This window comes from Dipodomys merriami, unplaced genomic scaffold (genome assembly GCF_024711535.1).
Source record: "Dipodomys merriami isolate MVZ:Mamm:240054 unplaced genomic scaffold, mDipMer1.0.p SCAF_51, whole genome shotgun sequence".
In the NCBI taxonomy this organism is placed as follows: domain Eukaryota; kingdom Metazoa; phylum Chordata; class Mammalia; order Rodentia; family Heteromyidae; genus Dipodomys; species Dipodomys merriami.
In genome coordinates, this window is record NW_027206080.1 from 7,192,314 (window position 1) to 7,264,402 (window position 72,089).

Here is a 72,089-nt window from a genome sequence, read left to right on the forward strand (position 1 = left end):
AAGTATCTCCTATGGGCAGAGAACTTCATCATTCCATGGTGGATGTCAGAAGAGCAAGAGACAAAGGAGGTCAGATTCACTCCACACCGCATCTTCTCTGTATGATAAGGAGCCTAGTCTCCTGACCACTGAGAAGGAGCAAACGCTCAAGACCTTATCTCCAATTTATCAACACTGTTTCACTGGGGATCAAACTTCCATACATAGACTTTGGGGGACACATTAGAGCCATAGTAAGGGGGAAGACTTAGGAGGTAAGGTGATCAGCTTGCAGGTCTTGCCCTAACTGAAACACTCTTTTTTTTCTTTTTCTTTGTGCCAGTCTTGAGGCTTGAACTCTAACCCTGGGTGCTGTTCCTGAGCTTTTTGTGCTCAAGGCTAGTGTTCTATCACTTGATCCACTGTTCTTCTTCTGGCTTTCTTGGTGGTTAATTGTAGATAATAATCTCAGGGTATTTCCTGTCTGGGCTGGCTTTGAACAAGCCTCGATTTCTGCTTCCTGAGTAACTAGGATTACAAACGTGAGCACCTGGCACCCAGCAGCGGTGCTCTTGATATAGGAACATCTTTCAGGTGCCAGACTTATGTGAGATCCTCTCAGGATGTCAAGATGCTAACCATGATTATGGTTAGCCAGAGTTTTAGATGATTTCTCTTTCTTTCTCTCTCCAGATTATCCTCATTTTCTTTTTTTTTGGTCAGTCGTGGGGCTTGAACTCTGGGCCTGAGCACTGTCCCCCAGCTTTTCAGCTCAAGGCGCGAACTCTACCACTTGAGCTACAGTGCCACTTCTGTTTTCTGGTGGTTTATTGGAGATGAGTTTCACGGACTTTTCTGTGGCTTTGAACCTTGATCCTCAGATCTCAGCCTCCTGAGTAGCTAGGATTACAGGCGGGAGCCACCGGCGCCCGGCTTATCCTCATTTTCTATAATGACTATAAATGATTTTGTTACTGTAAGTTATTTAAATGACTATTTTTTCTATTGCCTAGTAAGTACAAGGTCCGGAGAGCTGAATCCTCAGACTTGAAAATTAATACATTTTTAATTAACTGAATGAATTCCAGAGAGCTGTGAAGCAGCCCTCATGTATGTTTATCTTTTACAAACCCCATCTCCCACCTTATGTCAGAGCCTGGCTTGCTCCCACTATTCTTTCAGTATTACGTTCCAGAATATTGGTTCCTGTGTGTGAAGTGGGTTCAGTGAGTGGCTCACACCACTCTGGTTATTATCATATAGTTTACGTGGTCAGGAATTCAGCTGGGCCTTGCTGCATTGTCCTCTACTTCATGGTCTTTCATGAGTCTAATGTTGGGCTGTGTCTCATTGGAAGCTTGGTAGGAGATAGGTCTAATTCTAAGCTCATGTATTTGTGGGGGGCAGGGGAGAGATTCCATTCCTTGTAGGGTACTAGGCTGAGGGTCAAACTGACCTGCTAATGGTACCTGCAGGCTGCACTAAGTCCTTGTCCATTGGCCTTCAGCACCTAGTAGCTTACTCCATCAAAGCCGGCGGAGAGAGGCAAAGCAGTCTGCTAGAGGTACAGAAGTTACAATCTTGTGTGACACCACTACAAAGATGACCTACCTGTGCCATCTCCTACTAACTAGAAGCGGGGCACAGGTTCCACCCACAGTTAGAGGATGGTCTACACAAGTCCGTGGACATCAGGAGATGGGGATCGCTGGGGAGCCATGTGAGAGTTTGTCTACACAGAAAGGGGTCACTGGCATCAGCATTACAAGCTTTGATAGGAGCACCAGATTACCATGGCCATCTCATTACAGATGTACTCCTGGCAGAATTGTTACTTTTTATACTTAATAAATACAATAACAAAAGTGCTTTCCACTTTTATCAAAATGTGGACTAGAATGAAAAATGTTAACTAAAACCAGAAGAAATAACTTAAAATTGTTTTCATGTCTGCATACATTTCCATGGCCAAGAAGTAAGAAGGGCCAGCAAAATTTTAAATGATAAAAATATACCTTCTCTGAATATAATTTAATGAATGTAAATAAAATACAAAGATATTAAATTCCCAGCAGCTAAAGGGAATATTTATTTATATGGATAATACATAGCATCAGATCACTTACATATTTATGTTTATATATGTTTGTGTATAGATTAGAAGACAGTTGCTTTACAGAATTCAGTTAATCAAATCCAGATTTGTGTTACCAAAGGATAAAACCCATCAGTGCCATGATAACGTTGTTAAGAAACATTCCTAGGATTTTATACCAAATAAATTATTCTGTATGCTTCTCTTCCAAATCGCATGCACTATTCTAGAGAAGACTAATTGCTTGTGGGTTTTGTTTTGTTTGTTTTCGGTATAGGACATGGAGCCCAGGGCCTAGGATATGTCAGGCAAATGCTTTCCCACTAAACCACACCCCCAACCTCTCCAACTTCTCAGTCATCTTACACTGTTCAGGATTCAGTCAGCCTGGGGTGGGGTTCTGCTTCATACAGTTACATGGAATATCACTGGCTATGTACAACCAAACCCAGGTTGAAAGAGCAAAGGGAGAACTGTTTGGGAGGAAAGAGGAAGAAAAGTGGTGCACCTAACACGTGATGGACAAAATGTGGCCATCATGGCATTGTTTTTGTTCCCATAGTGCTTGGGCCCCTGCTGACATGCTTGCTTTTGCTCAAATACCCTGCCTTGGGTGCCTGCTCTGCCAATAAAAACAGTGAGGTGGTGTGCAGGATCAGCACAAAGCCCATGCGGGGAGATACGGGAGGACTCTCAAACTAGCAAAGCTGCTCTCTGAGAGGACCCCACTGGACTCCTCTTTAGGCCTCTCTCCAGATGGAAGTTTCTCTACTTTCCCTCATGTTTTTCCTTTTACTTTCAAGTAAACTTACTCTGTTTACCTCAAACACTTTCCTGTCTTAAAAGACAGGAATTAAGATTCTTTAAAGAGAAGAGGAAATGAACCAGCCCCTAGATGGTATCAATATCACCGACTATAATATTCCTATTTGCTGGTTTGTGGATATGTATGATGAGGGTTTAGCCATTTATTCTAGAATTCTTTATTATGATCTTGATTAACCTGAATGGAACTATTGTGATAAATTTTCTATTGTCATCTGGTTTTTTATTGGATATTGGTCAGCCAGAGCCCCATATTGTTTGAAGTACAGGTGTCCCTGTCCAACTGACTTGGGTTTTAAATAAGATGGATAATAGCAAATAAAGAAATCTGGAAGCCGGGTGTGGGTAGCTCACCCATGTAATCCCATCTACAGAGGGGGCTGAGATCTGAGGATCGCAGTTTGGAGCCCACTCGGGCAGTCTGTGAGACTATTTCCAATTAACCACTAGAAAACTGGAACATTCTCTGATCTGCCCTGAGACATTTACATGGCAGGCATGAGAGGCAGATCTTGGTATCTTCTGTTAGCCCTGGAGGCTTCAAGGACTAGAAAACCCCCTCACACTTTGAATTCTCCTCCTCGATTTTACCTCTTGAATTTTTACTCTTCATTCAATCTTAGTTTGGGGGCAGCTTTAGTTTCTCAGAACAATAACTATACCAGCTGGATGGCAGCCAAGTTCCACAGGCCCCATCATCGCGTAATCTTTCCATCTGCTGGCAGGGCTTGGTGAGGAGTGGCTCACCAGAGAAAGAAAGGGAAGTGAAGCTGTGTGTCAAGGAGAGTTTGCACTGGGTAAAAGCTGAATGGGTGGCATCCCTGCTCTGGAAAATAAACCCCACAGAGCCTGGTTGTCCTCCAATAGAATTCACGATCCTCCATGGCCACAGGGATGCAATCATTACCAATGAATCATTGTCTAGTGAAGAGTTAGAAAGAACTCTAGGAAGGGCTGAGATTGTAGGTCTGCTCTTAAGCATTTGCCATTTATACCCAGCTTACGTAAGTTTTTAAAAAGCATCTGCTATTGTTTCTGAGCCTCACAGGTGGAAAGGGCTCCTCTTAAATTCAGCAATTATTCTTCCATTTCACCCTCCTTGTTATCACTCCATATCTGCAAGATTAATCCCAGGCACTTTTCCATAGAAAATAAGTTTTATATTCCCCTTCCTCTCCACCCAGCCTCCCAAGAAAGTGCAAATGTGTGTATATTTGCATTACCACCTCCTATTCCAATAAATCTACGCATTTGTTCTTTCTAGGAGGTTCTTGATCTCTATGAAGCCTTAGGATGGAACAGATCATTCCTGGCTACCACCCCCTCTTTATTGAAAATGGACATTATAAGAACTCTTTCCAGGCCTTTCCTCAAGACGTAGCAGTGTCTTCTCAGTCACTATTCTGACTTCCTCTCCACAGACTTCCATGGACCACATTGGAAAAGGATTCAGTCTATGTAGTTTTATTTATTTACTTATTTTATTTATGTGGTACAGAGACTTTGAACCCAGGTCATCATGCATGCTAGGCAAGCACTCCACCACTAAGCCACATTCCCAGTCCCAGTCTGTACAGTTTTGACTATAATCAGTGTGTGTGTGTGTGTGTGTGTGTGTGTGTGTGTGTGTGTGTGTGTGTGTGTGTGTGTGTGTGTGTGTGTGCATGTACTGGGGCTTCACACCCTCATTTACATTCAAAGCTGGTGCTCTACCATTTGAGCCACTTTTCCAGTATTTTTTTTTACTGTTTAAATAGAGATGAGAGTCTCACCAACTTTTCTGCCCAGGTTGGCAGAACTCAGAACTCAGCCTCCTAAATAGCTAGGATTATAGACACGAGCCCAGCACCCAGTGGGTAGTCATTTTTATCCAGGAGGGCATTGGTGTGGCTTATAGGGCTTTACCTATCACATTATACAGAAGACCCAAACCAACATCCATTTCCAAGAAGAGATTTCAATTTGGCTCAGATGCTCAGTACAAGGGTTTGGGTGAGGTGTCAAAGCATCGTGTTGTCATGAGGATTCTCCATGAAAAGACAAACCAGAGTCCTGTGAAAGGCCTGGCAATGCAGCGCAGCCTCAGTGAGGCCCTGGGTTCCATCCCAGCGCTCCCCAAACACAAAATAAAAGCATGATGAATGTATCGTATCTGGCATATTTATCCTAAAACTTGGCATGAAACTGCTGCCTTGGCCACGTACTTTTTTTCTTCTTCAAAAAATACAGCTGGGTATCAGTGGCTCACATCTGTAATCCTAGCTACTCAGGAGGCTGAGCTCTGAGAATTGTGGTGCAAAGCCAGCCTGGGCAGGAAAGCCTATGAGACTCTTATCTTCAATTAACTACCCAAACTCAGAAATGATGTTGTGGCTCATAGTAGAGTGCTAGCCTTAAACACAAAAGTTCAGGGACAGTGCCCAGGGACTGAGTTCAAGTCTTGGGACTGGCACAAAAAATAAAAGCAAAAAACTAGAGTGTCTATCTATCTATCTATCTATCTATCTATCTATCTATCTATCTATCTAGTCTATCCATCTATTTCTATATATACATGGAGAGAGAGAGAGAGTGTGCATGTGTGTGTGTGTGTGTGTGTGTGTGTGTGTGTTTGTATGTGTACTCTTAAGAGGTGCAAAGGCTAAATACTATAGTTTGTAAGGAAGGTCAATGCTGGGAATAGACTTTGGTGAAAGTATTTCAGATTTTTTTTTTTCCTCTGCTTAAACTAAGATTGGGATGAGATTTTAGATTTCAAAATGAATCCTTTCCCCAGCAACAAGGTTTATTATGTATCACTTAGAAAGACCACGGCTTGAAAACATTAAAAAAACCCACAGGGAACATTTACCCAATGAATCACACTCTGCCTGGATAATAAGAGAAATCAATCAAGTAAGCATTGGTTTTTCCCTTAACCATTTGGACAATTCAGATAACAGCACATTGTGGCCACAGTCTAGTTTTTCTTTCCTATTTTTTTTCTTCAGAATTTATTTGAATTTGTTCTGAGGCAGGAAATGAATGTCTGCAAAGATAAATGAAAAGAGAATGATTTTAGCAAACAGACTAGGAATCCATTTTCTAAGTGATCCACCTCCCCCACCAAGATTCACTGGTCCAAAGATTTAATCCCTCCCTAACTGAGAACCTTCCAGATTCCTTTGCTCAATTGTGGATAGTGCCTGGATTTTCTCTTTGAATGCCAAAGGAAGAAGTTAATTAGCCTTGAAGTACCTCTCAGCCTGCAAAACAGCCAAGGACAAAGAATTTGTAAACAGATTCTATGAATTTCAGGCTTGCTCTAAGCCACACTGTGGGCTGTGGAATTCACGTTCCTCACACCTTATCTGAGCCAGTCTGATGGTAGCTGCCATTCCCACTTGCCATTCCAGAGCTGGCCTGGGACTAGTTTTCTTTGGCCCAGCCTGAGCCCCCTACACAGCTAGTTCCATGCTTTGAATTCCCTACACTTTCAAAGCTCTTAACTTTCTTCCTTCTTTCCTTCCCTTCCTTCCTTCCTTCCTTTCTTCCCTCCCTCCCTCCCTCCCCTCCCTCCCTCCCTCCCTTCCTTCCTTCCTTCCTTCCTTCCTTCCTTCCTTCCTTCCTCCCACTCTCTCTCTCTCTCTCTCTCTCTCTCTCTCTCTCTCTCTCTCTCTCTCTCTTCTTCCTCTTGTTTTCCCTTTATTTGTGATCATATTGGGTGCAAACTCAATACCTGGGCACTGTCTGTTAGCTTTTTCACTGAAGGCTGGTACTCTACCAGTTGAGCCACAGCTCTACTTTTAATTGGAGGTAAAAGTGGCACAAACTTTCCTGACAGGGCTGGCTTCAAACTGTGATCCTCAGACCTCAGCCTCCTAAGTAGCTAAGGCTATAGACATGAACCCTAGGTGCCCAGCTACTGTTAACTTACAACTGGAGAGACACTAGTGTACAGAAATCCCAACAGTGGTAACAACTAAACTGGTCGGTGTTCACCTTTGCCCTCTGGCAGCCCAAATTGTCAAGTTAATTGTTAAAGTTGAGCATCCTTTAAGCACAGACATGCTACTTCAAGCATTTGTGAAAATATCTTGGTGTCTGACAGCCCATGCTTAGGATGATTGATTCATCTCCATGTGCAAAATTGGGGGTCTTTTGTTACAGCAGCACATCCTGGGTCAAAGAGGAATGTGGAACAGCTCAGAAAAACTTCCTGCAAGAGGTTTCAGAGGGGCCTGATAATTGGAAGTCATTCCAGAAGACTTTTAAATGGTTCTCATGATGTATACGTAGAACAAAAGTGGGTACATTTATACGGTAAGTATTTGATACGTTTTCTCTACCCATTCAATAATTAAAAGGCAACAAGTTTAGTTGAAGTGAAAGGAAAGCCATGAAAGAAAGTATGGAGGCTCAAAGAGGAGTCCAATGTGGTCCTCTCTGAGGGCACTGGTTGCTTGATGGATTGGTTTACCCCACTCTGGAGCTGTTCATGAGTGGAGTGGGCACCCAGAACGTTATGGGAAGATGAAGTTTTTGAGCAGGAGCCCATGTCAGGATGAGAACAAAACGATGGAACACATGTAATTGACCATATACTATGTCCACCACTTTTTATCTCTATCCCTCTCCCTCCCCCCCCAACCCCAACGACACATATATGAATAACTAAGGACTGAAGAGTTGGCCAAGAGAAAGATGACTGTACTATCTAGGCTTCCAGGAACCAACGTAAATTGGTAATGCTCTCTTGGTCCACATTGTGTCATCCTCTTAGAAGGACAATTATTCAGACAGGTAGAAAGGAAGAGAAGGAGAAGCCCCTGTTTCCAGGGTTAGTGAGCAGGTCACTAATTGTCCCTCCCCCCCAACCTCCTCAGGATTGAAGCAGTCCTGGATGTGACTCCCTCCGTGTTAACCCAAGAATGTCCTGGTGTTGGCCATCCCACCTGAGAATGAGCCGGTCCATCAGGCTCTCCTGGCATGAAGCCTTCTATCTGCCCGGCAGGCGGACCACAGTTGGAGTCATACATTTATTCTGAGCCCCATCATTACAAGGTGCCATGGTGCTGGCTGACCTTAGGGTTCTGGAAAACTGTTGCCTCAGCATTTCAAAATCACCTCAAAGCTACAGGGCATGGGAGATGGAACACCAAAAAGGGAGGCGAAACTTTCCCAGGGAGAGCCCATCCAATGCTGTGGCTTCAATTTTTCTCAGGCTGCAGATGAAGAAGAAAACATGAGGGAAAGCGTTTGGACAGCCCTGGGAAACAGAGGCTCAAGCTGTATTTCCCCTGCAGGGCTGGTTTCTAGGCACGTAATGGGCATGCCAGGTGGCGTCCCATCCCCCCACGAGGGAAGTCTGCATCACCAATGGGCTTTGCCTCTGTACCTGGCTAGCTGCCTTGGCCTCCATCTACCTTGAACCTTTCCAATTAGTTTTTAAGAAAAGTCCTTAAGCCAGGTGCTGGTGGCTCACGCCTTAATCCTACCTACTCAGGAGGCTGAGATCTGAGGATCACAGTTCAAAGCCAGCCATGGCAGGAAAGTCTGTGAGATTCCAATTAACCACCAGAAAACTGAAAATGGAGCTGTGGCTCAAGTGGTAGGGGGCTAGCCTTGAGCTGAAGAGCTGAGGGACAGCGCCCAGGCCCAGAGTTCAAGCCCACAACCGACAAAAAGAAAGAAAGAAAGAAAGAAAGAAAGAAAGAAAGAAAGAAAGAAAGAAAGAAAGAAAGAAAGAAAGAAAGAAAGAAAGAAAGAAAGAAAGGAAGGAAGAAAGGAAGGAAGAAAGGAAGAAAGGGAGGGAGGGAGGGAGGGAGGGAAGAAAGGAAGGAAGGAAGGAAGGAAGGAAGGAAGGAAGGAAGGAAAGCCCTTGGACTGATCCTTGGCAAAAGACATACAACGTTAAACTAAATGAGACTATATTCATGGTGGCCTTTATCTAGTATTGTAGTTAAGAAACAAGCTCTCTCCCCACCCTCTCAAGACACTCCCTTCCTTTTATAACCAGTGCTCTAACACAGATATCCTGTGCTGGAACAGAATGTTCCATGCCAACAGAGCCCTTCGTCTTAGCAGAGTACATAAACAGAATGACATTTGCTGCTCTACCACAGAATTCCTCCATCCAACTCCTCCAGTCATTCCCCTTGGAAACCTGATAGGCAAGGCTACTCAGGCCAGAGAATGCTGACCCCTGGTGGCCATTCTCCCTGCCCCCCCCCCCCACCTTAGAGACCGGACAGGGGAGGGGGGGCGGAGGAAGAGGGTTCACACTCCTGCCATATTAATCATATTAATTATGAGGCACAAGGTTCATTCTTCACCTTGTATTGCACAGATTTCTTACAAAATTCCAACTAAGAGAATTTTCTAGATTTCTTTTAGAGAAAGTAATAGAACTTACAGCACGGAGTGCTTCAGCAGAAAAGTGTCTTGAGATTGTGAGTGGGCTATGAGGGCGACAAGAAACACTTTAACATCTTGCTTCTTACATATTTTTCTTCTTAAAACATTTTGTGAATCGGGAGATGCAGTGTAAGTGTGTCAAGTAGTAGAGAGCTTGCCTAGCAAGCTTGAGAATCCCCAGCAACCAGAATCCTCAGTACCACCAAAAAGAAACAAACCAATAAATGTGGGAGATATATATATATTAAATATGTATATGTATGCAAGCTTTAAGAAGAAACAAAAATTTCTTTGCATGAAAGGGAGGATCTGGAAATCATCATGTTAAGTAAAATAAGCCGGATTGAGAAAAACAAATAGCACATGTTTTCCCTCTCATATGTGAAACCTAGACCTGAAAAATGAAGAATAACTTGAGTGGTGGGATGATATTAAAGGAGAACTAGTGGGAAGAAGAAAGGTGAAGGAGATGAAGAAGGGTGGACAGGACCACAGTACTACTCACATATGTGTGGTAACAGAACAATGAAACCTGTTAAGATTGTTTATAAGGAGGGGTGCAGGAAAGATGAGAAAGAATGAAGGTAAGAGGAAGTGGATTTCATCAAACTACATTAGATGCACCTTTTAGAAAGATCACAATGAAACTCCTTTGTATAATTAACACATATACTGATAAAAAGAGGGAATAAAAACAATATTTCAATTCCTACCTTTCTTGAAAGGAACTTGCCAAATTATAAAAGAGGGGTGCTGGGTGCCAGCACTCATTCCTATACTCCTAGTTACTCAGCAGGCTAAGATCTGAGGATGGTGGCTCAGAGCCACCCTTTGTAGGAAAGTCTGTAAGACCCTTATCTCCAATTAACAAAAAAAGCTGAAAGTGAAGTAGTGGCTCAAGTGGTAGAGCACTAGCCTTGAGCACGAAAATTCAAGGATAGTGCCCAGGACTTGAGTTCATGCCCCAGACCTGGCATGAAAGAAAGAATGAAAGAGAGAGAGAAAGGAGGGGGGAAGGAGGCAGGAGGGAAGGAAGGAAGGAAGGAAGGAAGGAAGGAAGGAAGGAAGGAAGGAAGGAAGGAAGGAAGGAAGGAAGGAAGGAAGAAAGAAAGGAAAGAAGGAAGGAAGGAAAAGAAGAAGAATAGCTTCTAAGGAGGCTGAGAATCCCAATTCACAGGCAGCTAGGATTTGTCAGGCAGACAAATATGAGAAATTCTTACCTTTAATTAACTGGCAAAAAAGGGCCATAAATGGAGGTGTAGTTCAAGTGGTAGAGCACCAGCCTTGAGCAGAGAAAGCTAACCAAGAATGAGCTGCCCTAAGGCCAAGCCTTAGTACCATCACAAAAAAGAGGGAGAAGTTGTTCTCATATGGGTAAGTGAGTCCCAATCAACATGTCCTTGGATCCAGGCAAAAGCTATCACCTGCATGTTTCCCATAGGGTGTCTGTGTACAGAAGATAGAGGTGCAGTTCCTGACATTGAGAAACCACATCTGGTAAAAGATAAGCGAACGGTATGATAAAATCTGTATGTTAGAATTATGAAGACCCAGACAGAGCAGGGCACCTGCCTGGGCAGAGGTGGAGGTATGGTGAAAGAAGTCTTCTCAGAAGGATTGAGCAGAATCTCAAAGGACAAGTGACCTTAGCTATTTAGAAAAGAGAGAAAGACATTCCAGACAGGCTTCCTGGCCTTCAAAAGGCAGGACATTCCATCAAAAGGCAAAAGCCAAGCCAAGCCCCACAGGCCTGGGGTGCCAGCTGAAGAAATTTAGATTTTAGTCTGTGAACACTGGGAGTTTATTTTCAAGGATTTGGGGGAGTTATATGATCAGACTGAATTTTTTTCCCTGTCCTGAAGCTTGAACTCTGGACTTGGTCCCTGTCCCTGAGTTTTTGTGCTCAAGGCTAACACTATACCACTTGAGCCACTGTGTTAGCCAGTGTTAGCCTTTCTGTGAGTCACTGGAGATAAGAGTCTCATGGACTTTCCTGCCCAGGCTGGCTTTGACCTGTGATCCTCAGATCTCAGCTTCCTGAGTAGCTCAAATTACAGGCATGAGCCACTGGCTCCCAGGTGGATTAAAATACACACACACACACACACACACAGAGCTAATTGGGGACAAGAGTCTTGGAGAAAATAAACCAGCCAGGTTCCTTCCTCAATGGTCTAGATAAGAAGGGCTAGAACTAAATGGTGATAGTCGGAGTAGAGACTGAGCAACAAAATCATTTGACATTCAGTGGTAGAGTTAATAAGACTCTACAGAATGTGGGTTTTGGGAGGTGGCAAGGTAAGAGCACCTGGCAGCACCCCTTGGCAGTAAGAAAGCCCGGTAAATCCCTGTCAACAGAGGGTAAGTCCTGGGGAGGTGTGGGAGCAGAGAGCAGGGCGTGGATCTGGGGTTTGTTGGGATGGGAAGTGCTCCATTGTGATTCCAGGCTAGGGAAAGGAAGTGAAGAGACTGGAACCCAGCAAGTGTCTCCATGTTCAAGTTTAAATACCCTGATGGGGAAGTGCCGCGGACCGGGTTCTGTCAGGACTACAGAGGATACCTAGGGGAGGAACCTGGAATAGGATGGGGAGATGGCAAACAGACAACTCACACACATTAGGAGTGGATGCTGAGTGCTGAGTGCTGAATGCGATTTAATGCAGAGGATAACAAACTTTTATAGCAAGGAGTCTCCATAAGAAAGGGCAAAAGGTTACATAATCTTGCTGCAGGGCTTCATCCTTGGGTGGTCACCAGCTGGTCGCCTGATAGGCACTTGTTTCCGGCTTTACCTCTATTTTTAAGAAATACAATGGGTTTCGATGATTGTCACCAATTAACCACTACTTTATTCTATAGAGGCCTTAACTGTCCCATTAAGATCTTTCCTGTTCCTTCTTTAATAGTAAGCACCAAGGAGACTTAGATTTAGCAAGTCTCTTAGTAAATGAGGAAGTTCTTTCTCCTAAGTAGTTATCTCAGCAATTGCCATACATTCTTTCTGTTCTAGCCGCGCCTACAACTTTTTGTAAATCTTACAAACAATTCCTTCTGCTGAAGTGACTTTGTGAAACCCCCAATACTTTTATATTTGCTTATGGCTTGTCTACTAGCGTTTCAGGGTAGCACTTAACTCTGGTGAGTTAGTCATATTTTTAAGACACTCATCAGATATTGGAGTCATCAACACTCTTAAGAAAGAGCTTTGAATAAGGGAACGTTGACAATGAGTAAGTACAATGAGCAGTAGAAACAGTAAAAGATTAATAGGCACTCTTATACAGTGAAGAAAGGCAGAAACACATCTTTTCCCAGGGGTTTTTCCAGCCTTTTCCCAGGAGTAGGCCTCTTAGAAGCCCTATTCTCCGAGGTAGACTTCGGTGAAGTCCCAAAACTTGGAGATAGGTTTCTGTAAAGCCCCATTCTCTGAGGTAGACTTCGGTGAAGTCCCAAAACTCAGAGATAGGTCTCGAGGCCCCTATCATGGTCTGATAGATGGTTTCCCATGCTAAGCAGACTCTACTGGGGTCGGCGTGGCAGGGAAGTGGTCCAAGGAGGCCTCCAAACACGTTGATGTTCCAAAGAAAGTCTACCTCTGGGTCAGCTGATACCTAGCTCAAACTGGGAGAGGTACTGGAGAAGCGCATTATATGAGACTCACTCAAGAAACATCTGAGCAGTCCTAGGGTTTGCCTTCCAAAAGTACCTGCTCAGGACAAAAAGCCAGTCAGAACTAGTAAGTTTAGGAACATGAAGCACATGGCTAAATACTTAGGTAGCAGCTGGACACCTTTAGGTCTGGGTTTCCTATGTAATCAGAAGACAGGGGGAGCAGTTTTTCCCAGAGCTTCTGTATTTCTACCATATCCAAATACTTGCCTTCTGGAAACAGCTTCCCATGTAAACAACTGCACAAGCTTGGGTGGTTTGGACCAAAAGGAATCTCCAGCCGCACATCCAGCATTTGCATCTTGACTGAGGTTCAACAATTCTACCTTCTGCCCTACATGCCTTTTGCAACTAAATTTTCCCTGAAAATATGATAGATTGTGCTCACCCTCTTTCCCTTTTATCAGGAAACCTCCTACCTGAAGCCACAGGCTGAATGGGCTGATTAGCAGCCTCCTGGACGCCTGCCTTGTGTGTTCTTAGCAGATGAGGTGTATGGGTGTCCAGTGTCAGATGTGTTTGCTCCCAGGCCCATTTCTGCCAGATGCACTGGCCATAATGATTACACAATAAAATAATAATACATTAACTGATAAAATGGGAGTGCAGCAAAGAGTAGTTTCTATGAAATACCTCTAATACCCGGAAATGCTCCATAATAGCGAATCAATAAAAGAATTACTTGGCTCTTGAATTATAGATTAGGAAGAAAATTGAAAAAGAGAGAAATAACAGACCATTTAAGAAGGATCCTGTATACAGATGCTCACAGGGCCTTGCTGGTTACCTTGGTTTAGGACTTTTAGCTTCCCAAACCATAAGGAAATAAATTCTTGTTGTCTTTAACCACCCATTTGGTGGTATTTTTGTTACAGACACTCTAAGAAACCAATATAAAGAAGCAGAGAAAGGAAGGGAGGGGGAAAAAAACAGAAGGCAAATAGGAAATGGGTTAAAGGGCACCAAGCATTTGGATAGGAGAGAAACTGGATTTCTTTGAGTTGAAGAGTGAAAAGAAAATGAAAAAATGGCGAGACTTAATAATACTTAACAAGAAGTTAAGAGCTGGAATAGCAGTACTGTCAATTTGGATAAAAACCTCCAACCAAGACATGAGTACCAACTAGTTCAGACTACACTGAAGCTAAACTGGACAGATCATTTGAGTAATTCAGACTGGACCAGAAGTACGCTTCCAAGGTTTGATTATGTGCTACACATCTGTAACTCCAGAAACTCAGAAAGTTGATATAGGAGGATCATGGTTCAAGGCTAGTTACGACAAAAGCATGAGACTCTATCTGAGAAACAAAACTGGGGATGTTGCTCAAGTGGTAGAGTTCCTGCCTAGCAAATGCAAGACTTTGAGTTTAATCTTTCTAAGACCTCACACTGACTCTCACTCAGGACAGTATTCTTAGACAGGATTGTCACTTTGGACACCAGCAGGGTCTGAGAGAGAGAGAGAGAGAGAGAGGGGGGGGGGGGAGAGAGAGAGAGAGAGAGAGAGAGAGAGAGAGAGAGAGAGAGAGAGAGAGAGAGAGAGAGAGAGGAGTCACCAGCAGTGACTTTTCTTAACAAGAGGATAGAGCTATTTTTTGGGGGGAGGGGGTCCGGTCGTGGGGCCTGAACTCTGGGCCTGGGCACTGTCCCTCAGCTCTTCAGCTCAAGGCTAGCACTCTACCACTTGAGCCACAGCACCACTTCCGGCTTTTTTCTTTTTGCTTATGTGGTGCTGAGGAATCGAACCCAGGGCCTCATGCATGCAAGGCAAGCGCTCTACCACTGAGCCACTTTCCCAGCACAGGATAGAGCTATTTTTAACATTGTATTTCTGTACTGCATTTGGATCCCAGTCATAGGAAACAGATGAGTGCTTCCTTCAGCAGCACAATAGTAAAATTGGAGAAGATTAGCATGGCCCCTGGGCAAGGATACACACAAATTAATGAAGCATTCCATATTTTGTCACAGCTCCCAAGAAGGTGGATAACATGGCAAGAACTACCAAACACCTCTCAGTCCTAACTCTCAATATTAATGGACTTAACTCTCCAATTAAGCAACAGGAAACTGATGACAATTCACATGGTTCTGATCTGAATTTTTTAAAAATCTTTTTTGCATTGTTTACCCTTGATTTGGATATTTAAATAGATACGGTTAATTCAATGAAGAGCAGTTAAAAGCCTTGAATAATTACAGACAAATGCTGAATGATAAAAACAAAAAAAGCACAGATCCAGTTGGAATTCCAATAGGCTGTGCAATCTGCTGAAAAGAGAGAGGAACATTTATCAAAAGATGCTACACCTGGGCGGAAGGTGTGAGTTGTAAACAGTTCTTCTCATTGTGTCTTCTGCATCTTTCTCTGAATAGATGCACTGAGTATTTGACATCCATCATTAGCCTTCCCTTTCATTATGATTTTTTCAACTTTGATAAGTTCTTATTTGTTTATAGAATTTGCATTTCTGAATGCTTGTTTTGTTTTCTTTAGGTTCCAGATGAAATCTTATTCCAGGTTTACCAGCCAAGACAGCTGCGTCACTTCAACAGACTATTAGAAATCTTTCAATCACCTTATTCTGAAGCAGACCTCATAGGTTTGTTGTTTTTAGGTCTTTGTGCTCTTGCTCAGCATTGAATTTTTAATTTTTGAAATTAACTTTGAACTATATATAAAATAGAAACATTATAGACATGATGTTAATGGAGTACTATTGTTATCTGACTAAAAATTTTGAAACTATGGCTTGAACTCAGTTTTGTGCTTATTAAACTTACTTTCTTGCTTAATTGGCACTCTACAACTAAAGCCATGCCTCCCAATTGGCTGTGTGTGTGTGTGTGTGTGTGTGTGTGTGTGTGTGTTTTCTCCAAGGTAATGTCTTACAATGTATCTGCCCTCTATAGCTCTGAACCTCAATCTTCAGAGCTCAACTTCCTGGATATCTAGGATTACAGGTATGGCTCTGACCGTATTTTTTTTAAACCATGCTGACATAGAAAAAACAATATTTTTCCTATGACTTCATGCTCATTTTTTATGTTAAGAAAATACTTCATATACTAATTAAAATCGTAGTACCTTTATCCAAATAGAATTTCTTTTCTATAAGATATGTAAGTATATGCTATAGTAATGATATGTGAGAGAAGGTAATGAAATTCTACCTCAGAGATTTCAAAGTATGAATATGTATGTGTGTGTGTGTGTGTGTGTGTGTGTGTGTGTGTATAAGCACACATGTGTGCTAGTTTTGTTTAATATTTGTTGTTCACTTCACTTAAAAATGTATTACTGAGTTGTACAGAGAGATTATAATTCCATGAATCAAGTAATGAGCATAATTCTTCTTGGACAATGTCAACCTTTGCTTTGCTTTCCCTCAGTTTCCCACTCTTGACCCTGCCTCTAAGTTGCATAGTTTATTTTGTGCATAGGGTATATTGAATACCATGACTGCATTTGTTCAACCTTTCTCCCTTCATTTCTGGGATCCCCTTTTGCCTCCCCTGAAAGACCAAAAAAAAAAAAAAAAAAAAACAACCAATAACCCAGAACAAAAGACCCAATAACACCAAAAATAACAAGAAAACCAAAGCACATTTCTATTTCCTGGAATTCATTTAGATAAATAATATTTTAGATATTCAAAGGAGTTATGCTGTTGGGTTCCTCTCTGAAGACTATTCTCTTTTAGTCTGTTTGTTTGTATGCAGTTCATTTTTATTATTTCAGTTGAGTCTTCTTATCCACACACAAAAATAATGTGTGCACATGGAAGCAATAGAGTAGATAAACAAGCTGAATTACAGTCATACAAGGTACTCAGAACTAGCAATGAAGAGACTGATCTCACAGTCATGCTGAGAAGAGGAAACAATGTGAGAAAGGACACACAATATCATCACATCTACCTGGCATTTGAAAAGAAAAGAAAACTAGTCCATGGGAACAGATCAAATAAGAGATTCTTGGAGTAGAGTAGGAACAAGAATTGACTGGAAAATCTTCTGGAGTAAAAATAACGTTCTTTTGGTATTTCAAGGAGTTTAGGGTCAACACTACATACACCAAAACTCAGCTAATGCACACAGAAGATGTGTGCATTTCGTCTGGGATAAGCTTTACATACAAAGAGAAAAAAACCCAACAACATATCATATACTGATGATATGGTGGTTTTTGACAAAATATTGATATGATAGCTCATCAATATCTCATTGATGAAATACACTCTCAAGAGTTTAGGGAGAAGTATACTGAACACGAATTTATTTCTAAATGTATCATAAAAATAAAGAAAGATGAGTGGTGGACAAGGAAATAGATGGAGAGATGCATTATAAAGTAAGTATAGTCATTGTTAATTCTAGGCTTTAAATGGTAGATGTCCATTTTAAGATTCTTTCGACTTGGCTGCATGCTTGGATGTTTTCCTCACAAGATACTGTGGGGAAGCCATGTTTTGTGCTTAAAGAGAACAAATAATACAAGGGGTTTTTGTTGCCCTTCTAGAAACTCCTTAGGAATGAATAAGAAGCAGGGACAGGGCTGGGACCTGGGTCTCTTGTGGTCCATGTTACAATACCTAAGAATATTTCTAAGGCAGTAACAGACCAGAGGACCACTTCCTCCTCCAGTTTTAGAAGGAAGAAGGGAACAACTCTCTGAACCTGTGAAAGCAGAAAAAGGTAAACAGGGCCAGGGCCTCCTGCCACAGAGCTCTGCTTCTTTCATGGCCTTGAGCAGTCTTTTGGCAGGCCCCTAGACATCACATCATTATGACCTTGAGCAGTTTCAAATGAATAATGGACTGACTGCTTCCCAGAGGGGTGCACCAGACTGGGTACCAGTCAGAGGGACCAAAGAGCATATGGAGAGCTTGTGCAGGCTGTATGAAGCCTCCGATTGTGTCTGGAGACTAATACAGCATGTGGGCTGTCCAATGATCTCGAGAGTCACATAGCTCTCTCCTAGAGACATCTAATTACCCCTGCACCACACACCCCAGATGATGCCCTTTCTTGAGATCCCCCCTCCCATCTAGCAAGAGCTCTTCTTATCTTTGTCTTTAATAAATCTTTGCCATTTTCCTTCTCCCTCTGTAGTAGATTCATTCTCTAAGACCATAGAGACAAAGGACTCATCCAGACACTGGAGATTTTAGCATAAAAAGGGAAAAGTGCAAACAACATAAACATGGCCCCCTCTACACATACCCAGTGCCCATTATCCATGTGGACAGCAGGGCTGGGAGAGATAACGCTTGAGCCAGGCCTGGCAGCTAATCTCTAGGGGAATTAAAACTTCATTAACTTGTTTTCAGTGTTTCACAGACAGGAGCCACAGATCTCCGAGTCTGACCTTTTGAATATTATTTCTTCTTATCTCTTAAAAAAAAAGAAAGAAAAAAGAAAGCTCCCTGCCCCCATTCACCCCACACCACACAGTGTTTAGTTTGTAAAGAAGGCCCAGTGCTGGCTGGATTTACATTTGTCACTCACTGACATCTTTTTTTCTCTCTCACTTCTGCAAGGAGGCCTCTGTCACACTTAGGACAGAAATGCTTAACAGAAAAAAAATCCTCTCCTCAGACACACTATTTCCTTTCCCTTCTTTTCCTTGTTGTATTTTTAGGGGATCATCAGTGAAGGAAGGGATTGCGAGGAAGCACCCTCTTTCTCCTCTGGTTCTTCTGCCGGGGTTTTTCCACCGTGCTCATGTTGACACGGGGTGGTGGCTACTCCTCTTGGCCGGAGCCACCGTCACCCATGAGGATCCTGTGTGACAAGGATCAGAGGAAAGAAAGCAGAGGTCAGAGATTCTCGGAGAGCTTCAAAGCTTGGCACCTCCAAACCAAAGCAAATGTCCTGGTCCTTGTGTGGAATCATGGGGAAGAATGAGTTCGGTAGGGCAAGGGGCAAAAGCCACACCTTATGCTCTGGTCCCTTTCTAGTTCTGTCCTCAGTGAAGGTGCCCAAGGCCATGGGTTCTAAAACCAACGCAGGCTGCTCTCCCTTTTCAGGAATTGCCCCCTTTTTAACAACCTCTCTCAAGTCTTCAAGAACAAAATGCTCTTCCATAGTGGACAGACCGGAGAATTCACAGTTGAGAAGATCCAGTACCAATGATCCTTTCTGCCTGGGTCTCAAGAGAGCGTGAGGTAGGGTGTGCATTTCCTAGAGGTGACCGTCAGCATGCCACGCTCAGACTGGGTGGTTGTGAGACATCGAGAGGATTCCAAATGCGGGGGCTCCTGGCCTATGACGTGCCCAGCGGATGTCTGGGGCTTGTGTGAGTGCCTTTCCACAGATGTGACAAAATACCTGAAAAATAGCTGAAGGAAAGAAGGATTTCTTTTGACCCCGTTCTAGAGGTTTCAGTGCATGGCTCTGTTGCTTCTGAGTTCATGGGTGATGAGACAGAACACCGTGGTGAGATCGTGTGGAGAAGTCTTACCTCATGATACACAGGCAGCCAGGGGACAGGACGGGGCAGCGACAGGGCAGGCCCTTCAAGGACACCTCCCTCCCCATAGTCAGTGACCTACTTCCTCCAGCCCCAACCTTCTGGTGCCACCAAATCACAAGTCCATCCATGAATCAGATCCTCATCCTCAGGATCCAATTCCTTTGTGTGTGGGGGGGGTAGGGAGGGGTGCATGCATGAGTATATGTGTGGGTGTTCATGTGTGTGCATCGGTCTTGGCATTTGTACACAGGGACTGGGCACTGCCCTTGAGCTTTTGTTGCTCACAGCTAGTGCTCTACCACTTGAACCACACCTCCATTTCTGCCTTTTTTAGGGTAGCTAATTGGTGATAAGAGCCTTATGGACTTTCCTTCCCAGGCTGGCTTCCAACCTCAGTCCTCAGATCTCAACCTCCTGAATGGCTAGGATTACAGGCATAAGCTACTGGCCTCCAGCTTTTAAGTCTTGCTTTTCATAAATGTTTAGTTTTTGTTATTACAAAAGTGATGTACAGAGGGGTTACCGTTAAAGAAGTCAAGTAATGAGTACATTTCCTTTTGGACAATGTCACCCCCTCCCTTGCTCTCACCCAGTTTTCTCCTCTCCTATCAAGTCGTATAGTTCATATTTTCAATATAGTGTCTAGTGAGTCAATTCCTTCTTAATGACTGAATTCACCAGCAGAGAGGCCAGTCTTCTAGCACATGAACCCTTTCATACTCAACCATGACACGAGAGGATACGAAGATGTAAACAGGAAGTCTAAAGGCATTTTCAAGTAAAATACATCGTCTCCCTGGGTCAAAAATACTGCTCAGGTTTATCAGTGACTGAGGCGAGGATGATTTTATAGCTAATGCTTTTCTCCACCTAATAGGTGGAGGACTGAAATAAAGGGAGTCGCCCTGGTCCATTTTCTCCTACGATAGCAAAATACCAGTGACTGGGTGATTTATAAGGAACTGAAGTTTATTTGGCTCAGGGTTCTGGAGGCTGAGGGTACAAGAACATGCCTTGGCTTCTCTTGTTTCCTGATGACTTGGTGGAGGAGATCACAGGCTGAAACACCAAGAATGCTAGTCTCTGTTCTCTTCTTATGGCGTCTCTATGCCATCATGGGGCTCTACTCATCCCAAACGCTCTGCCCACAAATATCACTAACACCCTCATTCAGAAATGAAGGTTCTAATACATAAAGTCTTGGGGGGGGGACACGTTCAAGCCATATGTAGGGCAAAAATGACCACAAACAATGGCTTACACTAAGACACATTTGCTCCCTCACAGTTTTTGTGGCCAGGAATCAGGATACGGCTTAATGCTGGGTCCTCTGCTGAGAGTCTTCCCAGCTGACATCCTTCTTGTCAGACTCCAAGTCCTCTTTTAGGATCAGTAGTTACTGGCAGAATTCAGTTCCTTGCAGGGATAGGACAAGGTGGCCCCGTTCCTGCTGTCTGTCAGCAGGGGGCGCTGTCAGTCTCCAGAAGCCACCTTCCTGTCTTAAAGCCAGCAGAATGGTCTGCTCTCCTTTCAAATCTCCACTTTGTCAGCACTGAAGGAGACATCTATGCAACTAAAATATCCTGTCATTCTGCAGTGGAATCAATCCAGGAGTGGCAATTTTGTGTTTACAGGTTCTGCCTACCTTCAAGTACGAGCACAGTCAAGGCATGTACCCCGGAGGGTGAGAATTTGGAGTGTTATCTTAGAATTATTACAAGTGAATTTTCAGCATGAGCTAAGTCCAACCAGGAGAAATAGGCATAGCACAGGGGAGAGGGAAAGTTAGCTAGACTGCCCATGGAAAACACAAGAACTTGCTACCTTGTCTTGTCAGCTTTTAGAGTATACACAGCATTAGAATAAAAAAGACTTTGGGAAGAAATTCTCTTTCAAAGCACTATATGTTATAATCCCCCTCATTCTCTGTCTTTCTGTATGTCTGTCTGTCTCTCACTCTGTCTTTGGCAGTATTGGTGTTTGAATTTAGGACCTTGCCCTTTGCTAGACCCGTACTCTACCACTTAAGCCATACCCCCAGTTCTTCTTTTTCACTGATTATTTTGAGGATGGAGTCCAGTGAACTTTTCTGCCTCAAAACACAGTCCTCCAGACTCAGTCTTCTGAGCAGGTAAAATACAAACAGGAGCCAGACTCTGGCATCTACTTGCTTGTTTTAATCCTTTTTAAAGAAAGGCCATTGAAAAAGATGGAGGAAAGTGGTTCCTTTGCTTCTTCTTTTAGATCTGTTGGTCTGGGTCCCTTTCTGAGACAGGTAGCATTATCAGACAGAGAGAAGTATAGAAACAATGCCAGATGGCAGAAAAGTCACATTTTCTGCAAGTTTCTTTGTTTTAGAAAGGATCTGCTCATGCCCCTTTGGGAAACGGTTGTTGAAGTTGCTATCTGTCACTGGTGGTGAAAATGCTTGTGTCTGACTGAAAGCTGTCAAGCCCAGGTTTCTTCTCTTTGTAGCCTCAGTGAATACTGAGAGAAATGTTTATCAAGTCATAGATAAGAATGAGAAAGAGAGGGAGAGGGGGTGGGAGGAGGGGCGGAGAGGGGGGAGAAAAAGAAAGTGAGAGAGAACAGTGAGAAAGAGAGATTTATAAATCATCCATCTCTCATCGTAAAAGCCAAAACATTTTGAGATTTGGGATTGAGCCTCTATAAAATTTGATCCCACTCCATGGCTAGTTCCCTAGGTGCTGGAGAGTAACTGAGGCAGGATGAGATCACCCCAGCCAAAGCAGAAATTCTGGCTACAAACCTGGTCATCAGAAAAATGCTCAGCCTCTCTTAAGGGCAGTTCTGATGCCAATGGGCCACACAGCAGCATGCTCTAGCTCTTCCCTATCTTTGTGTTTCTGCCTTGGACTCTTGGTCTTTCCAGTCCAGTTTTTCATTAAGGTTGCTGGGGGCAAAGCCAATCTATTTTTCTTTTTTTTTGGTCGGTTGTGGGGCTTGAACTCTGGGCCTGGGTGTTCATCCCTGAGCTCTTCAGCTCAAGGCGAGCACTCTACCTCTTGAGCCACAGCACCACTTCCTGTTTTCTGAGTGTTTTATTGGAGATAAGAATGTTACAGACTTTCCGGCCTGGGCTGGCTTTGAATTGCAATCCTCCGATCACAGCCTCCTGAGTAGCTAGAATTTCAGGCATGAGCCACTGGCACCCAGCCCAGCAAAGCCAATCTTTGGGAGCCATTTATTACATGCTTAGAATATACTAAGCTCAATGGGAACTCAATGAAGAGGACAGACCTAAATCTCTGAGAAATCAATGGCAAGACGAAGTACAAAGATGAGAGAAAAGATAATAGGGGATGGCAAGTGATTAATTGCTAGATGGTGAATAGAAAACCTTCTAGCAGTTCGGAAGAGGCAAGAATCTCTTGCTAGAGAGTGCTAAGCGGAAGATTTGATTAAAATCTCTCTGGGGTTGCAAGGCCTGGCTCAAGAGGTAGCATGCCAACCAATGAGTGAACAGGTCAGATGGAGTTTGAGTCTCAGTCTCAGACAAAAAACAAAAACAAAACTCTTCTCAGCACATGCTACATCCAGACTATGGTTTTCCCTTCTATTCTCCTTCATCCTGCATCCTCCAGATTGTTTGGATGTTTAGAGATTAAGATGTTTTCCAAACTTTTCTGCGAAAAATTGCCAGTTAGGACTTATATTGGTTGCTTAGAGACAGCAAGAAGGTGGGGGGGGGGCGGCAAGGGAGATGGGAAGGGATGGGAAGGGGAAACAAAGGAGGAGGCAATAATGCTTGATAAGAAATGTACTCATTACCTTGCTCATGTAATTGTATCCCCTCTGTATGGTATTTCCATAAAAAATGTAAAAAAATAGAATTCTTTTTTATTTGATTATGGTATGGAGATAAATCTTGATTTCTGTGCCATGTTATCAAAATGTTTAACCACCCAATTAACCTAAGCAGACCACAAATCAGCAATGTTGTCTGTCCTTGCCTGAAGAGATTCTAGAGGTCATCCAAAGGTATCCATTCTGCTCCTAGTTAGAATAAGGTAGACCTTCTAAGTGCCTTCGTAGAACTTATACCTTTGTTGAAAGACAGATGGGTAACAGACAATTATACCTCCGAGGCCATGTGGGAGTTTGGAAGCCACTGGGAAGCTCTGGCATTTAGTCCAAGACACATGGAGATTGCCATTCAGATTTGAGCTCTCAAAAGCAAGGATTAGAGGATATAACCCTTGCCATTCAAGAGCCTAAAAGAGGGTTTTTTTTTTTATCATTTCTTTCTTTAGGAGATCTTGTAATATCCAGAAAAAATTATGGCAGTGGATCAGTACTTACACAAACCTGAAGAGTCCCCTAGATGGACTTTGGCAGCTGTAGCAGGCCAAGTATATGTCTCAGACCCAGTCTTGGCCTAAAGTCAGGGTTTTCTGGAGAAACAAAGCCAACAGTTAGCATCCTTTCCCATGTCTTCAAATCACTGATGGCCAATCTTAGGAATTTTTTTTTGTGATATCCATCTTCTTTTTAAGGAAGATATCAAATTAGAGCATTTCAGAAGGGGAAGGAGAAGGAGAGATCATTGTAGACATATACACACACAAGCACGTGTGTGTGCATGCACACGCGTGCACGTGCACACACACACTCACACCTTTGCTTATCTCACAAGGAAGTCCTCTCTGCTCATTCCTCTATAAAGGAATTTGAAAATAAATGAGCAGACCTAAAAATCAGCCCTACTGACTGAGATCATTTAAAATATGTCTCCACTAGGGTGAGGAAAAGGAGACGGAAGGGAAGGAAGGAGGGAAGTAGGAAGAGAGAAAGACAGAGATTTACCAAAGGCAAAATTTTCCAAGGCAAATTATAGCTGCCCATGATCAATCAAGACACAAAGCCATCTTCCTAGAGAGCAGGAAGGAAGGATGCTGGGGTATGGGGTTCCTTAATCCTATCCCACAGGCCTGCCTTGGCACCAAGGGCCTGAAAGCAGACCCAAATGCTTTTGTTAGTGAAAGCAGAAGGGCTTTGAAGTGACAGCTGGGATTGTTGGAATTGCTGGGAGAAATTCCAAGCAGGTCAGACTCTTCCAGGAGGCTTGAGGATTGAGATAGGAATGGATGTTCCCTGCAAGGAAAGAAAAGGCTTAAGGAACCATCAGCTCCAAGCTCCAAACTTAGACAAGTTTTCCTTGTCTTAGGGACTCAGAGGAGTTGCTTGCTGCTACCAAACTTGCATGCAGAAGATAGCTGACTAACGCCTACAGGGCTCCCATTTTTTTCATTTATTTTTGTGCTGGTCCCAGGGCTTGAACTCAACCTGGATGCTGTCCCTGAGCTTTTATGCTCAAGGCTAGTGCTTTACCCACTTGAGCCGCAGCACTACTTCTGGCTTGGGGTGGAGGGAGGTATTTAATTGTAACTAGGACTCTCACAGACTTTCCTGCCTGGGCTGACTTCAAACTACAATCCTCAAATCTCAGCCTCCTGAGTAGCTGGGATTATAGGCCTGAGGTGCCAAACAGCTTTTTAACAAGGGCAACAAGTCAAGTCCTCTGGAGACTGACACTTTGCCAGTGTCATTCTCATTACTCACTACATCTCACCACTTCCTGCTCTCTTTCTCTTCAGCTTTCTAAGCACAGAGCCAACGAATGAGTCCTTACTGTAACTGTACACTGGATCCTGGACTAGAAACTGAACAACTCTTGCTCAGTCTCGTCGGGCCCAACACCCTCATGAAGAAAACCAATTCCTTTCAATCTACAAAGGAGTGTGTATGCAGAGACATTGCTGTCTCAACCAAGATGGCACAGTGGAATGTCAAGGTCAGGATGCCACATAGCCCTGTGCTTGGCTCGGCCTGTGTTCCTGCCATCAGGGACTGAGCCGGGGTGGCTTAGGTATTGGCTTGTGGTAGCTTTGTGTGAGTCTCAGACAAGGATCAGCTGCCTGGTTCCAAGCAGTTGGCTATTGCTCTTGCTCCCCCAGCACAGGGGGTTCGAGCACAGGCCCAGGGTTTTGCTTTCTGTGAGTGCTTCCACTTACTGCAGCTTTGGGTGAAATAAAAGTTCAGACTTCTTGCAGAAAGATGAGGGAGCTGTACCCAGCTGCACAGAGGCGGGGGGGGGGGGGAGGGCAAGGGAGCACAATGGAAAAAGAGGAGGGGGTGGAGGAGGGAAAAGAGGAAGATGAAGACAAAGAGGAAAGCAAAAAGGACCAGAAGAGAAAGATGAAAGGAGAAGGAGGACATGGAGAGAGGAAAAAAAGAGAAAAAAAAAGGAGGACAGAGGGGAAAAGAAGGAGAGAAGAGGGAAAGGGAAAAAAGGATGAGGATGAAGAGGAGGAGAAGGAGAAAGAGGAGGAGGAGGGGGAAGGGAGGAGGAGGAAGAGGAAGAGAGACAGAGAGAATGGAAGGAAGGGAACTGGCAGCCTCAATCCTCAGTATTTCTGAAAGCTTCTTTCCAGGCCTGCAGCAGGAGACAGTTACACTGTGAGGAGGAAGGAAGGCAGGGCAGAATGTCAGAGGAACAGCACCTGCAGCTATTTGTCCAGGTGGCCAGATCCCTCTCAGAATCCATGCCCAGGTCACATAGGATCATCGGCTGATGGGAACAGCATTCGTTCTGTGAAAAGTGGCAGCTGGCCCTCCTGGGATATCTGAGCTCCCCGGGACAGGCAAACTCGATGTCCAATGTAATGACAGCCTTTGTGGCTCACCAGCATGACAGACAGGGCACGCTTTTGTCCTAGGAACTGCCCCAGTGCCTGCGGGTGATCACGAGACCGAGCACAGCAAATGAAGTCGTTTCTTTAGGAACAACACCAGCTGCCAAGACTGGCTTAAGAGCAGGCCTGGGCACTGAGCTGTTAGTAATTATGAACATATTAATTCTGTTGTACCTATTCATGGGGTTTGGTGGGAGATTTGTGTGGGAGATTTCAGTGTGCCCCAGGAACATTCAGTCATTCTTTTTCACCCCACCTGCCCATACCCTTCCCAATTCCTGGTAATCGCTCTGTGACTTTCAGGTCCATTTTGTTTCCACTTTGTATGAGAGGGGTCATGACCCCGGAGGATGTGACTGGGATCCCTGTGGCGGTTGCTGCCTTAGCAGACGATTAGCCATGACATGGTCCAGCTGATTTGCTAACATGCGGTGTCAGGGTCAAGAAGGACGGAAACTTCTTTCCCTGAACTTCCAATAGTCTTCTGAGAAGCCTGTGCTGTACCAGAATATGTGCTTAAAACGCTGGAATTCCCTGAGCTTGGACAATTACCCAGAAAGCCCCTGCTTAACTGTTTCTAGGGAGATTGATAGCACAATAATATTAAGAAAATTAAGATGGCCTTATCTAAAATATTACCGCTTCCTTTCCAAGCCATTACTAAGACCAGAAATAAAACAGATGCCTTCCACTTCTGCCGTTACCAAGTGTGAACTTGGCCAATCCATCTAGTTATTGTTTGCCTGTGACTAGGTGTTACTTTAGCCAATATCACAGAACGGGTAACACTTGGTTCCAAGACACAGACTTTCCCTAGTAAAACCAAGAGAGATAGTTCCAGGTAAATGGAGTAGCTGGTCACCTGAGGTTTACCATGGAACTGGCCCAATACAGGCATCTCTCTTCTGTCTACTAAATCAACTCCTGCTGCGTTGTCAGGTTTAGTTAACTCTTTTGCCCCAGCGCCCGGATACCAGAGAGCCCTCCTTACCCCCACGGCCCTCCGAAGCCCCAGAGCTCTCTGATCTATCTGGACAAGCTTCTACCAGCACTAATGACTGGCTGTGTTCTTATGCTCTGCAGATCAAGTGTGTCCATGCGAACCCTTGTACCAGCATCGCCGGGGAGCTCGTTAAAAACGGCAAAATCCAGCCCTCAATCTTCCCCAAATCTCCATTGTGTTTTCTTTCTTTTTTTTCTTTCTCTTTTTGGCAGTACTGAGGATTGAACTCAGTACTGAGGATTGAACTCAGGCCTCATACTGGGTAGGAAAATTCCTCTAATACTTGAGTCTCACCCCCAGTCCTCCCCCAGCCCTTTTAGTTTTCAGTTTGCTTGTCAGACAAAGCCTTGTGCTTTTTCCCAGGCTGGCTTTGTAGTCCAATCCTCGCGCCTCTGCCTCCCAAGCAGCTGAGACTACAGGTGTGCATGCTACCACGTGCAGTTTGTTTGTTTTTTTGAGGTAAGTCTTGTTTGCTCCTTCTCCATCTTGTCTTGAGCTGTGATCTTCCTAACTGCTTCCCAAGTAGCTGGGGCCACAGGCATATGCCACTACACTTCACCTCTAAATCTGCACTCCAATGAGTTTGGTATCAAAGTGGTACAAGCATTCTTTCAGTGCCTCCAACTAGTTAAAGTTAGACTTGTTTCTCCCAACCAAGATGCAAACATCCTCATAAAATCAGACATTTCCTCCCATGCCAAGATGTAAAGCCCATGAGACTTGCCTAGACTCAGGAAATTAGCTGGAATATTTTCTAGGAGCCTATCAGACTTTTCTCAACTCTCCCAGCTTCCTTTGTTTGTTAGGAGCCCACCAATACAACTCCCACCCTAAGTTCAAATGCTGGGTGTTAGTTAATCAGTCACAAGAGACATTGAATCTTTAGCCTGATCAATCTAGGTAAAGGGGCAGGGTGTGCTTTTGGTGTGTTTGCAGGCTCTTCTGCACAAACGTAAAGTTTTGTTTTGCTAAGACAGTTTTTGTTGCCAGTCTTGGAACTTGAACTCAGGGCCTGAGCACTGTCCCTAAGCTTCTTTTGCTCAAGGCTAGCACTCTACTGCTTGAGCCACAGAGCCACTTCTGGCTTTTTCTGCTTATGTGGTGTTGAGGAATGGAACCCAGGGCTTCATGCATGCTAGGCAAGCACTCTACCAATGAGCCACGTCCCCAGCCCTCCAAGACAATTCTTTTTCTTTTGATATTGTGCTTTTTGTGCCTTATTTCTCACAACAGACCAGAAAAGAAGCCAGACACACAAGGCAGTACCATGGTATTAGGTGAAGGAGTGAGCACTCATGTACTGTTCTTGGCACCCTTATATGTAGTCCTTTTATTCCCTCCATCCTGACTCTTGGTGGGAGGCAGACAATACCAGATTCATGGCTTCAAACTTTCCCCAACTACCCTTTGAGTAGAAAAAACAAAAAACCCTAGAGACCAACAGGTCTATAACTAAGCACGAAAGGTTCAGCCCTTGTTGAGTGCAGAGCCAACGGACACAATCAGGAGACAAAGAGTAAAGAAAGGTTGTTTTTGTGTTTTGTTTTGTTTTGTTTTGTTTTTCTTCATTTCCACAAGCAAGGAGAACACTGGGGGTATATCCAAAGCAATGTCTCCTCCCTGATACATGAGGCAAAGGATTTTGTTAGCAGAATTTAGGCATATTCCCACTCGAAAGGAAAGGCTTCATGGAGAGAGAGAGAGAGAGAGTGAGAGAGAGAGAGAGAGTGTGTGTGTGTGTGAGTGTGTGTGTGTGTGTGTGTGTGTGTGTAACACTAGGGGGGCACAGTCTTGAGCATGCTCAGTTCAACATCATTCTTTTTCAGACAGCACAAGTGCAAAAATGATCCACAGGATCACCTGCTGAGTGACACCAGGGCCTATGGAAACATTTACACATTGTCTTCTTTAATACCGGCAAAGAACGCACCTTAACTATTTTCCTTCATTTTGGAAACTGCTTAATCTGGCACCACAGGACTCAATCTATCAAAAATGAAAGGACTTATTGAATACCTGACATATGAAGACTGACATAGAGTGACTCATCCACTTTGAAGCTGGGTCCTTGTGGTTTTCTCTGGAGCACCTAATTTGAAACAGAAGAAGAAGGAGAAGAAGGAGAAGAAGAAGAAGGAGAAGAAGAAGAAGAAGAAGAAGAAGAAGAAGAAGAAGAAGAAGAAGAAGAAGAAGAAGAAGAAGAAGAAGAAGAAGAAGGAGAAGGAGAAGGAGAAGGAGAAGGAGAAGGAGAAGGAGAAGGAGAAGGAGAAGGAGAAGGAGAAGGAGAAGAACAAGAAGGAGGAGGAGGAGGAGGAAGAAAACACTTGAAGGAATGCTAACCATTATTTAAAGGGGCAGGAGCTTTTAGGAGTTTGCCATTAAATGTTCTTGACTAACATTTGACATGTCTTGAAGACAGCTGACTCAGCAAAGTGACAGAGGCCTGGGCAGTTTTGCTTACTAGTGGTGGGTATAGAGAGTCAGGAAGGAACGTTGCCAGCTGGGTAGGTAGGATAGAGCTACAGCTCTGAGCTATTCTATCACCAGTGGCTTTTCTGTATTAATGACCTCTTTGCATCTAGTTCTCAGGTTTCCCATTTCCTGCACATTCCATTCGTGCTTCTGTGGCTTCTTTGAAGAACACTGATTTGCATAGGCTCAAACCTGTAATCCTAGCTACACAAGAGGCTGAGATCTGAGGATCAGGGTTTGAAATCAGCCCAGATAGAAAAGTACATGCAATTCTTGTCTCTCATTGACCAGGAAAAAGCTGGAACTAGAAGTGTGGCTCAAATGGCAAAATATCAGCCCTGAGTGAAAAAGCCAAATGCAAATGAGAACCTGTGTTCAAGCCACAGTACTAACAGAGACAGACAGACAGACTGACAGACACACACACACACACACACACACACACACACACACACACACACACACACACACACACACATGAGCGCGTGTGCGCACACACACACACACACACACACACTTACAAAGAGACAGAGATAGAGATAGAGATAAAGCAGAGAAACAGAGACACAGTGAGACAGAGACACAGAGATACTGAGAGAGAGAACACATATTTTTGGGAGGAGATAGGTCCTGCTATGAAGACAAACCCTTTCCTTTCTTGTAAAATAAAACCCCAGCTATCCAGAAAGCAAGACACATTTAGTTTCTAATTAGTATCCAAGATTCTCATCAAAGAGATCATGCTTTTGTCTTCCATTTGGCTTTTTAAGCATGGGTCAGTTCCTGATTTGTACTGGAAGATACTTAGGGAATGCCAGGGACCTATGGAAAAATCTACACATTGTCCTTTTTAATACAGGCAAAGAAAGCACCATAAATATTTCCTTTCACTTTGGAAACTGCTTGATCTGGCACCACAGGACTCAGTCAATCTATCAAAACAACCTACTCATTGAACGAACACCTGCCATATGAAGACTTGGCTATAACTTTGCCCAGGCTGTTTGGCGGAGAACATCTAGGTCTGGATTCACAGCACTCTGCAACTGGAATGAGTTAAGAGTGATTTGTAGTCTGCTTTAGAAAAGCTGGAAAAATTAAGTGTCTTAGAAAACCTTCCATTCACCCTATGGTTCTTAAAGTTTCTTTTTATTATTTGTAAGTAGTTGTACAAAGGAGGTGCATTTAAACAAAACAGTTTATGAATATGGAATCTTAACCAGTGTCACCCCTTTTCCATTCTCACCCCCTTTCAATCCACCTTCTACAATTCTTTATCTTTTTTTTGTTAGGTGCTGCAAGAAAGAGAAAGAAAGGAAATAGTGTATTCCCAAAGGTTTACACACTGAGCAGAGCTTCATTGTTTAAACAAAGTAAAAAAAAATAGCACAGAGAAAGAGTGGAAATGGGATCTCTTATTTAGATCTTTGCTAGTTAGCTTCCCAATAGGAACCTGACTGTCATTGCTAGAAGCATCACTTTTTATGTGTGCTAGTACTAGGACTTGAACTCAGGGCCTGGTTGCCATCCCTTAGTTGTTGTTGTTGTTGTTTTCAAGGTTGACACTCTACCACTGATCCACAGCTCTGCCTCTGGTTGTTTTGGTGGTTAATTGGACATAAGAGTCTCATAGACTTTCCTTTGTTAGCTGGCTATGAATCACAGTCCTCAGATCTTAGCCTCCCAAACACCTGGGATTATAGGCATGAGCCACTGGCCATCGGCTGAAGCATCCCCTCCCACTTGGAAACCTCATAGAAATAGAAAGCATTCATCCATTGAACAGATACACTAGCCCAGATGGAGAGGAGTCAGTACACAGCTCTACTCTAGAATAGATCCAAAGCACGCTTGTAGAACTGACATAAAAATGTGTCTGCTCCCGTCCTTTCTGAACATGAGCAAGTTCGTTTATCTCAGTTGTCACTTTCTGAATCTGGTGTCTGCATGCAGTTGAATTAGGCCGTAGCAATGGAAGTGGAGTGTATCTTTTTTATATTGAGGGTTTGCTGCCAAGAAGTTTATGTCTTCATGTTCTGAGATATTAGTTGCTGATAGAGTGGCAAATTTGGGTCTATTTAAACAACAAACAAGTGGCCCAAGTGGTAGAGTGTTAGTCTTGAACAAAAAATGCTCAGAAACAGGGCCCAGGCCCTGAGCTCCAGCCCCAAGACTGGCACCCTCTCCCGCAAAAAAGACAAAATAATGAATCATTTAAAATATATTGCTCCATCTTATATTTGACTATTACTAATAGCACCTAATACTTTAAAGAAACTTTTAAAATGCATCAATTTGATGTTTTCTGCTTCTTGGGTCTTATTTTGCTGTAATGGCAGGAGGTCTATTAGCCACTAGGAGCTATATGTCAAGGATTGCAGAGTTCAAAGGCAGAAGGAGACTGTGTCCCTGGGGATTTATGCATATGCAGAGTTATTTATAGAAAAGAATAAATTCTATGTGTTTCCACCACTATAACCAAGTTTTTAACCTGACTGCAATTCCCAAGGAAATTGATAGCATCATAGTTTAGAGCATCTTAATAGCATCATAGTTCAGAGGAAAAAAAACTGCTTAAATATCTAGCGATAAAAGACTGATTCAAAAAACTATAGGCATTCTACTCATATATTGGTCTACTTGGGAGCATACATCATTGACTCATAGTAATTCATTCATTTGTAAGAAATGTATTAAGTTGCTAGTTCCTGGCCCAGCGTGAGCCCTAAGGGATGCAATGGCTACAAGCAGGTGTGGTCAGGTTTTGGAGGAATTTAAGGAGACTGTACAATGGCATTGAAAGATGTGTCGACAGATCATGACCTGATTACACTGCACTTCTGAGGCCTGGGTTTTTGGTAGGGCAACTTGAGTTGCCAACCTGGACTCTAGTGTCATAGCAATATGTACGATTGTACTTGTACAGCTTCCTTGTTTGGTTGGTGCTCTCCCACTTGAGCCACCACTCCAGCCCTACTTTTTGCTGGTTAGCTGAAAATACTCTCATGGATTTTTCTGACCAGATTGACTCTGAATTGAGATTCTCTGGATCTTAGCCTCCAGAGTAGCTAGGATTACAGTGCCTGGCTTTGTTCTTTGCTGAACCGTATTACCATTCAGTTTTGGAATTTTCCTCTGATAATACCCACAGCTTCTGTGCATTCTGGCATAATCATCAAGCTTGGGCAGGCCCCACACTTACTGAGCTGTGTGAACACTGAGGCTGTCCTGTTCTACAAACAGCCTAGTTGCTTCCACTGATGTCTCTTTGTTCATTTGTGTTTGTTTATTGATGATATTGGGGATTGAATTCAGACCCTCATATTTGCTAGGCAGGAGCTTTACCACCTGAGCCACATCTGAAGTCCTTTTAAGCTACAATTATTGTTTGGATACTGACTTACAGTTTTGTTTGAAGCTGGCCTTGAACCACAATCCCCCCAATCTTTGTCTCCTGGGAAGCTGGGATTATAGGCCTGAGTTGTCCTACTTACCTAGGTCCATTAAAATTCTAAAGAGAGAAGAGATTAAAAGGAAATAAGTAATAATACTGCTGATTATTGATTACAGAGTTCAGATAATCTCTAAATTTTCTCCATCTATAGTTTCTAAAATGCTTCTTTTTGAAATTTTCCATTGAAGTGTTACATAAATCCATGTATCATGGACATATAGAACAATACGTTTTCATATACCAATCTTCCACATCAAGACATAGAACATTAACTGTTCCCAGAACCCATTGTTCCTCACCACCAGTCACTCCAAGGCTCATTCCCATCCTGACTTTTAATAAGCAAATATTAAATTTGCTAGTTTTGTTGCATCTTACATAAAGAGAGTTTGTAAGTGCATATTTGTGTCTGGTCCTTGTGGTTCAGGGTTTGTTTGTAGGGCTTGCATTCAACAGCATTCAACATTTTCATCACCTTGTAGTAGTCTATGAAATGATCACGTCACACCTTACTTGTCCATGTTGCTCTTCATGAACATGTGGAATGTTCCCTTTAGGCTTCTCCAGACAGGGTTATTAGGAATATACATACACACACATATATGTATAGATATACATATAAAATAGATTATTTATATTTCTTGTGCTGGTACCAAAGCTTACACTTAAAGGCCTCATGCTCTTACTTGGCTTTTTCATTCAAGGCTGGGACTCTACAGTTTGAGCCATACCTCCACGTGCAATTGTTTTGCTGGTTAATTGGAGATAATAGTTTCACTGATTTCTCTGCCCATACTGCTTCCAAATCACTATCGTTAGGTGTCAGCCTCTTGCATAGCTAGGATTGCGGCTTAGGAACATTCACGGCCATGTCTTTCAATGAATAGATTCATGCAATGTTGCTGAGCGTTTGCCTAAAAATGAAATAATACAACCATAGAATAAACATCTGTTTAACTTCAGTAGGATTGTCAATTTTCCAAAGTACTTGTAATATGTATGTGTGTGTGTGTGTGTGTGTGTGTGTGTGTGTGTGTGTGTGTGTGTGTGTGTACTTGTCTTGGCTCTGGCACTGTCCCTGAGCTTTTTTGTTCAAGATAAGCATTCTACCACTTGAGCCATAGCTCCACTTCCAGCTTTTTGCTTGTTAATTGGAGATATCATGCCCGGTTTGGCTTTGAACACATGATCCTCAGATCTTAGCCTCCTGAGTTAGCTAGGATTATAAACGTGAACTACCAGTGCCTGGATGTATTGGTTTTTTTTAAACTGTTATTAAACTGCATTATGTTATTTCAAACTACTATTTTAAACTATTATTTCAACTATATATTTTAAAGTATTATTATTATTAGCACACAATAATAGTATAAGAAGGTTCATGTATAGTTCTACATATGTGTATAATATTCTTTGATAGAATTCATGCCCTCTATGAGCTCCTTTCCTCCCCTTTCATTTCAAACAGTATTTTGTGGGCTTCATTATGCCATTGTCATATGTATGTTGTACTTTGATCTTCATTCCTTCTGTTCCCATCCCCTTCCCACTGATACCTCCCAGAAGTTTCCCCTTTACTCTGCTATTACCTTGGATATAAGGGGAAAGTAATTTAAGGCACCTGTTGAGTCTGAGTGTACTGGCTCACACCTATAGTTACAACACTTGGAGAGCAGAAGCAAGATCAGAAACGTGAGGCCAACTTAGCTACATAGCAAATTCCAGGACAGCTTGGGATACTTAGACAGATCATGTCTCAAAAGATCAAAAAACAAAAACAAGAATAAAACACCCAATCTGGCACAGTAGTTGTGATGGTATATCTAGCATAAACTCATTCATGATCAAATTCTAGTTATAAGTCCTCCCCTATTTACCCCACACACACACTCACACTAGTCACTTTTTGTATGCATGAAGTCTGAATGTGTGTCAGTTAGGATGGGCCAAGTTATGCTGCTATAACAAACAGCCATAAATCCCAATGGCTTAAAATCACTAGTCTGACTTGACATATAAATTGTACTCTCAGCCCAGCTGTGGTTTACACTTCACAATATCCTTACTCTATGACTGAGGTTGATGTCATTGGTAACATCTGGGGCTGTATTACATGTCCCATGCCTGTCTAACAATCTGAGTAACTAGGAAGTCTACTTTGCTCATGTGGCCGAGAGGATGGTTGCTTTGGGATCAACACTTGTGGCCTCTATAGGGAAAGCCAGGGCCAGAGCTCGAGTCTAGAATGATGGCTGTACCACATTGAGGAGGATGGAATGAATTCGAAGGACGATATGGAACCAGCTACCAGCTAGAAGATATTGAAATCACATAGGTGACAAATAATTACCTGACAAAGTAGAAACTGTTGTAAGGTGAATTATTCCAGAAGCCACATTTTGGAATATGGAATATTGGAGTCTTTATTATACAGTTAGCAGGCTGCAGGCAGCTAATTGTTACAAAGGCCTGCAGCTAGAAAACATAACAGAGCTAGGAAACAGGCCAGAGAGGAAAGAAAGAACAAAAACAATACCAACAAACCAATTCAGCTTGGATGGAGAGCTGGATTGGGATGTCATAATGACTGGAGAAGAGACAGGAGACAGAACAAGGTCACAAAGACACAGGTGGCATGGCATAATGGCATCTGGGCTGGGCTGGGCCTAAACAGGGTCCCAGCAGGGGCAGGTCTACAGGAAATTCCCAGTCCCAAGCTCTGGACTGACAGGTTCAGTAGCCTATGAGCCAAGTGCTTGTCCCCCCACCTCCCACCCCTGCCTCCAGGGATCTGGGCACATACAAATCACCTGAGAAGCAGGTGATAGGCAGGAGTAGGCATTTCCTTCCCCCCAGCATGAAGACAAGATGCCAGACCCTACCATCCACCATGTGGCCAATATGGCACTGGCCAGACCTGACCTCCTTACTTCAAAACAGGAATGAAGAGAAGGGGATGAACGTACAAAATGTTACAGAAAAGGCATCTGGAAAGCATATAGATGGGCGGCATGGGGGGATGGGAAGAAAGATCTCCAGTCTGAAGATTGAGATGGTGGGAGCCAGGAGTTGGAACAGGAGATGAGTAGGGAGGAGCCCTGAAGCAGGATAAAGAGGAGTTCTGGTGGGAATAGAAAGGTAATTTTACAAATTTTTGTCGTGCAGAAGCAAAGCATAACGGAACAATTCATCCAGCAGGAGCCCAGCACAGTGCATTCTACAGCCTCATTATCAAACACAGCAGGAAGGCAGGCTGCCTCCCGCTCCATAAGCCACAGGTCTGGTTTTTTACAGATAGAAACTTGGCTCATTTTAGAGATTTTGGATGGAAGTGTTCCAAGGTGTATTATAGACTCAAGCATTGTGCAACTTCGTTTAATACAAGTGTTTTGTTCATCTGCATCTTTCCCATTTCTTTCCTAGGGCTTTGCATACAGAAGTGCCCAGATAGAATGAATCTTTTTCATGCCAACTCAGGGCCTTTTATAGGCTCATGGATGGTGGGGATTTGCTTCAAAATGTGGCCATGTGCACAGTCTACTTACATAGTTGTCTGCTTGCTGTCTCTGTTGTGCCTGTATCTGTCCTCCTGCAGTCACTTTTGACTTCTGGAAACTTCCTATGGTAATATTCAAATCTGTACCTTCACATGTCAGAACTAAACAAGCAAAAATGATTGAGAATCCACTATTAGGGATTCAGAGGCTCTGTGGAAAAACGGCAAGCTGTGTTTTGAGGAAAGCCATACGTTTTAGGGTAGCCGTTCACTTTCGACCCAGAGACTGGCACCTTCCTTGTCTGGCTGCCACCTTGGAGTGCCAGCTGCTCATTGTGCTCAAGGCCATGTAAGGACCCTGCTATGGTGCTCATTCTGCACAAGAGGAATTGGAGGTTCAGTGAAGTACCCTAGGTAATGATGACATGCTCAGGACTCAAACCTACCTAATGATCTAACTGTGTCGTTGTAACAGGGCTTTGCAGACTCACATAGCTTTTGACTGTCTCTCCTCTATCCTGTTCTGTTCCTGTCTCTCTTCTCATTTGTTTTTAATGTTTTTAAGTTTTATTACAAAGGGAAAAGCCAGACTTTAGATATTTTTGTGATTATTTATTTATTTATTTATTGCAGTACTGGAGTTTGAACTCAGGGCATCTCAATTGCTGGGCAGAGTCTCTTACCACTTGAATCACATCCCCAACACTTGAGCTACACTTCCAGCCCTGTGATTTTATGTTTACCTTCAAGGAGTGAATTTTTTTTTCCGAATTACAGACAGGGCGCTTTGTTAGATGTTCCTTTGAGAATACATTTGCAGTAAATAATGGCATGGTTTTACACTTAAATCTGTTTTAAAGGTAACATGTAACACTTTGAGTTGAGAATTATACAAGCATTCTATGCCCATCATAACAAAGTTGCAAACAGATGACTCTCAAAATGGACCACTCATCTAAAACTATACAACTCTTAGAAGAAAACACTGGTGAAATCTTGATGACATGTTTAGGGGATAGTTTCTTAGATATAAAATCTAAAAGTGAAATAAGGTTACTGGGTCTAACTGGCACCATTTTGGCTGAGTGATAGATATAGGTTTGGGGCTTAACTGAAGTCTCTGGTCTTCATGGTAGAGCAGGAAGTTCCACCCCCAAGTGATAGGCCATGCCTGAATTCCTAGAGGCAGGGGCGGGGACTTGGCCTATAGGTTGCTGGACCTCTCAGTCCTGTGCTTTGAAGTCTTGTGACTCTGAAGTTTCCTTTAACCCTGGCCCCTGTTTCTGGCCCTATTTATGCCTGGACCAGCTCCGACACCTTACACCATGCCTCGTGTCTCGCGTCTTGTGTCTCCTCGCCTCCTGCACCGTGGTGTCCCATGTCAGCTCTTCACTGGATTTGAGGTGGTTTGTTGGTATTGTTTTCCTGCTCTTTCTTTCCTCTCTTGATCTCAGGCTCAGTTTTCTAACAGTTTTAAGTATATTCGAGGGGCTGCACGTGTTTGAGACAGGGGTTCACCTGCAGCCACCAGCTCTCCAATAAAGACTCCCAGTTCAACCTCTCAAACTGTGACTCCTCTATTTTCTCATGACTGAATACCCATACAACTACAATAGGAACAACAAAAACAACAACAAAATCCCAGGTAAGTTTGACATCATTAAAACTAAAACTCTTGTGTTTCTGGGAACATTATAAACAAAATACAAAGAAAAAACCTTATAGAATATGGAAACACTTGCAAATTACATATCTAATCCAAATATATGATATAACCCAACAAATAAAAGACACACAATGAAGAAACCAACTCTGAGAGGTAGGCAAAACGTTAAACTTGATGTTTCTCCAAAAGAGACTTACAAATGTCCAATAAGCATCTGGAAAGATACTTGACACATTGTTAACTATCAGGGAAATGCAAATCAAAGCCACGATGAGATACTACTTTATACCACAGCACTGGCTTAATGAAAAGCTAGGTAATAGGTAAGCACTAATGGCTCACACCTATAATCATAGCTTGTCAGGAGGCTGAGATCTGAGGACCATGGTTCTAAACCAGCCCAGGCAGGAAAATCCGTGAAACTCTTATCTCCAATAAACTATTCAAATAAAAGCTGGAAATGGAGTTGTGGCTCAGATGGTAGAGCACTAGCCCTGAGCAAAAGATGTTCAGGGACAAATCCAGGCCCTGTTTAAGCTCAGCCCCAGCAAATGCACACAGACAGACAGATGGACAATAACAAATGTTGGTGAGAAGTTGGGGGTACTCAAATGTATTACTGGTAAGATAGAAAAGTGCAGATACTTGGGGAAAGGATCTGGCAGTTCCTTACAAAGCTAAAGTTATCACATAATGCAATAATTCTACTCCTCTGTATATGTCCAGGAAAAAGAAAATACACAAAAACTTGTACATAAATGTTCTTAGAAACATCATTCAAAATAGTCAATACATAGAAACAATCTAATGTCCTTTAATTAATAGGAAGACAAAAATAGAATAGTATTTGACCCTAACAAAGAATGAAGGAATGATTCTTAGAACACAAATCAACCTTATAAACACCATGCCAAACGAATAAAACGACACACAAAGGCCAAATTCCAGTCCTGTAAAATATCCAGAATAGGCAAACCTATGGAGATGTATAAGTTAGTAATTTCCAAGGGAAGTAATCATTTGCTTTTGAAGGCAAGACAAATATTCCAAAATTGAATGATGGTCACACAATTTTGTAAGTATTAAAACCAATGGATTGTACTTAGGAGGTGAAGTGTGTAGTATGGGATTTAGATCTCAACAGCACAGTGTTGAGCATATCCATAGATGGGAGGGATGATGGATTTGTCTGAAGACACCAGAGAAGCTCATTTGAGTAATTTCTTTGCAGATGTAGAAAAAAAAACCTTCCACAAACTATATAGAAAAAAATAATAGAAGGAGAAGGAAAAGCTAGGTGCTGGTAATGCACACTGTAATCCTAGTTACTCAGGAGGCTGAGATTTGAGGATGGAGGTTGAAGCCAGCCTGAACAAATTGGAGAGACTCTTACCATCAGTTGACCACCAAAGAGCCAGAAAGAAATATATTGAGAATTCACGGGCTCTAACCAACATGCAGCTGGATAACAGGAGGCAAGAGCACCCACCAGCTGTGAGCAAGGAAGTTGAGTGAGACCTTGAAATCCTGAGTTCAATTCCCAGGTCTGATATATACACACAAAGAAAAAGGAGAAACGTGTTGATTGGCAAAGGAGAACTTGAAAGATACTGTGTGTTTCTAGTTCTCAGTAGAGGAGACAAAGTGGCACCTAAGCAACAATAGACTTCCTTCCATGCTTTTCAAGTCTCACAAAGAACAGCTGGTCTTTTCCAATAACCCTGTTGCCATTAAAGGGAAGACTATGATTGGAGCACAAACTCCTGAACCAAACACTGGATACAAGAAGGCTGATGCTCTGATAGGTTCTCCTAGTTCATGTCCCATCCCTGTAGGAAGGATAACTTTAATCCTCAAAGCAACTAGATCTCCAGGTAGGAGTGCATTTCCATATGCATAGAAAACAGAAAAAAAAATGGAGGAGAGTTGATGGAGGAATTGCTATGTCCCCCTCCCCTTGTCCTGTGATTTTCCATGTCACCTCCCTCTACCACCAGGATTCCTTTTTATGGGATTAATGTTAAAGAACAGGCCTGGCTCTAACAGTGCCATAGTAATTTTATGTCCCCCACGAAGGATTTAGCAATTACATTGAATAGGCAGGTTTTTAAAAATGGTTATAATAGAGTCCAATTTAGGACCTAAATTTCACCCAGAGTTTCCTCCCTTCTGGATATTTTAATCCACACCAGATCTTTTTGCTACCTTGATTCTTAGAGCTCCACTGTTAGCTCAACCTTGTCTACACAAAGCTACTTGGATGTGTCTCAGGGGGTAGAATTAAATTTCTTCCAATCACCTGAGTCAACAATCATTATCTCTCCTTGTATCTCCAGCCTCATCAACTTAGCCCAATCAATTCCTAGAAACACTATTCCTCTTTAACTTTCTCAAACATTGACCTGTCAGGCCCACTGCCAAAGCCAATGGTAAAACTCACTTTTTTTTTGATGGTATCTTAGATTACTCTAATTGCTGTTCAATCGTTTCCAACCTCCATCCTTCCAGTCCACCCTTCACACAGGAACCAGAGTGAATGTTTAAAAATGCAAATGCTATTCTTCACAGTGTAGATTTGTGGCTTCATCCAGGCTTAAAGTTCTGCTCTGAAGATCAAACCCAATGTTCCCTGCCTGAAGCAGAGATCTCCAGATCTCCTGAACTAATAAAGCTGCCTTAACCTTTGATATGCAAATTATGAAAAACATCTCAAGCTCCCATCTCACCGAGATGGAAACTCGGTCTTCACAGGCTTCCTTCTCGTCCCTCCAGGATTTCTCAGAAGGCTGATCTCTTTCCTGGTTATCAATCATCCTAATTTTTTGTTCCAGCTGAAGCCTGCATCTCATTCGTGTCTCTGGATATCTTTTCCCTTCAACTGCCCACCTATGCTGCATGAGACACATCCTTTCTTTGATTTCTCCAAGTGTTTCTAGCAGATGGCATTTGGGTAACTTGAACTTTCCCGAAAGCTTAGGTAATGGAAGATTGAGTAACCGGAAGTGAACAACTTCAAACGATATTAACATGCCTGTTCCTACAAGCCTCTGCCATTATACTACCAGAATCACTTTATCTGGTGTCTCTCTGTCTCCAGGACTCCGGCTTGCCATGGTTTTATTGGAGCTCTTACCCTTTCCTCTAACACATGACATCTGATAATAAAATCTCAGTATGCAGAGATGTTGTATACGAATACCTTTGGCCTAACTGTGGGAGCTCCAAAACACATCAAGAGGTTTTCTGTGTGGTCATTTTCTTTGGGCCTCTCTACCTTTTAGTGGCACACAAACTCTTAGAACTATCATCTGTCCACTATGAACATATCCTCTGCCCTAGATGAGATATGTGATCCCAAGCAGGAGCAATAGTCATTGGGTCTTTACTTACAATGGTATGAGTAGATACTTTCTTTTCCAATAAAATGAGCAGTAGAATGGCTTGCAGACAGACTTCCACTTCAAGCTCTAAGACTTTTTTCCATTTCCACATGCCTCCTGCCTTCGGGAAGCTAGATCTCAGAAATATTCTTGAATGTGTGGTGTTCTTTCCTGATTTCAAATCTCTTTTCTTTTTTCTAGAATCCTTCTTTCCTTGGCTAGGGATTCCTTCCTTTCTGTATTTGACTAAGGAATACTTCTCTTTTGTGACCCAGCTTCCTTTAGAGAATTCTTTTTCTATTCACATTGATTTCCACGTAGGCAGATAAGTCTGGTACCTGGTCATGGTCATGGTCATGGTCACACCTCTATGCATCATGGTTTGGCAACCAAGACCTTCCAAGCTGGCTCCCCGGAGTTAAGGAGGAAACTCAGTAGGCATCTTACTGGAGGAGCTGTGGACTGGCAGACGCGGAATGCGGAATGAATTTTCTTTGGATGGTGTCTGTTTACACAGAACTGGTTCCAAAAAGCAAATTTCCTTTACCTATAAACCTCCCAGAAATCATCAATTTCTGATTTTTAACTCCAGATCTCTTGCTTCTTGTCTCCCTTCTCTGTCCTTTCCTCTCCTCCTCATTATTCGTCTTTATCTTAGAAACATAAGTCAGACCTGGAGCCAAACTTACACTAATTTATCTTTGATTTGAACCAATGCCGCCAGTCTAATTGTACACCCTGTTAAACTCTGGAACTTGTAACAGAGGTACCAAGATGCAATAAATACCTTCCAAGTAAAATAAACAATGGATCCCTGCAGGACTTGTAAAATGAATTAACCAAACTGATTACAGGACTCCCAAAGCTTTTTGTTGCACAGAGGCTATAAAATAAGTCAAAAAAAATGGATTTGAAGAGGAAGGACTGGTGAGAAGGATTTCCTTGGAGAGAGCTGTGTCAGGATCCATTCTCCCCAAGGCACCGGAGGTGGGGATGTGGCTTCTAACTCTTCTGGCAGAGGGTCGGTGGCTTCAGGGACTTTCTTTGTAGTTAGGGGTGGAGAAACAGTAAGCTAGATGAGTTTTCGACTCCACTGGGAAATCTCACTGGAACTACCTGGCAAGCTGCCCATGGAGAAGAGCACATAAGAACAGAGGCAGAGGCTCTGAGATGTAGCTCGAGTGTGTGTGTGTATGTGTGTGTGTGTGTGTGTGTGTGTGTGTGTGTGTGTGTGTGTGTGTGTGTGTGTTGTGTACACACATGAATGTGCATAGACTGGGGCTTGAACTCAAGGCTGAGGTCTCATTTGACTGTTTTGCTCAAGGTTGGTGCTATACCATTTGAGCCACACCTCCACTTCCTCTGGGATCAATCTGAATGTGAAGCTGGTCAAATGAGACTTCTCATGGACCTGACATGGCCAGCCATAGTGAACACTGAAATCTTGTATGATGGGTTAGAGTATCTTGGGGAAGGAATATAGTTTAAGCAGTTGCAGGAGTAAAAAACCAGCTAAGCCAGAAACCTCCAGCCAGGTGAGACACCTCTGTAATCGAGGGGACAGAGGGCCCAGAACATTCAAATAACTCACAAAAGTATCGCACAGCACCAGAAATTTATAAACAACTGCCCAAATTCAGAAACCACAAGAACATATTATGACAGCGTGAGTTAGGTAACTACTTCCTTATTCCTGTGACTTGTTCTCCACTATACCACAGCCTCAGAATGACAACAACCAGGGGATGAGAGCAAAGAAACCATTTTGTAAGCTAACAGTAGGCCTTGCTATGCCATGAGAAAGTAACAAATAGAATAGTTTTGGTGGTAGTGGGATCTGAACTCAAGGTATTGGACTTGCCATCCAGGCAAGTCTCCAAACTTTTTTGGTTAATTTTCAAACAAGGTTTTTTTGTTTTTGTTTTTGTTTTTTGCCTAGGCTCGCTTGGAACACAATCCCCCTGTGCATTCCAGATGGCTCCTAGTTGAGTAGCACTGCACAGCATTTTATTGGTTGAGATGGGAGGGTCTCGCGAACATTTTGCTGAGGCTGGCTTTGAACTGTGATCCTTGTGGACTGCACCTCTCAAGGAGCTGGAATTACAGATGTGAGACATCACATTCAGCAGAAAGTTACAATTCTTAAAAGTAATTTTGGATCAAATTTTAAGTGTTTGACTCCACTGGGAAATCTCACTGGAACTACTTGGTGCTGGATGTCTAGATCACAGACCGTATTTTCCAATGTAAAATGTCTATAGGAATTTCATGATTTGGGAATACATTTTTAGAAAGTCATAGGACACTTCAAGTTTTAATCTACCGACAAGATAATAACTTCTCATGGAGACTAAACCTTAGCATTAGGTAGTAGTCGTAGTAGCTCAGTGGTAAAACACTTGCTTAACATGTGTGAGGCCTTGGGTTCCATTCCCAGCACTACAAAAAATGTATAGTGGCTAGATGTCATAAATTTATCCGTATATTAATATATTTCATTAGTATATTAAACATTTTCAGCTGCATAATTTTTCTCAAAGGATCTTCCCCCATCTCCTACCTCCCCTAGGATGGATAAATATTTTTCTGAAAAGAACCAAATAGGAAATAGTTCTTTGTTGCAATGATTCAACTCTGTTGTTTTAGCATTAACCCAGCCCCAGGCAATACTTCAATAAATGGATATAGCTGTGTTCTAATAAAGCTTTATTTATAAAAGCAGTTGGAGGGCTGGGTTCAGCTCATGGACCATACAGCTTGCTGATTCCTTCCCTAGACTGAAGGCTACTTGGTTGGCTTATTATTGATTTACAATGCCTTGTCTTTATTATAATAATGGGTAAATTAGAGCATTTTCTCTATCATCCACATTACACATTCAGCTCAACTACATGAATCCCTTATGCTGTTTATTTTTCTTTTTATAAAATTCTAAGAGAGAAAAGCTGATATACCCTTGAGGAGAAGAGTGTGAACTAAGATAGATTGCAATCAAATGGGTTTATTTCTGTATGGGTGAGCTATAGGGTCTATAGTAGTGATGCCCCATGTATATGCTTATATATTGGAAAAAGGTACATTCTAGCACATACACTTATGAATATAAGTGTATAAAATGTATAAAATGTAAGGTTTAATGTGATAGGAAACTTTTTTGTGTGCCAACTCACACTCTTGCTTAGCCTTTTTTGCTCAAAACTGACATTCACCACTTAGCCACATTTCCACATTTTGTTTTTTGTTTTTAGGGGTTTTTTGCTAGTTAATTCGAGATAAGAGTCTTAGACTTTTATCATCAGAAGGCTTATGGTGAGTTTAGTTTAGCCCAGATGTGACAGGATGGCATTATGTAAGTGATTCTGACTTTCTATTGAGTTTTTCCATGGACCATGTGAACAGCACAGATAAAACTGGCTTGGAGCTTCAAAGACTTGGGACTTATATACATATTTCTTTTAAATCAATAGACCTGATGTCAGCTTCCCATTCATTTATTTTTTTAAATTTACATATATATGTTTTTTATCGTAAAAATACTGTACAGAGGGGTTACAGTTACATGAGTAAGGTAATGAGTACATTTCATATTGTGCATTGTTACTTCCTCCTTTGTTTTTCCCCTACCATCCTTTCCCAGCTCCTCCTCCCCAACTCCTCCTCCTCCCCCCTCACAAAGTTGTAAAGTTCATTTTCAACATCATGACTTGTACATCTCATTGTTACAATGGGTCAACCTGTATTCTTATTTCAGCATTTTGTTATTTCCTTTCCCCTCCCCAAATTAGAAAAATGTATATACAAGATGCAGGGCACCAGAATGAAATACAGTGAAAACAGGAGTTATACCATGGGGGAAGAACATACAGAAGAAACAAAAAAATCACATAGTACATTGGACCAACCCAGACGCCCCTCAGTAGATGAATGGATCAAGAAAATGTGGTATATATATATATACAATGTCTCCATCAGAAAGAATGACATCACCCCATTTGTGAGGAAATGAAAAGATGTGGAAAAAATTATATTAAGTGAAGTAAGCCAGACCCAAAGAAACATAGGTTCCATGGTTTCCCTTATTTGCAATGTCTAAGACAAGCAGAAAAGGTCAAAAGCTATGTACATACGACCAGATAAGATGATGTTAAGTGAAATGAACCCCAAGATAAGGACACAAGTCGTTTTTTCTTTCTTGCTATTGTTTTTAAACATATTTATATAGAGATTTTAAGTGTGTGGTGGAATTGTGTGGATCTCATGAAAACTATGTGGATACCTACTACATGTCAGGCATTAGGTTAAATGCTTTCACATGTATTCTCTGGAGGGGAATATGGATAGCACTTGAGGAAGTAACTGCCTCCCCACACCTCAGTTTCTCTATCTCTAGGAGAGTGAAGAAATACAGTTCCTACTTTAGTGGTCTTTGAGGGATAAACTGAAAATAGATTGTAAGTCCTCAACACAGTAGCAGGCTGATGATAAGTTCTACAAAACTCTTAGGTGTTACTGTCATCCCGTGAAGTTCATGGTGATGACCGGAGATGGAAGAGGAAGCTTCCCAGGGTCACTCAGGACCAGTATTCAAGTGAGTCAAGCCCCAATTCTTCCTTGGGGCTCAGCACATTGCTCCCAAGTCTCCCTCAGTAGGCCTGGGCAGGATGCCTTCCCACATATAATCTAGCTTTGGTTCCAATTTTGCTTTTTAAAAACAATCTAATCCATGCACTTTTCCATTCCTTTTTCCTTTAAAAGTTAAAAAAATATGATTACGAGAACCTCCACATAGAGTTTGCTTGAGTATTAATTACAATTTTCTCCAAGTGAATAAGTTTTTCAAAAATAGCTTTGCTTTGCTAGGAAGTCTAATAATACTTGTCTTTTTATGCCGTGTCCCTGGCTACTTTTCAAATCTAAGCCCATCATCCTTTCATTGTTTTTGCTTTGTTTTTGTTTGGTTTAAGTTGTTTCATTTTTCTTGGTCAGGAAAGACCTAAAGTTTGGCTCTGATAATTTCTTTAATTTGTAAGAAGAAATAATTCTCTTAAAATTCAGTCATTATGACCAAAGAGGAAAAACAAAGCTCTAACAATGACAGCAACAAAAAAATGACCAGCCTTGAAACTACGGGCTTTTCACAATTAAATTGTTGAGTTCCTGTCACATCCTTTTCTGGACATTCTCTAGATGGAGCTGCCAAAATACCCAAACCTTGTTGCTGTGGGCAAAGATCTTGGCAGGCAAGACTGTGATAATGCCTCTTGGTAATAAGACATCTCATTGCAGATCCTGGGGAAGCACCTGGCCAGAGCTTCAGGGCAGGGATGTATTGACTCACTGCCTTGGGAAGGGGAATTTCTTTAAAGTGATTTCAGACAGGAGAACAGAAGCCCTCTGAACATCTTTCCCTGGTAATTTCCAGGATATTTGCTTCCAGAAGAAATTCCCAGCTACTTGGAAAGTAGAAATAGGAAGATTGTGATTCAAGGCTAACCCAGGCCAAAAAGCTCTTGAGACTCCATTTCAACCAAGGGGTATTATCCCAGCTACAGAGGGAAAACAGGTAGGAGGATCAAAGATCAGGCTTAGATATTAAGCAAAAATAACTGAGACACAGAGGGGCTGGGACTTGACTGAAGTGATTGTTCAGAGAGCCGAAATCCAGTAAAACCTGTTTGTTACTAGATGTATCACAGGAGTTGGGGGACAGTCAGTGCTCAGCTGGTGTGGAGGAGGAGCTTCTAAACAGTTTTTCTGAAAGTCTTTGTCTTGTCAAAAGATCAGCACGTTTAAAGTGTTGGCAATTGGGTTTCTTTATTTTCTAGAATTTCAGGGAATATGCGGTATAAGTCATTCGTCTCTATAAATTCATCAGAATAGGACTTCTTTAAGGGGATTCACAATTGAATTTATGAAATCTGGAAATTTTTTGGAAGTGTTAAAGATTGCTCTCAATTGTAGACTCACAAACCCACTGTGAGCTTAAAGTTGTAATCTTTCAGTCTACAGCTGAAAAAGAAAAAGTGTCAAAATTTATTTCCCGTAGATTTCAAAGAGCTTTCTTTTCCTTTCCAGTGTGCAGGATTTTTTTGTTGTTGTTGTTTCTCTGTTTGTAGTGCCAGTACTGGGGCTTGAACTCAAGGCCTCACATTCTTGTTTCATTTTTTTGGCTCAAGGTTGGTTGCTGGTTGATTGGAAAGAAGAGACTCCAGGACTTTTCTGCCCAGGCTCACTTTGAACTTTGATCCTCAGATCTCAGCTTCCTAAGAAGCCAAAATTACAGGCATGAACCACTGGAGACTGGCTAGGAAATATTGTCTTAATTAACTTGACTCCAAACAAGTTAAGTAGAAAGAAAGACTTAGGACCAGCCCACCAATGTTGAATTCTGGCTTCTCACCTGCCAGGAGTGTGGATTGGAGCAAGCCAGTCTTGTTATCCTACCCATAAGGTGAAAAATACATCTCTAGAAATCTTCCAAGGATGGGAAGCTAGCTCAATAAATTTCCAATAGGACCTCAGATAAATGTGAAAATTCATTCTTAATATGAACAAGGTGAAGTGCTAGGTGTGCTTTTAACACACCTAATTATAAAAATACCTGTCAGAATCCTCTATCATAATAACACAGTTTTCAGCTCCTATAAGACCAACTTTTCTTAACCTTCTAAATGAGCTACTGTTTTCTCATTTATCTGGAAGGTTTTCTACCTTCTCTTTCCCACCTCCTCTCCACGTTTTCTCTACAGACCTTGAACCATAAGGCAGAGTGGTATGCAATGGAAGCCTGCTTCCTCCACAGGAAGGAGGGCCCTCTCCCCTCTATCCATCAGAGCACGGCAAGCTAGGCCATCCCCCTATTAATACCCCTGGCCAGATGAGCTCTGACGGTTCTTTATACCCTGTGGCACATTTGGTGGCAAACAGAATCATAGCTCTGTGACCTTCAGGATATGCTTATGAAAGCTAACATTGTCTTGGCTTGCTTTTTCAAGGGTTAGCTTTTTTCAGACATTTCTCTCTCTCTCTCTCTCTCTCTCTCTCTCTCTCTCTCTCTCTCTCTCTCTCTCTCTCTCTCTCTCTCTCTCTCTCTCTGCAGAGCTAAGGACTGCACCCTGGGCCTTGTATGTGACAGGTAAGTGCTTTTTCACTGAATGAAATCCTCAACCCTTTTTTAGACTTTGATACATAATATGCATAATGCATATTCTAAATTTCTAAGTAGAGGATATACTATGCTATTTCCCAAATGTTCTTGGTTTCTTTTTTCTTGCATGTCATCTCCTTAGCTGAGTGCCTTGGGGACCATGTGATCCTCACCTGGAATTTGGGACCAACACATAAAGATCCCCCGTCAAGGCAACCTAGACAGTACAGTGAGAGATTCATCTGCAAAAATCTTCTACCGACAGCGCCTTCACTCCTTTGGTAATGTTCCTTCCCCTGAGCTGAAATTGCTTCTCTTCTATCAGACAAGAATTAAGTCCAGAAGGAGGTCTGTTTTCCCACACCCATTTCCTGGAACTGCTGGGCTTTGCAGTTCCATTAGCCTCCAGATGAAGGTATTGTTCATTCTCTTTCTACCTGTCATGGAAAGTACTTGGTCCAACAAAAGAGTGAGGAGTCGATGTCTTCCTTTGACATTCTCAGCTAAAAAGCCGAGGCTATGTGGCTAGAACCAATGAATGCAACCAAGATAATTCCACAACATCTCTAGATGTCTAGAAGAATCCAAACTGCAAGGGGTCCAGGCCCAAGGCTTCCATAGTAACATTGGAGGCTGCTACAGAGGAGTCCTTGGCAAATGAGGGAAGATGTATCACTACATTCCAGGCGTGGGAAGGGCGTGAAAAGGAGATTTGACCTTTGAGTCAATCAGAGACTATTAGATTCCCTTGAGAATCTTTGTTTTTTTAAACTTCTTCACTTCATCCATTATGAAACCACATGCTGGCTGTATGTGCCAGGCACATTGCTAGAACCTGGGGGAGACAAGAAAAATGTCACCAGGACTGTATACATGACTGTATCTTCCTGGCCAGCACAGGGCATTGGCCTTCCTCTGTTCTGCCCTCTGCAGCTGTGACATTAGGAGAAGACTCACCTGTTGGGAGACCCAAAGCTTTTTCAGTCTACCAAGAGCTGGTGTTCTTGCCTGAAGCATGCCATGCTGTGATTCCCTTCTCCAAGTGTAAGCTTGTTGGGAATAACCTGGCTGCACTCTGTGGATAACCTACAGTAAGGCAGAAATTACTGACCCTGTGAACTTCATAGAGGTGAAGTCTGAGCCTCTACTCTGCACAAGTGCAACATAGCACGCTGTCTTTGACTTTGTGTTCTATAGTAGTATCATCCTGATTCTCAAACTAAGTAAGTTTTCCCCTACATGCTTGTGCAATTAGGTCCCATTCCATGTTACAGAATCAGAAATTGATCCTGAGGTTGATACCATGATAGAAACTCAGAGGACCAGCTTGCAGACTTGAAACAATTGCAGAGAAAATGGTTCCTTAGGCAGACACTGACGTTACTGGAAGTGAATCCCTGGGACAGTCTCTTAGAGAAACTATCCTGACTTGATAATGTCTAGAACCTACTGGGTGGCCCATCACTAGAGCAAATTGAGAAATGATCCAGTCTTCTTACTCAAGTTAATTTTTGAGGAAACTCCAGGAATTCTTTTTTCTTTTTGGTATTGTTCCTGGGGCTTAAACTAAGGTCATGGTCACTGTCCCTCAGGTTTTATGCTCAAGGGTAGTGCTCTACCACCTGAGTCACAGCTCTTCTTCTGGCTTTTAGAGTGTTTAGTTGGAGATAAGATTCTCACAGGCTTTCCTGCCCAGGCTGGCTATGAACTGAGATCTTCAGATCTCAGTCTCCAGACTCGCTAAGATTACAGATGTGAGCCAACGGCAACTTCATTTCTCATTAATAATACTTACGTTGACTCTCCACCTTCCAAGCACCTTACAGATATTTTTTTTCCTGGAAATCAGTGCTGTTGGAGTTGCCTCATTCAGTCAATTCACACGTGTGAGTTATGAACATTATTTTCAGTAAAAGGACTTGCCGATCAGAAACAACAGTATGTGATTGGCTTGGAGGTGCATGCCCTTTGGCTCAAACTTTCCCACCAGAGCCTGCTCCCTGGGAAACAGCTCCATTTGTGTCCCAAAACTTCAAAGACAAAGGCTGCTTTTTAGCTGGAATGTGGAACTCATGGGGCTTACTTTAATGTTCTGTAGAATTCCACCCCCCGACTTACTGCTTCTAAGATAAAACAGAGTACTCCATCCTTTTCCTGCAGAGCATGCTGGACAAGAATGTCCCACTGAAGGCTTCATGGCTATAATTTATGCATGTGTTCCCATGCCCTTGGGAATAAAACACCACATACTATTGTCCGACAGCAAACACAGCATCTGCAACAGGGAGATGCATTTCACAATCTGCGCCCAGGAGAAAGACCATGCACAGATAAGCTGAGCAGCCTGTCTATAAAATAAGAAGGATCCCCAATAAAAATGTAGGCGTAGGAGAGAAAAATGAATCCAGGCTGAAGTAGTGAGAAACAGATGTGCCTGGGACCACAGGAGATTTGTGGGTCTGTCTCTGTTCCAGGGGTCCTCGGCACCATCCTGGCCACTCTCAGGGGGAGTCCAGTTTGGTGGAGCCAGGCTGATGGAGCCTTGCTGGGCATAGCAGTCTGTCATTGCTCACAGACAGAATCTGCAAGGACACTCATGCACCAGGAACATGAAAAGGAAAGAGATGGAGTGATCTCAAGAAACAGGATAAACTGTCGACAAATGTGTTTTGGGAAAAATGGAATGGATAACTTTCTCTTTTCCCATTAAAGTCTTCATCCACTGAAAAGCCAAAGGGTCTTATGCAGGACTTCTTCCCACCACAGTTGTCCTCCTTTCTGTGCTCTAATTAAGAACAGGTCCCTCTTGTCCCTCATTCAGTTTAGGCAACTGAGAGGTAGGGTGCACAAGTGTTTGGCCTTCCTTACAGCCATATCAACACTGGAAAAGGGTGATGCTGGCTCATGTTGTCTCCACGACAGATAGTATTTTGGTAAGGATGTGGACATCCTCTTGATTCTTTCCTAGTACATGAATATTGTCCCCTTCCTATCACCCCTCCACTAGACAACTATCAAGGGTGACATGTATGTAGTTCTGATTGGTCTAGCTCCATTCCCCTTTCCTCCTCCTATCTCCCTCAACTTTTCATTCACTTTAGACTAATCTACTGTGAATGCTCATTCTGAACCATGCTCTGAGTTAAGGTCAAGTGCTCTGAAGCATTCATATCCAACCTCCACCAGGAAAAGAGGCCCTTAAGTTAAGTAAAGGGTGGAAGTATAGGACCCACTAACCAGGTGGGTCCAATGCCAGAGACAAAGAAGTAAGCATGCCTGCCAGTCACTCAGCCACTGTCCCCTCATCCAAGAAGCCAGAAGGGAATGGAGTTTGTGTGAAGCATCACAAAATATTAGGAAAGGCCACTGGGCCATCCTCACTGGGCACTAGAGGATATGCCCCATTTGCTGATGGCTCCAGCAAAGATTGTATAGCAAAGATTTTGGATTGCAAAATGGATGGATTGCACCTTTCCATGTTACTCTTTTTCTCAAATGGTGGAAAACAAAACAGATGACGATGTGAGAAAACAGGGGATTGCTCTATCAAGGGAAATAGAAGAACATTTCCTAGAGCGAAAGTCAATGTGGAAAGAGTCTTCCAGTGAAAGGCAGTGGATCATTCTGGGTTCTTTCTCTGGCATCTCCTGACAGTCCTCTGTTTAATGAGCCTACAACAGGCTTATGTGTTGATGGACAGCTCTCTGCCCACTCCTTAAAGATACACACGGAGTTACAACACTCCTTGAGTCACTGTCAAAATCTTGGTATTGTTCTGAGTTCAACTCTAGCCTCCTCTTCTCATGCCTCGCCTGGGGTTGATCATTTCTTAAGGCCTTACTCACATCTTTCCTTTCCTCACCCCTGGATCTCTTCTGATGAGCCAGTCACGTGGACTGGGTAGGCTCCGCCCCTTTCCCCTTACGTTGCCCCTCTGCTTGGGTTGTGCTGGCATTTATCCTGACCCAACTGGAGACAGCACTTGCTACTTTTATTTTCATCTTTTTATTTTATTTTATTTTATTTCAGCTCCTATCACCCTCACCTATATTTGGAACTTCCTGAGGACCTGGGCCTGACACACCCAATGCTTAGTCTAGCTGATGAAGGTCGTTGGGGACCATGTGTGGATGAGAACAGAGCCAGCTGTGCTGTGGTTTCTGTGTCTCCAAAGAGGAAGCCAGTGATGAGTTTTATGAAACTATAGGTGAAGTGGTCTCAGGAGGAAGTACCATGTTTGGTGACGCTGCCTTTGGGGGTTGGCAAGGAGGGGCTAGGTGAAATGTGGAACAGGAAGACCTTTTATTTCCACATTAACCCCAGCCTGGGGGTTGCCTGCTGGCTTAGAATGCCCCTTGTGGTGTACAGAAATGGTGGAACACCGGGTGAATGCAGCAGTGATACTCACTAGACATTATGTTAAAAATGAACTATGCAACTTGTGTGGGGAGGGGAGGGGAATGGGAGGGGAAAACTGTTAGAAAATGAGGGAAGAATGATATTTTTCAAAAAGACATGTACTCACTACCTGATGTAACTGTAACCCCTCTGTATACCACCTTTACAGTAACAATTAAAAAAGAGAAGAAGAACTCACTTGTTCCTAGTGGACTCCAGTGAACAGATTTCTTCTAGGAAACTGAGCTTAATGCTCAGGGTTATAAGAGCAATGTTTGTATGAATCTCAGTCCTGAGATCTTTGTCAAGAAAACATTTCGTAAAACATCCTCTGGAGAAAGAATGCTGACTGGACTGGCGGCACTTTACAAAATCCCCATGTGTCCTTTAAAAAGATGTCCCCAAGCTGAGCTGGAAAGTCCAGTGCTGAGGACCAGGGGGTAGTCAGGTTGCAGATGGCCTCTGGCCTTGAAGTATGGCTTTAGATGACGTGCCTCTTTGGAAGTGAGGGAATTTGAGCTATTCCAGTAGCAGCTCGTTTCCAATTATTTGGTGTGTAATTAGCCTAGTACTACTATAAGAGACACTTGCAACTCAAAATAGACCGGTCACTTCCTGGAGACTTAAGTGGCTCTTTGAAGCATTCATGTGGAAAGAGAGAACCAAACGTGAGGAGAGGGGCCAGGCTAGTTAGGTCTCAGTGAAGTCTACTAGGATTATGCAGTAGTTGGGAGGGAGAGTAGGGCTCTGAGAGCTAAGGGATAATTGTGAAATGGGAGGAAGTACACATACTTGGTTGAGGAAACCGGGTCCTGTAATCAGGTTCATCCAGCTGGGGACAGTTGTGATAGAACAGCAGATAGGATCAGAAAAACCGTGCCAAGTTCTGGAGGGAGCTGAAGTTCATGTGGCCAGTAGGTATATTCTGTTATCTCACAACCAAGGGAAGACACGTGAAAGCTTTGGCTTGTGCAATGGAATGACCAAGACTGGTCCCTATGGCAGAGAGCAGAGACTTTAAATACAGAGTTAGGTGGCTACCATTTTGGTTCAGCCAGGATGTCAGGAGAGCCAGGCCATGCTGCCAATGGAATATTCTGCAAGGGACAGAGTAGGTATAATCAGTCTTGTAATGGCTTCCACTTGATCCTCTTTTGCAGCCAACCAACCACACACACACACAAATGAATTGTAAGAATGGTATCTCAGCTTCCTTGTTACTGTCAGAAGAAAACCCCTAGTCTTGCCTTCCAGGCTTGATTAAGGTAAGCTCATGCCTGTTTGAAGTAGCAGGGGACTCTTACCTTCAAAAGGGATCTCACCCAGAGATCAAGAAGCCCACAGGTCCAAGAAGAGCTGCTCTGATCAAAGCTCGGCAGATCTTGCACAAGCTCCCACTCCAGACTGCATACTTCTGTAATCCTCTTATTGGAGTACTTCTTGAGACATCTCCAGAAACCCCAGAGCTGAGGAACCTAATTGGAACCTATTTTCCTAGGGAGTCCATTTCAACCAGCCTTTCCTACTACTCTTCATGCTTGTCAGACTCAGGGTCCTCTGCTCTGGACATACATGGGTTCTTGGCCTGCTTAGTCTGATCCCCTGATGTCCTTATGGCCTCCCATTGGCCCAGCTCACCTCTCCTCTGCCATTAGCACATACACGGTTGGGATGATTATTTTTCCATTCCCATTTACTCACCAAGACTTTGAGTACAAAGAACCTGAAGAATATTCAGACCCAATCATTCAATTGCAAGTTCCCTTTGTGGCCTCCCCAAATATACCCATGTAGGATGGCTGATGGATGAATTAGATCGATGACTGGGAATACAGGCAACAAAGGAGAAAGTTCTCTGTCACTCAGCAAGTAAGTGTGGAGCTTTTAGTATGTACCAAGGACTGGGCTAAAATCCAGGGAGGTGGTGATGAAAAGATTGACCATCGCCCCTGTTTCTCAGAGCTTACAGTCCACAAAAAAGAGTGCTCAGGAAGGCTCTGACTTTTCTAGTGCCCATGATTGAGTGGGCGATGAGGTGGTAGTGCTAGGGGGGAGACTCGTCAGCAGAAGGACTGAACTCCAGAGTTAGGAAATGTTTTTGGCAGGTGGGTCTACTGAAGTTCAGGTGCCAGAGTAAAGAAAATCAACAAACATAATTGCTCAGACAGTGATGGAAACACTGGCTGGGAGATCAGAGAAAAATAGTTGTGGGAGATGGAGACTTGGGAATTACATAAACAACGTTGACAGCGAGAGATAGGAGAAGAAGCCAAGATTAATATGGAGAGAATGAAGGCTAAGGACAAAAGCCAAGCCTTGGGGAACACCCTAGAGGAAGGATAGCACTGGAGAGAGAATCAACCACCACCAGGAACTGAAGACAAGGGACAAAGATAGGTTGGAAGAGATGGGAGGTACTGAGCCAAAGGTCTGAGGGTTTGGGGAAGGCTATAGAAAAGAACATTGGAGATTTATTAGTGGGCCTTTGGGAAGTTGAGATTTCAAAGACTATAGTTTTAGTAAAGGGATGGGGACAAATGACAAATTACTAGAGGTTTAGGTAGAAAATTGTTGAGGGGGCAAGAGCTGTGTTTTAAATGCACCTCACCTTGAGACTTTAACATCAAAAGAGAATAATTAAATGGGATGACATACCACACAAAATCAGACTTAGTGATTATGTGACCTGTTCCAAATACAAATATATTTAAAGATGACAGCTCTGGGATTTAAAATAGAACAATTTGTCTGGGTTGTGGGGCTTGAACTCTGGGCCTAGGCACTGTCCCTCAGCTCTTTAGCTCAAGGCTAGCGCTCTACCACTTGAACCACAGTGCTACTTCTGGTTTTCTGGTGGTTTATTGGAGGTAAGAGTTTCATAGACTTTCCTTCCCAGGCTGCCTTTGAACTCTAACCCTGAGATCTCAGCCTCCTGAATAGCTAGGATTACAGGCATGAGCCACCATCTCCCAGCTTCCCACCTATAATTCTATCTACCTCTATCTACCGCTGAAATATGAGGATTGAGATTTAAAGCCAGTCCAGTCAGGATCATCTATGAGACTCTTATCTCCAAGAAACCACTAATAAAGTAGAAAGTGGAGTTGTGGCTCAAGTAGAGTGCTAGCCTTGAGCAGAAAAACTCAGGGGCAGTGCCCAGACCCTAAGTTCAAGCTCCAGAACTGGCATGAAAACAAAAATAAAATAGAACAATTTAAAACTAAGTCAACTAAAATGAGGTCTACAGAGTTGACCCATCAGAATCACAGAAGATCAAAACCCAGTTGTTTAGGGTTCTCTGCTCTCTATTTCCTGATTGGCTTAATTTAGCTTAACAGATTCTTTCTTCTTTTTATAAGTAAAAAAGTTTTAAATAAGAGAAATGATCTTAGTTGATCCCCCAAATGTATTTTTCCTGGGGGAAACATTTACATTCTTATGACCCCAAACACTAAGCCAATAAAAGCAACAGCAGAAACCATTATTCATTGTTATCAGCAAAAAAGCCAGAGAGAATGAAAGCCTCAAAGAATTTTGATGTTTGGGGGGAAGAAAAATGACTTTATTTTGCTTTTATAGCTTTTATCTTCTCTACCACTGTAATTTAGATAGACAGACAGGCAACAGGCCTGGCAGTCAGGCTAAAATCTATAAGGCCAAACAGCTGACTTCCCAGAGGGCTTAAAGAGAGGGAGACCATTAAGGATGTCTTTGCCAGAGTGGAACAGGGCCAGATCTGGGTGTTATTTGTTGAAAGAAGCTGTTAAATTCAGTACCAGAATGTGTTAATTTGAGACTCGTAGAGGCACAAGCTTCCTAGAATATTTATTGCATATCTTGCTCCAATTCAAGCCTAGAAATGAAAGCAAAGGGCTGATCAGAAACAGTGAAGTAGAGAAAAAGCTTCAAGTCATAACCAGTTTGAGGAGAGGCTCAAATCCATTGAGGTCATTTTGGCTTCAAAAAGAGGAAATGAAGAAAAGATAAGGATCATGTGTGGAATGATTGGCTCTTTCTGTTAAGAACTAAATAAGAAGCAACGGTTTAAACAGCCATACCAAGGGTTTAATTTGAGAAAAGAGCAGAATTTCGAATCAACTGCTTTGTAAACTGTTATTCTGCCCCTTGCATGTTTCCCAGGCTCTCTGTCCAGCTCCGGGGCATCTCCTCAATGGGTTTCCCTTCCACTGTGACCAGCCACTGAGGCTGTTTCCTTCCAAATATTCATCTCCTCATACTCCTCAGTCTCCTCAAGGACCCAGAGTTTCATATCTATGTTGTTGCCGTGTAAGGCAGGAATAAAACCCATCCCTGCCCACATGGGTCTTCATTGATGAGACAAAATAAGAAATAAGTAAATACAGTCTTCTCAACATGCTTTGAGAGATGTGGAAAACTGATTGGTAACCACAAAATGACTCCTGGAAGTCACCACTTTTACAACAATTAAACCAAAATCATTTGAAGTTGAATACTAATGACATCTACCCTGCCTCTTCTCCTCCACTTATTGACAAAGAGGAGCAAACAACCAAAGAAATAGATTCTTTCACTCTTGATTTAGATAGCTGGTACCTATTCTCATCGTTTTGGGCATTGAATTGTTTCCATCATCCTTCTCAGCATTTGTTGTTGGTTTTCTTAATGGCTGCCATACCGACTGGGATGAGATGGAATCTTAGTGTAATTCTGATCTGCATTTCCCTTATAAATAAGGATGTTGAACATTTCTTTATGTACCTATTAGCCATTCTTTCTTTTTTTATTTTTTTTTTGGTCAGAGGGCTTGTACTCATGGCCTCGTACGGTTCCTGAGCTTTTCCACTTAAGGCTAGTGCTGTACCACTTTGAGCCACAGTGCCATTTCTGGTTTTCTGGTGGTTAATTGGAAATAATAGTCTCATAGACTTTCCTGTTCGGGCTGACTTCGAACAGTGATCCTCTGGCAGTGAGCCACTGGCACCCAGCCATTCTTATTTCTTCTTCTGAGAACAGTCTGCTGAGTTTGCTTGCCTAATGACTAATTGGATTATTGGGATCTTTTGTTGCTTTTTTTATAGTTCTTTGTATTTCTAGATAATAACCTTTTTAAAAAATAGCTTTAAAAATTATTATTATTTTTTCTGTCAGTAGTGAGGCCTGAACTCTGGGCCTGCGTGCTGTCTCTGAGCTCTTCAGTTCAAAGCTAGCACTCTACCACTTGAGCCACAGTGCCACTTCTGGCTTTTTATGCTGAGGAATCAAACCCAGGACCTCATGTATGCAAGGCAAGCACTCTACCACTGAGCCACCTTCCCAGCCCCAATAACTTTTTGTCTATTGAAAACTAATGAAGATTTTCTCCCATTCCATGGGCTGTCTCTGACTTCTGGTGATTGTTTTTTTATTTGTGCAGAAACCCTTTAATTGATATAGTCTCATTTGCTAACGTATTCTGGGCAACTGTGACCTACTCAGATATTATTTTCATGTGCCTGTAATTTGCAGGGTTTTCCTTACATTTTTCTGTAGTAGATTTAAAGTTTCAGGTCCTACTTTGAGCTCTTTGATCCAATTGAAATTTATTTTGTACAGGGTGAGAGATAGAGGTCCAGTTTCAGTCTCCTGTAAGGGATATACCTAGCTCTCCTAGCACCTTGTTGAAGAGACTACTTTTTTTTCTTATACTCATTTAAATGATGTCAAATATAAGTGAAGAAGTTATGCTTACTATTTATCATAGCTCTTTGAGAATACTGGGGAAAAATAGCTCTTTTGGAGCCAAGATTAACATATATCTTTTATAAAAGTGAAAAGAGTATTTCTAGTTACCCGCCCCCTCCCCCAATGGATTACTATATCCAATCAACAAGAACATCAGGACACAAGTGGTTTTTTCTTTCTTGCTATTGCTTCTAACATATTTATAAGGTGATTGTTTTGTTGCTTTGTATGTCCCTTTCCCATGGTATAACCCTTGTTTTTGCTGTATTTGATGTTGGTATAATTTGGGGAGTGGAAGGGAAAAAAACAAATTGTTTAAATAGGGATACAGGTGGACCCATTGCAACAATGAGATGTACAAAATGCTATGTTGAAAAACGAACTTTACAACTTTGGTGTGTGTGTGGGGAATGTAGACATGGAGATGGGAGGGCAGGGATGGGAGGGGAAAAACAAAGGAGTAGGCAACAATGCTTGATAAGAAATGAACTCATTACCTTGCTCATGTAATTGTAACCACTCTGAATGGTATTTTCACAATAAAAAAACTTATTAAAAAAAGAAAAAAGAATTAGACAAACTGTCTCTAAATTTACTCTTTAGTTGTGACATCACAAATATCTGTGACTTTGACCTAGTATACCCCAGCCCCAAGCCTGCTTGGCATCTTTATGATATTGACCTTTGATATCTTCCTTTTTGTGTCCCTCTTAGCAGGCACTTTTCTCTTAGCTAAGGAAAGAAAGAAAACTCTGGAGAATTCTATACATTCTAAGACAAAGTTTTTCTTTTTAATTAATAAGTTTTTTTTATTGTGAAAATACCGTACAGAGGGGTTACAATTACATGAGCAAGGTAATGAGTACATTTCTTATCAAGCATTGTTGCCTCTTCCTTTGTTTCCCCTTCCCATCCCTGCCCTCCCATCTCCCTGCCCCCCCCCAGCCAAAGTTGTAAAGTTAGTTTTACGACATAACATCTTATACATCTCATTGTTGTAATGGGTCCACCTGTATCTCTATTTAAACAATTTGTTTTATATATTACATATATTTTATATACTACATATATTACATATATATTACATATAATATATATATTAAAATTTACTCTTGATAAGATTTTTCAAAAATGTATAGATTTGTAGGGGTTTTTGCCCTTGATTTTGTTTAGGAGATAAGTTTCATTTTCCTTTCAATTGCTAAATTGAGAGGTATAATTAATGCCATCAGTATTTCCATTTGGTCTGAAATTCAAATGTGTCTACCTGTTTTTATTTTTATTATTAATTAATTAATTAATTAATTTTGGTGATGGTTTTGGGGCTTGAACTCAGGACCTGGGTACTGTTGCTGAGCTTTTGTGCTCCAGACTGGCATTTTTCCACTTGAGTCACAGCTCCACTTCCAGATTTTTTGGTAGTTAATTAGAGGTAAGGATCTCATAGACTTTCCTGCCTGGTCTGTCTTGGAACCACGATTCTCATATCTCAGCCTCCTATCAGATGTAGCCTCTGGCTCCCAGCTGAATTTAATTCTTATGACTGTATGTTGTTTTGCCTTCATTCTAAGAAATTGTGCCAAGTGAACAGCACTGAACAGAAGATGCACCGAGGTTTTTAGGCTGAACATACTTCTATTAAGCATGTGGATGGAGTCACCATGGTGATTCTGGATGGACTGGACTTCGGTCTGGTGTCCTTGGTGGGCTTTACAAATTATAGGGAAAAATGAATTTATGAAGTTGAAGGGACTGGGATTTGTGCCCGTCATTTTCATTAGTATTTAGTGTCACAATCCTTAGGTGTAACCTCATCCATCCCTTTCTCCCTGTAAGTCACTTCTCTCCAGAGATGACTACTACAGTATGTTTTTAAAGTGATTTGATTTGCTTCCTGGGTACTTTTCCAGACATGGATGCTTGACCTTTTAAAGACTATCCTGAGTGTTCAAAGTACTAGTTAGGGGCTCAAATACCAGCCAGATGAACCCTGACCCCAGAGACATTCTTAAACTTTAAAGACTCTTTGTCCACATCTTAATAGCCAGAGGACATACAGATACCCCTCTTTCACAGCCACTTGCCACTGTATTTATTAATGACAGCTCCAGTAAACCCTGAGTGGCTTCAGTCCATTAGTTTCTGCTTTCTCTTGCTACAACTAAGACAATGAAGGGTTTAGGGTTTAGGACTTCCCTTATCTTAAAGTATAAGACAAGGAAAACTTAGTGGAACAAGACAGATTTTAAAGATGAGCTAGTCCTATAAAAGAGAAACCAGGTTTCATTACTCACAAATTCGTATTTGTGAGTAGAAATTAAGACGTCACTTTTGGAAGCTCCGTGAAAGGCACATTCCTGACTTGTTATTAGGAAAAAACAATCTGGTTAGCTCTAGAATGAGCTGCTTGTTGTGATCACGAGTTCCCCATTAGTCACTGTGCAAGCGGGGGGCATTTGGACCAATAAAGAGCCTTATGTTGCTTTGGATGGAAGCTTTATCAAAGGGTTAAACTCATGAATTCCAAGTTTATCAATGAGTTTTCTCAGCTCTGGAAATTGCTTGTCCCTTCTCAGGCCCTAACTACCGCCTTTACTTTTTGCAGAAAGCCTGAAGTAAGAATGCTTCAGATTCCTTAGCCATCCTTCCAGATGAAAAGGTGACTTTGACATATCTCAACCACAGAGGCTGAATGCTTCTTGCTTTCCCCTCAGGGTAAAAGTTTCTGAAACCAGAAGAGCCTGAGTTTCACAATTTCTTCTTTACTTAGAAGCCTCTCATCCTTACACAGCTTTCTTTTTACTCTTAACCATTTTCAGATCTATCTGTTAGGTAGAGCGTGAACCTCCTAATGGCACCTTGTTCTTGAATTGTTCTGAGGATTACAGCATGTAATGAATGTAATGCAGAGTATCTGGCAAATGCACAAGGATATGTATATATATATATATATATATATATATATACACACACATATATATATGCTAGCAGTCTTCACTGCTATGACAATGGTTATTAATTATTATTCATTTGTGTAATGTGAGCTGGGCAGGTAGGGTAGACAGAGATGTTGAAGATCTGAACAAAACTTTGGTCTCATTTCTCCTTATGTCCCATTGTATCATATCACATCATCCCTCATATCACCCAATGCTAAAGCCATTGCACACTGAGCTTAGAGAAGGATAAGCCATTTGTTGGTTAAAGAATGTCTTTTTGTATTTCAGATTCCTGAGATCTGGGGAATAATAGTACTTGGCAATTATAGAATCCCCTGAGACTGGAAATGCTAGAATTACTGTTGTAAAAGAATCTGGGGCTTCAAAAGGGTCTAAGGAGAGTGTGAGAAGCTTTTATAAAGTTGTTCTACAGTATGGATGAAGCATTCCTTCCAGAAATCCCATGGTTCTTCGAAGTCTGCAGATGTTCAAATCCTTTTCATGTGATGCCTGAGTGTTTGTATAGAGATGACACTACTGTGGACTTTAAATCATTTCTAGGTTACTAATAATGCCAAATGTAAAGTGAGTGCTATGTAAATAGTTATTGCACTACATTGTTTAGGGAATAATGAGAAGCAAAAGCATTCAGTATCTGCAATATTGTTTCCCAAATATTTTCCATCTATCTTCAACTGAATGCACAGGTGCAGAACCCGTGACTCAGAAGGCTGAATATATGGTGACCACCTACTGTGAACTTGGCATTTGAATAATCAAAAGTCCTTACCTACAGTTGGGAGACTTTGTAAAAAAAAAAAATACACGCTATTTAAAACCTGGTTAATTCAAGTCTGCCACTCATTTGAGGTGGGGCTGTTCCCACTGAGACTGTCTCTCTTGTAGTCAGAGCTGCTGGGGGAGGTGCCACACTGAGTGATAGGGAGAGAAGGAACATGAGGGAAGGCAGAAGACTTCCCCAGTGAGAAATCTGTGCTAGCATCTTTCTTCTGTCCTCATTGTTCTAATGAGGAACCTCTTCTCTTTTTATCCAGTAGAGCACCCAAGTTCTCTGCCAGGCGAGAGGCCAAGGCAGGGATAAGAAATTGATTATTACCTTACTATTATATATTACTATATTATTCATTATATTATTATACTTTATTATTGTATACCTTATTATGATTACTTTTTAGTTATATATTATATTATTAATTTATTATTATAGATTCTCTCTCTCTCTATATATATATTCTATATTGTTCCAAAGATCCAAAGAGATTCTGTTAATTTTCAGTTAGCCATAAATGATTTAGTCACTAAGCAGAGTGAAGAGCCTGGATAATAATCCAGGTGCTGGGCTGGGAAGATGGCTCAGTGGTAGAGCGCTTGCCTTGCATGCTTGAGGCCCTGGGTTTGATTCCTTAGCACCACATAAGAAAAAAGAAAAAAGCCAGAAGTGGCGCTGTGGCTCAAGTGGTACAGCACTAGCCTTGAGCTGAAGAGCTGAGGGACAGCGTCCAGGCCCAGAGTTCAGGCCCCACGACCTGACCCCCCCTTCCCCCAAAAAAAATCCAGGTGCTAATTACCCATGAAATCAAATGTCCTGGTAAGTTAATTTTTTTAATTTAATTTTATTTTATTTGTGAACATACTGTACAGAGGAGTTTCAATTACATGGGCAGGATAATGCGTACATTTCTTACCAAGCATTGCAGCCTCCTCCTGTGTTTACCCTTCACATCCCTTCCCAGCCTCCCCCCTCCCCCCCAATCCCAATCCTTCTCCTTACCCCCCCTTATCCCCCCCCCCGCACCGACATTGTAAAGCTCATTTTGGACATGACAACTTGTACTTCTCATTGTTGCAACAGGTCCACCTGTATCCTTAAACAACTGGTTTTTCCCCCATCTCCTCCACAAGTTATACTGACATCAAATATAGGGAAAGTGAAGTAAGCCAGGCCCAAAGAAACATAGGTCCCTGGTAAGTTAATTTCATATCAATGAGTGCAAGCACAGATAAAATTACTTGGTGTAAGCTTCAAGACTGTACTAAAATGCCTTATTAGTAAATTATGGCTCAGGCTCTTCACAAACAGGCAAAAAAAACTCCAGCAGGTAAATGTTTTTATAATGTGACTGACTCCACCCATTCACTGTCTCCCGGTAGGTGACAAGCAGTCTCCCCCACTACATTCACTGCACAGGCCTTTTCTTATGATTTCAAGGTGGGGCAATGACTGCAATTAAAAGAATATTCTAGAAAGGTACATCATATTGTCTTTATACTTCAAATAGAAAATTGAAGCATGACTATAAGTAATTTACTTATTTCCAGAGTCTGTTACATAATTAAAATCACAGCCTAGGCAGATCTTACATAGTTATTCTTTTATGAACTATAGGTCATCAGAACATTATGCTGTTAGAAAAAGAATGTGCTTGCTTGTTTGTTTTTTGTAGGTTGTGGGGCTTGAACTATGCACTTGGGTGCTGTCCCTGTGCTCTTCAGCTCAAGGCAATGGCTCTACTGCTTGAGCCATAGCACCACTTCCTGTTTCCTACTGGTTTATTGAAGATAAGAGTCTCACGGACTTTCTTCCCTGGGCTGGCTTTGAACCTGGATTCTCAGCTCTCAGCCTCTTGAATAGCTAGGATTACAGGCGTGAGCCACTGGAACCGGGCTGTTGTCTTTTCTTTTTAACGTAAGAATTTTCTAAAGAATACTTGTCAAAAAGAGCTGCATCAATTAACCTCCATTGAGGTTCATAGATCATTTAATCTAAATCTATGATGAAATCCATTGCAATTTGTGATAAACCTTTGGGATCTTGCTCACCTAAGACAATTGCCATGAGATAATCTTATTGCGATCTTTAGGGATGTTGACTTTAATGCCAGCCATTATTCAAACAAGACATACATCTTATATGTGAGTTTACTGGCTGGCTGTCATCAGAATCATAGAAAATTCTAACCACGATCTAAACAATTATTAATTAAATGCAATATAATAGAATACTTAAAGTGACTCTGTGGTTAAACTCTAATTTGGGATTTGTTTGATGACTAATAGTCAATACCACCAATTTGGAGATATTATAACCAAATGCTGCTGTTGACAAAATTATTAACTATAATTGATGAAAAATTTTCAGCTGAGACCAGAGGAACATCTGGAGGCCATTAAAAATGGAGAATTTTCCCTCTCAGTCTTTATTGCCAAAGTTTGAACCAACCACCCAGAAACTGTGGTCCTCATGCTAATTCAATGTTTATGTTTCATTAAAAATGATCTCAAGGATTTGCATCTTGTTCTGTCTGGCTCAGTGCCCATGCTTACAACAGTTCATTTCACTGGGCATGCCCAGGAGCCTAGCTCTAGTTAGAGTCTGGATCCCTGTTCTTCATTGCTCACCTCAAGGGTTTAAAGAAAGGAGCTTTTAGAGAGCAATTTCAGAATTCTTTTTCATATCTACAGACCATCAAGAATCTATAGGCCATGTCATCATGAGAGAAATGAGAAGAAAGCTAAATCTAATATTCAACAGTGAAAATGGTAAAATAAAATTATTATGTTAGGATTTGCTTTTAAATATTGCATAAATCTCTATGTCTTGAACATAACTAATGGAAAGATATCTAATTTGAGCGGTGTAGTTTTCTATTTCTCCTATTTAAAAAACCCACTAGAAATGTAGTGAGTTAAAATAATATAAATGTATTATCTTAAAATTTTGTAAGTTAGAAAGTTCTCCATGGTATAAAAATCAAGGTGTCAACAGACCTGAATTCCTTTCTGCAGGTTTCAGTAAAATTGTTTCAGTCCTGGGAATTGTGGATTGTTCAAGGTTCTCACAAGCTGGAGCCTATCTCTAGTCAGTTATACTCTGGATCCCAGTTCAAAATATCAGTAATATCAGTATCCAGAAATGACTTGAGGGCCTTTAATGCTTTTTCAGGATATGGTTTTTATTGGCAGGCACATATCTTGTTTCCTTCTCATTTCCAATTTCTAGATGCTTCCCCGATCCATGGTTTATGGCTATTTCTCTCATCATCAAAGCCAGCAAAGTTGGGATTCTAACTTTTCCACAATTTTATTTTCCCAATTACTACTGGGTCTCTTCTATTTGAGATACCTATGTGACCCCCATTGGGCTCAAGAAGATAACACAAGATGATCTCTCCATCTCAAGATCCTTAACAACATCTGCAAAGAATTGAGGTTGTGCAATCCCATGCAAAAGTCTTGCATTCATGGGTTCTAGTTATTAGGATATGGTCACCTAGGATAGAACACATATTTTGACTATCACAAACTATTTCCAGAATCCAAAGAAGTTTGAAACCTAAACATTTATCATTCACTTTTCTTAATGTCATTTTTTGGCATTGAATTTTGCAGAGGAAATTAGACCATTTTTTTTTTAAATTCATAAAGCCCTAAACAAGACTATAAAGTTTCCAAACCCAGAATGGATCTCTTGGATGAGAGTAAGTTGTTTTCTTTTTCCTTCAGTTTTCTAAGTAATTATTTCAAAATTTATTAGTAAACAGGAAATCTGTCCAGCTTCACTGTGGTATATTTATATGAGACATTAGACAATGATGCTTTTGAAACAGAAAAATGTTAATAAAAACACAAGCTGTCATCTTTTTCCAGAATGTGTGCAAGGGAGGATATGTTTGCTATCACATAGTTTTTTAAAACTGTTTTTTACTCTGAATTAATTCATGGGCTGTTGGAGTATACTGCAGGGCATCCTTGGCCAGGGCCGGCATTCGCAAGGAGGATATTCTAGCTCTGAAGACCACAGTGCCTACTGGGGCCTGGCAGACCCCTCAGCTGAAGCCAGCTCGTCCAAGATGTAAGTGCTCACTGTTCCTTTCCAAAGTTCACCATATTTTGGCGGATCCTTCACAAAAGACATTTTCTCACCCTGAGAACTAGGTTTGGTTATGGTTTTTCACATCCTGGAGCCCAGCTCAAGTTATAATTTGGATTGGTGTTCAAAATAGGCCATGTAATATAAGCCAGAGCCCAGAAATGGATTCTGGCTCTTTTTCTGCCGTTCATGGAGAGTTTCTCATTGGCAGGAATATGCTCTCTTGGGCTTCAAGACCATCATTCTTTCAGGATGTGCATAGAGTACCAAAGTCTACTGAGTACGAAAAGCCATATTTACTATAGCACAACTTAACAAAGGTAGACACAGAACCATCTCTACGCCAGGTCTGTGCTGCCAGACTTATAGATATCATCCCATGAAACTTTCCCAAACCCTATAAAATGGGCTCTACTGGTCACCCTATTTTCAGTTGATTGAAGACTTAGAGGACATTCTCCAACCTCATGTAGCTGGTAAATGATTGGTCTGAGCTAAGTTGGGACTGGAAGAAGCAAGTGAGCCCTCAGGTCAGCTGTAAAAAGGGAGGGTGCTGGTGACTCATAAATGGACTCTACCTACTCAGGAAGTTGAGATCTGAGGAATGAAATTCAAAGCCAAATCAGGTAGTAAAGTCTGTCAGAGTCTTATCCCCAACCAATCAGTAAAAACCCAGAAGTGGAGCTGTGACTCAAATGGTAGAATATCAGCCTTGAATGAAAAGCCAAGGGAGACCATGAGGTTCTGGGTGCAAACCCCAGTACTGGCACCAAAAACAAAGAAAAGGGGAGAAAGGGAGGGAGGGAGAAAGTGAGAAAGAAAGAAGGAAAGGAAGGAAGGAAGAAAGGAAGGAAGGAAGGAGAGAGAAAGAAAAGGAGGGAGAGAGAAAGAGGAGAGGAAAGAGAGAAAGAGAAGGAGAGGAAAGAAAGAAGAAAAAGAAAGAAAGAAAGAAAGAAAGAAAGAAAGAAAGGAAGGAAGGAAGGAAGGAAAGAAGGAAGGCAGGAAGAAAGGATGGCAGGAAGGAAGGAAGGAAGAAAGGAAGGAAGGAAGGAAAGAAGGAAATGTAAAAGGGAGCCAAAACTCAGTAATTAGGATAAAACAGTATTTATTTATTTATTTTTAATTTTTTTAAATTTAATTTTATTTGTGAACATAGATAAAACAGTATTTAGTACAATATGAAATAAAATTAATTTAAAAGTACTAAAATACACTAAATATCAACATTTTAAAATAAACAGGTTTTGGCTTTTTACTTATTGGATTCAAGCTCACTCACCTGACCCCAGTTTCAGCCCTGTTGTATCCTGTGACTGCCTTGGCTGAGATTTGAACCTGAGTCAGGTGAATTTACTCTACTTGCTGTAAAGGGCATATCTTGGCTGGCTGGAGCAAGTATGCCGGTGAGAAATCACATGAAGTGCCCTCTGATCCTTGTCATTGGGCAAAGAAACTTCTGCTAGAACGAAACCTAGTGTTCCTGTGAAAATAAAGCATTTTTGCTTTCCTGAAAATACTGTGACTCAATGCAGATGGATCACAGATCCCCTGATACTGACTGTTCCCCTCTCTACTTCTGTCATCACAAATCCATCTCTGATTCCTGTGATCTAGCCCTTGAGCCTTTCTCTTACAATGATTCATATGATTACACTGCGCTTATAAATCCAAGAAACCTCTACTTCAAGATCCTTAACCCAATCCCATCTGCAAAGTCCTCTTTGCCATATAAGGTGACAGTTTGGGAACAGCCATCTTTAGAAGACCATTATTATGCCTATTGTACCTTTGTTGTGCATTAATTTGAAGGAAGGTTATTACCTTTCAATATATTTTTAGGAGGTGACCCGACTTGGTAAGGCTTTGAATCCATTACCTACAAGTAATGTGAGGTTTTTTCTGTGTTTCCTAGACTAACTTGCTGAGTCTCCAACATTACCCATCATTACAAATCACGGGGTGGTGTGTGTGTTGGAGGGGAGTGGGAGAAAAAATGAGGGAGGGGGTAACAATGTTCAACAAGGAATGTACTCATTACTTTATGTAACTGTAACCCCTCTGTACAACACCTTTACAATAAAATTGTTTTTAAAAAAACTGACAAAAAATCACCCCAGGAGCTTGTGAGAACAAATAGATGAACACATATACAGAGTTTCTGATTCAATTTATCTGCACTGGGGCCTACAGATTTATATTTCTAGATGCAATATTTTAAAAATGTGTTCCCAATTCTTTGGCACTCCAAAGTAAAAGTTTAGTTTAGTTCAGTTTAGTTTCCTCCCCTTGAGTGTGGGCTAGATTCAATGACTTGTTCCTAACTGTAACCGTTCCAGAAGACTTGGAAGATCCTGTGCTCTGTCCTTCAGGTCATGGTCTTCGGGGAAGGCAGCCTTCATATCTAGGGGAAATGACACCTCCTACCAACAACATCCAGTAAAAATTTTCCATCCCTGAGAATGAGTTTCACTGGAAGTTGATCCTTCAACCTCAACCTATTTCAGGGGGGTGACATCTTGATTTCAGGCCTCTGAGTCCCAAGTCATGATCTCCCACCAAAGTTCTACATTCCTGACCCATAGAAACTGTGAGAAGTGTTTATTGATGTCTACAGCCACTGAGTTTGGGCAGAAATAGATAACCAAAGTGCCAGGTAAAGCAAATGCCATTGGTCCAGGGACATACTTCGAGAACTTCTGCTCTGAGATGAATGCTATGGGAGACCCGGATTTCTCCTTGCTTGCTGAACTGCATTAGGGAACTGGAGGGGGGTAGATATTCTCTGACTATCATGTACTCCATATTCATTTTCTATTTTCTGCAGACATATTCAGTTACGGCCAGTTGCTCTTCCGTGGAAGTGTTTTTACTGGGAAGAATAACAATAATATGTCAAATGATAGCTGGAATCCAGAAGCCTGTTTCTGTTGACTTGGTTATAAAAAAATGTTCTTCACATGGGTGAAGATCCAGACAGGTTTAGGATGTAGAGGAAATGATTAAAAATGATTCCATCTTTCTCTTTCACACACTTTTAAATCTGGACATGAATGAGATGAGGAAAGAAAGAAAATAAAACGCTCAACAAGGAGGGGAAAGTTAGCACTGGAGGCCAGGGGAGCTCGAGGGTGTCCAGCTGTGAGATAATTAGAACCTGAAGCTGTCTTCAATGTGTCAGAGGGACCGTTGCTGAGCCAGCAGTAGAGGAAATGGGAGTTCACAAAAATTCTTTGAGACGTTCACATGAACCAAATGGACGTACTTCCTGTCTGGTTCTCCCCAAAGATTAGCAGATTCTTTGACAAAGATGATTTTCAAGGAGATTCAGCTTTTGTTTACCATTCAAATTGGCAAACAGGTGCCAAGAAAGGCAATGGGGCTTCAAGAGTTGTGGGAAGGAAAATGGTAGAGAAGGCAGAGTGCCACAGAGAGAGCATGAGATCATGAGAAATGGAGCAGCAAGATGCTGGGTCTGCAAGATGTGCTGTCTCCAATTTGGGCAGTGCCAAGAAAAGCTGGCTAAGCAAACCCATGTTCATGAGCCCCATTATGGCTGATGGGGCTTTTCTGGCTTTTCCATTTATTTTATAGAAACAACATCTGACATGTGATTCCATTTATATGAAATTCTCAAATATGTAAGCTAATCTGCAGAGACAGAAAGGAGAAAAGTGATGGGCTCCGGCCAGTGTTGGTGGGAGAGATGACTGCAAAAGGATATGTGGGAATATGGGTGATGGAAATGATCCACATTTAGATTGTGGTAGTGGTTATGAATGTCTATGCATTTGAACCATACATTTACAATGGGCATCTTTCATTGAATATAAGTTATGCCTTAATACTTTTGATCTTCAAATTATATGACATATGAGAAGGCCTCAAGTGAGTTTTCAGTGTTGGTCTGGCAAAATAAGAGTCGTGTGGTAAGAGAAGAATCAGACTTGGTCATTGAAGCATAAGGAATGAAGCAGAACAGATGTATTCACACTATAGGAAGCAGATTTAGTCTTAAGAACAGTCTTGCTCTTTCCTGAAACTATACTGAAGCTTTAATCTGAGTTATTTTCCTTGATGTTTAGGAAACTTTCCAAAGGTAGCTGAGATCTGAGAATCATGGTTCAAAGCCAGCCAAGGCAGGAAAGTCAGTGAGACTCTTATCTCCAATTAACTACCAAAAAAAGGCTGGAAGAGAAGCTGTGACTCAAGTGGTAGAGTGCTATCCTTGAGCAAAAGAGGTCAGGGACAATGTTCAGGCCCTAAGTTCAAGCCCCAGGACCAGCACATACAAGATTGATAGTTTTAACTCTTCTTGAAAAGTAGATGGGACATATTAGTTATTGAACAGAATGGTTTATATTTAAAGTAGTAGAGATTTTAACTTACAATAGCCTAGAAAACAAACATAATTCATCATGGCTTTATGTCTGGCTGGATCAAAGTTCTGGCTCTGTTTTTCTTTGATTTCCTAGTTGGCTTAGCTCTTAAGGTTCAATCCTAAGCAAAGACTACAATTAATGTAGGCTTTGCATCAACATATTTATAAAGCATGCAGAAGAAGGGCATTCTTTTCCTTCCCTATTCAAGCCACATGTCTTTCTCTGAGCCAACAAGTAGTATTCTGACTGACATCAGAGCAATAAGGCCCACTCATGGATATGTCAGTCCACCAAACCAAATGTGGCTCCATCCAGTTGGAGAGAGAGAGGATGGGTGTTTGCCAAGGGGAAGGAAGCATCCCACCACTGTCCCTCCACCATAAACAACCAGCTTTTCCGCTTTCCTTTCTTTAAGTGTTCATGAACAATTTTCGGAGGTTCACTTAAGACACTAACATGAAAATTACACAAGTATTTATTGCTATGGTTAAAAGATACCTGATCTAATAACCTGTGTTCCTTTCAAAATTAAATTCCTCTTGTCTGTGGCAAAGAAAATAATGGCACCTAAGTTCTGCAGGATGTTTACACTGATGCTTTTAGTCAGTGTGAATTTAGCTCTTAAGAATAAATACCTTGCTTAAGTGACCTTTAAGAAATAATAAGATAAGAGAACATTACTAGGTAACAAAAATCAACCCACTGAGGAAACCAAGGTTCAGAGAAATGAGCAAATTTCCTGCTGCTGATGTCCATGTAAATCATGGCATCAAAATTTAAGTCTATCTTGAATTCTGGTTTTCTCCCCAGAAAACATATATCTCTGTTAAGGGAAAACCAAAGAACATCCATTTTAGCTTGGTGTAGTGGCTCACACCTGTCATACCAGTTATACAGAAGGCTGAGATTGAGAGAGTCATAGTTCCAGGTTGGTAGCCCAGAGCTGCTCTCCCCACCAAAAAACTTGTAAGGCACCATCATGATGGAAAGCTAGTGTAGT

General features: G+C 42.0%; 1 long non-coding RNA gene and 1 pseudogene across 2 annotated transcripts; one reads left to right on the plus strand and one right to left on the minus strand.

Annotated features, from left to right (window-relative positions):
* The first annotated feature begins 14,838 nt into the window (after positions 1-14,838).
* On the plus strand, positions 14,839-14,932 carry LOC138810924 (U6 spliceosomal RNA; annotated as a pseudogene).
* Positions 14,933-18,016: 3,084 nt separating this feature from the next.
* LOC138810909 (uncharacterized) lies at positions 18,017-40,773 on the minus strand. 2 transcript variants are annotated; one of them, XR_011367264.1, is made up of 3 exons: positions 40,693-40,773; positions 23,769-23,860; positions 18,017-18,754 (listed from the first exon to the last, which is right to left on the minus strand). It is a non-coding gene; the product is annotated as an uncharacterized lncRNA (long non-coding RNA). The 2 variants fall into 2 exon arrangements; XR_011367263.1 differs by lacking the exon at positions 40,693-40,773 and adding an exon at positions 25,970-26,106.
* Between the last annotated feature and the right edge of the window lie 31,316 nt (positions 40,774-72,089).